Consider the following 53,882-nt stretch of genomic DNA (forward strand, 5'->3'; position numbering starts at 1 on the left):
CTTGTAAAGATAAAAATACTTTTTGATCAAGCAAATAAAGATCAAAAGCAACTAAGGTCTAACTCTAGTCAAGCCAAAATTGGGCTGAGTTACTTTTGGGACCACAAAGAGGAGCCTCACCATTTTATCTTCTTGTGCATTAGGTTTAAAAGTGTCTCCATTATAAAGAGAATCTGAGAATGTGAGAAAAAGATTGAGCCACACAAATAGCTTAAAAGGGTGAGAGAAACATATAAGCATAAGTTTAGTTTTGGCTTTCCTCATTAAAACATAGTAAGATACAAGTTGATCCAAAAAAAAAACGATAGTAAGATACATTAGAGTGAGTTCATGAGTGATATGATGAGTGAATCACTTGTATCTTTGTATCTATGTTACACCTTCTAGTGGATTCCGAGCTGTAGTCTCGGGGAGATGTAGTGACCCTCGTTAATAGGCGCAAACTCCTTAAATTGTGTGTGTGCTCTCATCTTCTCCTTTTCTCCTAATCTCTTCTCCAAACTCTTTATACTCTGTTTTTTCTGTTTTGCAGTGTTCTGTTTTTGGACTAAGCAACTTCTCTCTTGGTTTGCTGTGGGTTTATGCTGACACAAAGTGACATATTTAAGCCTCTGAATCCTAACACCTCTGTTATATAAATACCTTTTGTAATCGAATAATGTAAAGAGAAAGAAGTGAATAAAGAACTATCCAGTTTATCAATGTCTCTTGTTTGTTCTCACTTTTGACGTAATAACTTTATTATGAATAATTCATTTAACTATGTAAGAAAAGTTGGTTGCCAAGATGAAGATATTGGTAGATACTGAGAACCATGGAGGGCACATTCTTATATGGGACAACTTGCGAAATGATTAAAATTTCAAGTGTAATTAAGTGAGTAGCATTGATTTTGACATAATTGAGTGAATAACATTTAACGCTCAAATGATCCGGTTATACCCTTTGTTTCAACAAGTTACCGGTGACAAATGATAAAGAGATGACGTCGACTCCAAGTTATCTCGCCCACGATTTATGTGACCTATGCATAAATTATGAAAAAAAGCCACGTCAGTTTAATTTTTACCGCATAAACAAACACATAAGAAGAAGATGAATGCATGAAGAAGTTAATGCTTACCAGATTGTGCGTATACTATTCTATCTCGGTTGCGCGTGTACTATTCTATCTTAGTGACATAGTAAATCACCCAAACCTTTGGTAGAAACTATATATATAAATTCAACCACAACCGTTAAATAATATACCTAAACTCCTATTTAGTAAATCTAAACCCTAGTCAGGAAACTATAAACCCGGATACAATCTATAAATTGGTTTCCGATATTAAACCCATGAATGCACATTACTTGGTTTGAAAAGTTGCACATGCTCTATTACATACAGTCTTAGTAGTATAGTAAACCAATCTTACCGGAAAAGCTACATATTAAAGCCACTCATACCCGCAACTTACTTTACCCAAATCCTTAAAAATTAATCAATTCATAACAATGATACAACAACAAATATAAACCCTCTTGTATCCTCGTAGCTAATCATATGTTGTTACTGGTAAAACATAAACCCAAATATAAATCATAAACCAAAATAGAATGGAACAAAATAAATAACATAGTATATACTGGTGAAATTATGAAATGTATATTATTGCATTGAATAAGATAATGCTGACCCTGACCCTAACGATGTCCCCTCACTTTCTAAATACTAAACCCTTAACTCTAATCACGGAACAGAATAAATAAAATAGTACATATTGGTGAAATTATGAAATGTCTATGATTGCATGGAAGAAGTTAATGATGACCCCAACCATACCCCTCACCTTCTAATTACCTAATCTAAATATAAACCCTAAACTCAAATATGAAAATCTAAAAAGTACATAATATTATGTAATATTAAACTCTACAATATAGATCATAGTACAATTTTTACAGATTCAAAAACATGTAACGATAGTTAAAACTTAAAAAAAATTACAAACTACATTTCTAAAAAAATAGAGCGCTTTTAGTAACCTTCAAACGGAATGGAACATGATAAAATAGTATAGTAACATGAAAATATATATACACATAAATATGTAAAATAGTATAGTACAATTTACTGAAATTATCAAGTTATGTACAAATACTATATTACATATGTCTAAAATTAACAAATAGTATATTGCCTAAAATTTACAGTTGCCGACTGCCGGAACATAATGTAATGAACAAACATTACAAAGAATGTATGGGATCCCATCACAATACTTCCTTGTAATGCTTAAACAACTCCAAATGGTAGTCCTCTAGGCAGTCTTGATCAGCTCAATCCAACAGAGGTTGAAGTAGTTATTTACCCCTTTCGTTCCAGCTAGTTCAAATCCAGTTTTGAACAATCAACTTGGCATCCCTAAATCTTTCATTAAAAATTTGGGAACCGAAAAGAAAGGTAAACATGTTTACATGACTATCACTATACCATCGTCCAACAATATCTAGAATATGCTTATAAGGGTACTATATTTCATGTTTACATATATCCATGGATGATTTCAGTAAATATATTGAAAGAAATCTATTCCATTTATAAATTCACTCATATAGAACGACTTATAAATGGAATAAAAATATTATTCAATACAAACCGAGACACACTAACTTCTGGTACATTTATCCATGCAGGGATTCCATACCATGCGATCAGTACTGTACTATTTTATTATAATATATGTAGCCTATTTCAGATACAAATAGTCCAGGTCCACATGCTTATACATCAATTCACATTTACAAAACTATTCCATTTACCAACTCACTCAGATGCAATGACTTAGAAATAGAAGAAACCATACTATACAAACAGAAAACTCCTAACTTGTGGTTACCATAGGTTACTAAACAGATTCTGACATGCAATGACATATGGATGTTATACTATGTAAGTTTAAGTAGTATGGTAACTAGTATACAAAGTATAGTAACAAATACTATTCCGAAATAGACAAAGCAAAAGGACATTTGTGTTATCAAAAACACTAGATCATTACTTGGATTGCAATTATAAGGATCTAATTCGGCATATAACCGAGGACTTGTCAGATGTGTACACTCGGTTCAAATAGTTCCCACTTGAACATAATAGAAGACAAAATCTCTTCAAATTGAGAGAATGAAGCATATAATCAAAACTGTAGATGAAAAAATCTCTAGTAAAACGAAGAGGTTAGGGTGATTGAGGAAGAGTTGATGAACCACGCCGCGGTGCCGTTTACGTTGTCGGTGACTCCGTAGATTTCAGATGCAGCGAAGCTTCCCGTCAGTAACCAAGCAAGCCGTTGCAGACGGGCATCTCTTAAGCAAAGCTACTCCGGAAATGATCTTGGTGGTCACATAGTGGATCAATAATGGGAGAGAAACCACTCACTTTCTACAAAGTTACCAACAAAAATTACTTTCATAAGTTATGTGAATCTCCAAAGGCCACGATGTACTTGTGTCAGGTAATTATTAATTTAGTTTATTTTTTTGTTTGTAGATTTCGCTGGTTGTGTGAAAGGTTAAAGTGAAAATATTATATAAAGTACATACAGTATATCGGTATACTAGAGTATTTGGACATATAATGAATTATTAATTGTCTGATGGTCATATGGTGCAATTTCCCATCTTATATTAGCCCATTTGATATTAAAGACGGGTCAAGTGAAGGCCAAAGGCAAAAGGCAAAAGGCAAAAACATGGCTTTGAATATTACAAGATATAACAATGAGAAAATGACTAGAATGTATAACAAAAGTTGGTTTATTACTAGAGTATTAAACATTTTTTTAAAATGACTAGAATGTTTGGACACCCATAGTAAATGACTCTAAGGACCTTTGGTTAGTTTTTTTTAATTGAAATTACTTTTAAACATATAATCCACATCAGTAATTAAAATTACACATCACCACCACAATAGAAACCAAACCGTCTCTTCTCCAACATAATTAAATCGAAGTTTAAAAAAAAACTAACTAAAAACATTGTTTTGTCGTCTCGAAGAAGGAACCGCGAGGATACTCCCACTCTCCGTCATCGACATTGTCTGTGTTAACTTCCTCTTCGTCGAAATAGCTCTCTGTCGTTGTACTATGTTTTCTCTGTTATCATCGTGCCCGAAATCAGAATTCTGAACTCGTTTGTACGAAATCGTCTTCGCCGCCGTCTTCGCCGCATTCTTATCTCCGAGTTTGTCTTTTCCGGTAGGATATCACGACGTTATATATTGTGTTTTGTTGAGTTTGTGGGTCAGTTATGTATTATATTTCATCTGATTTATATTTTGTTTCGACTGAGATAGGGTTGTGTTGCGGCTGTGATTTTGTTTTGTTGGGGGTTTCGTTGCGTCTGAGTTAGGGTTTTGCTGCGGCTGAGTTATGGTTATGTTATGGCTGAGTTATATTTGTGTCGTGAATAACCTAATGTTATGTTATGACTGTGTTACTCTTATGATGCGTCTGAGTTACTGTTTTGTTGTGGCTGATTTTATTGTTGGGTTATATGATCAGATGGATGCTGCTGAAATTAAATGAGGGGATTACCCACCAAGACTTTACCCTGAAGGGTCTTCTAACCTAGATGGTAAAGTTATTAATCACAATTTCCTTCCAGGGCATTTCCCCCACGTTAGAGAAACAATAGGACTTGATGTGTGGGAAGAACTGGTGAACTCTCCCATTGGAGTAGTTGCTAGCTAGGCTAGCTGAACGCGAAAGCATGTGGTCTGGTAGGACCGTGCACTATCTACTGTGTAGACAGCTGCGAGTTATAAAGAAGGAGATATGGTGTCTCGTGGCTGATAAGCCTATCAGGTTTAGCTTGCTCGAGTTTGGTGAGATCACTGGGCTAAACACAGGTCCATTGCCAAAAGAAAAATTCGATCCTTGTCAATACAATGAGTTTTGGGGGGAGTTGAAGGTGCCGCTTGGGATGGGACCAAAGTTAGATGAACTGAAGGCAGCATTAGCGTTCTGTCCGCTTTGGATTTTTGAAAAGCGCAAGTGGTTGGGCTGCTACTTCTTCAAGCCATGAGAGTCTATTGTTTGCATCACAATTCAAGGATACCCTTTCAAAGTGCAATAAGGGTATTCGACGATGAAGCCATGAGGTCGTATCCATGGGGTCGGACTGCATACGAAGTTCTAATTGACTCTATTAAAACATTGGCTCCAGATGGAGGTTCATACACAATAAGCGGCATGAAGGACGCATTATTGATTTGGGCTTATGAATCCGTCACATGCTTCGGTGAGAGTTTTGGGAGAGTGATCAATAACGAAGACGTTCCGCTTTTGCGATGGGGTGGAAAGCGTACACGTGCAAGCTTTGATAAATTGTTGTCTGCCGAAATCGAAAAGCATGGCGAGGTAAGGTTTAACGCTGACTTAATTTATTTGATGGCTGAGTTCGGAGTTACTTAATGGCTGAGTTATGTGTTAAATTACGGCTGAATTAGTTTAGTTGATGACTGAGTTATGTGTTAAATCGCGGCTGAATTATTTTAGTTGATGGCTGAGTTTTGTGTTAGTTTGGAGGCTGAGTTTTGTTATAACCTGGTGTTGCAGGGCGTGCGAGGAGAATGGTTTTGAAGGACTCAATGGAAGAGATGTTTCCTATTTGGCCGGGTGAAGATGACGACCCGCAACTCGTTAGGTTGATAACAGACATACATTCAGGTAGATTTGTGAAAGGTTTGTGGGAAGTGCAGGGGAATGCAAAGGGGAAGGGGAATGAGAAGAAGAGAATGAAGGGTGGAGTTTCATCAGAAGCTGAGCCACCCACTAAGAAGCAGAAGAAAGTTAAGACACAGAATGAGTCTGAAGCTGATGCAGCGGGAAAGGGTTTAGCAAGAAGGAAGGTAGTAAAGAGTTGGAGTTGGAGAACAAAGCTACTCTAACGACCATTGTGAGTACTCTGGATATTATTTCCAGAAAATTTGATCAGGTTGACTCACGGTTGGAAGCTTACGAGTTAGACCGGAACAGACCATTGATGGACCAAAAGACCATTGATGACAGGGTGAATGCTTTACTGGAGGAGCGTCTGAAAGATCTGGGGATTGGGAAAATTCCCGAAAACCATGATAACCCCTCTCCACCATTATCAGATAACTCTTTATCGATGGCATCACCGGTGGTTCGAACGCATCAGAAGTCTGTCAATAGTCCAGCGTTAGTAGTTGCGACTCCTGGTAAGGAGTTTGGACCGAAAAAGAATTTGGCCAAGGAGCTTGAAAAGGAATCAGGGGTGAAAAGGACTTTGGATGAAGAGTTTGGTAGTGTTGATAAAGCTACTGATATGCGGCCTCTTGATTTCGTAGTAGTTTCTCCTGCAAAGGCTACTAAGGATGATAAGGCTACTAAGGATCCAGCCTATGGACGCGGCTGCAGGCGCAAGCGTATTGTTAAGGGTGAGGAAGCCGATGAGAAGAAAAAAAGCAGTGCATGCAGATGCTGCGTTTAAGAGGAAGGAGAAGGCTGAGGCTAAGAAAAAAGCTGCTGAGGATAAGAAAAAAGAGGCTGAATCTAAGAAAAAAAGAGGCTGAAGCTAAGAAAACAGTGGCTGAGGCTAAGAAAAAAGAGGCTGAGTTAAAGAAGAAACAAGAGGCTGAGCTAAAGAAGCAAAAACAGGCTGGGTCAAAGTACAAAAAGGTGACTCCACCGCGTGACGGTGTAACAAGATGCAAGGTACAACCTGATGTAGAGGATAGTTCATTGGCTGATATAACTGACGAAGTTGTTGCAGAACAAAACGAATGCGCGCCGGAGTCTGATGTCGAGAATTCTGAAGTGGTTAGATCTGCCATAATTAAGGACTACCGGGAGAAAAATGTTCGGTTAACTCCAAAAGGGTTGTCAATGACGGAAGTTTCTTCATCATTAGTTTTTCCGAACGTAGGACATGATGGAACGACGTGCATGAGGAAGAATGTTACTCCTTCATCAGCAATATATGACCCTCTAGCACCTGTTGATCCGGCGCTATTGGAGAAACTTATGCAACACATCAAGGCAATTCCACCCAAACCACCAGCAGCACCAGGTAAAAAAGAAGTACTAACAGCTGATCATGAGAGTGACTTCTACAGCATACTCATCCATGAGAGACCGTGGCCGGAGAATGAGTATGGATGGGTGTTTGATAATGTAAGTCTTTATTACGGCTGAGTTATATATTATTTTATTTTATTACGGCTGTGTTATCTAATTTTTACGGCTGAGTTATATATTCTTTTATTATATCACGGCTGAGTTATATATTCTTTTATTATATAACGGCTGAGTTATATATTTGATTACGGCTGACTTGTTAATATTATTTATGTAGCATGTCGTGGCGTATATGAGTGTCCTCATTAAAAGGTCCATGCGTGGCGTATTTGATTCACGATTACGCTCAGTTCAAGATGAAACCCACAATGTTCATGTTCAAAGGCAATGGTTATGAAGATATGATAAATGGTAGGATTCCCGATCATTGTCGAACAAACTTGAAGTGGTATGAAGATGTGGATCACTTGTACGGATGTCTTCAAACCGGCGGAAATCACTGGGTTGCGTATCACGTGGATCTGAAGAAGGAGAAGATTGATTGCTACGATCCAATCTTTGGAGAGCTAACACTCAAAAGTGAGCAGAGAATTCTGAATTCATTTAAACCGTTGACGCACATGATTCCCGCTATGTTGAGTGTACATATTCCTGCCAATATCCAACCCATTAGCAGGAAGAAGTTCTCATTCAGAAGGAGGAGCAAAAGATACACTCCACAAAACACCCAGGTTGGCGATTGTGGGGTGTATTCGTTGAAGTTTGTGGAGTGTCTAGCGCTTGGTGTAAAGTTTGATGGGATAAACGATCAAAATATTCAAGGTTTACGAATGAAGATGGCAACAGATATCCTCGCTGAAGGAGGAAATGTTGTGACGGACCAAATGATAGCTAAATGAACATGTGTTGTTATGAAGTACTTTACTTATGTTGTTGTTGTTTTATGATGAACTTATGTTGTTATTTTGTACTTGACTTATGTTGTTATTAAGTATTTGACTCAGTCTTATCGTTTTTATAACCCTGCCGTGTCGTATATACGTAACTCAGCCTTACCCCAAACATACCCTATAATCGTAACATGTTTATATAACTTAGCCGTATCGATTAGTATTAGTCAGCCGTTACGATATTATAACTCAGCCATACCTCAAACATACCCTATAATAAAAAAAATGTTTATACTTTAAAATGTTAAATTGAAACTCCAATTATATATTTGAAGTGAATATATAATCAACTGAATGTATCTTCTTTATTGAATCTACGAGTTTAGAATCAATCATGATCTTGAGGTATCTGTTTGTCTTACAATTACTCATAAACTTAACTGATACATATAAGGTGTGAGCATAATTCAAAACTCATAAACTATTATTGTGTTATTTATCATGAATTTGTGTTTTTATAACTATTCTTGCACCATAAATCCAAATCTCAAACTTAAAAACCCAAAAAAGCAAACCTAAACCCTAAATAAGCAACCCTAAACCCTAAACCCCATTTACTAAGTCAGCCGTAAATGTGGTCTGTAACTCAGCCGTAAAGTGTAACTTCATCCTGACGTTTGGCGGGAAAAAGATAACTGCTTCTTGGGAAATTTTAACTCGAGACGTTTGACGTTCTGTACCTCTCTATATATTGTCTCATCTCTTACACCTTTCTCTCTCTAAAAAAACCTAAACAAAAATTATATATCCCCATCAAAAGTTATGACGATTGTTTCTGGTTATTCGACGATGTTAGAGATTAGTGTCAATGCGATACTAAGCTCTGCAAATCGTGAAAACCTCCCCCTTCTATACCCTGGTCTAGGTGAATTACTTGACACAACCAGTACTATCTGGTTCAAATTTTTAAGTGATCTCTCTCTCGTCATCCCGTCGATTCTTGCAGAAAGTTGGGTTCATGATTGGCTGACATACCGCGCAATTCCCGATCATTTTAAGGAACACTTGTTTCTTCAACTCGCTGTAAGAACATTTTGTCCACTTAAAATGACAGCATAGCGTTGCTGAGTTATTTATCTGTTGTATTCTCAACGGTTTTGTAATTTTTTTTTGTTGTAGCGTAAAAACACATGGGATCGAAGGCATAATTCGACAGTTTGGACACATTTTAATCTTGTGGCCAGAACGCTATTTCGTTGCCAGATGCGCTATTTGAAGAGAACTTGGGCAATCGGAGGCGACAAGCCTCCGTGGATGTTAACAAGAGTCTGGCGTGATCTCGTCCACATGTTTGAAGAGTTTGGTCCTAACAATTTTGGTTTCTGAAAGTGATGCCTTGTCTGTATTTTGAATCTGATAATTTCGTTTCCTGAATGTAAACATGTCGAATTCATATTTCTTGTATATTAAGTACTATAACCCAGTCATAATGTGTTTGTTTAATTCAGCCGTATCTTTATAATAACTAAGCCTCTACGTATAAAATAACTCAGCTGTGAATGTTAACTTAGTGAAAACTTAAAGTTAACTCAGCCAAAACGTATAAGGTAACTCAGTTGTGAATGTTAGTTTACGATAATCCCAGCCATAAGTAACCGAAATTCAGCTGTAAATAAATTAATCATAATTCAGCCATTGTAAAACGGCAAAACCCAGCTGTGAATGTCAATATAATACATTTCTAATGTGACATTTCCACTTGCTTGATTGGACTGAGTTGTCGATTAATTATGGCGCTTGTGGAAAATACGGCTCAAACCTAATATCGAGGCTAATTATTTACAGTCTGTGACGCATGTGTCGAGGGATTTACAATATCGACACATTAAAATATTATTTTAATTATGGCGCGTGTGGAAACGATGTTGTTTCATCTTGTCGTCTTTCTCACCCTAAATCCATGTAATTCCATTTCGTTTCTGAAATTGTTTTGAGAATCAAAATGCCTTTTTCATCCTGCGTTTCAGGAAATTCTCACAGACACCGTTTGAACGCGGAAAGAGGAACACCAAAACAGTGTTGGTGTGGTGAACCATGTTACATTTCTACATCTGGAACCGCTACAAATCCAGGAAGATTGTACTATTGCTGCGGAAAAGGATATAATAAGGTTCGTTTTGGTTCTTATTTCGCATGTTCTGTAACGTAGTACTTAGATCTGGTTATATTGTGAAAACAGAGACATTTATTCAAATGGGCGGATGAGTGTTTGGTTGAAGAGGTTGGGGATATTAAGTCATTGATAAGTGGCATGAACAAAGACATCTCGAAATTCAGACTTAGCGTTGCTCGGTTGGAGAAAAAGATTGAAGTAATGAAGACTGCATCTGAGGGAAAAGGAGAAGAATGTATGAGTCAGGGTCGGTGTTTGAGGAATGTGTTTGTTTGTGGGGTTGGAATGTCGTTACTTTGCTACTACTACTACTTTTTTTAGTAATGTTTTGTAAGTCAGCCTATGTTTTATGTAACTCAGACTTAACGTATTAAAGTATCTCAGCCGTGAGGCAAACAAATGATAACATTGTTTACAAACTCAGCCGTGAAGCAAACAAATGATAACATTGTTTACAAACTCAGCCGTGAAGGAAACAAATGATAACATTGTTTAGTAACTCAGTTGTAAAGTGTAAAGTAACTCAGCCGTGCAGTCGTAATGTATAAAGTAACTCAGCCGTAAAGTGTAAAGTAACTCAGCTAACTCATCATTGTTTATACCACAACGAAGATTATCACTCACCCACTTTCATTATTAATGGGACGTTTCCACTTGCTTGATTGGACTGAGTCGTCGATTAATGGTGGCGCGTGTTTAAAATATCGAGGCTAATTATTACTTTAACTCAGTCAACGATATAAGAATATCGAGGCTAATTATTACTCCCTCCGTTCGTTTATAATTGATGGATTACATATCTGCACGTAAACTAAGAAATCTGAACGTTTTGCAATGCACGTAAATGAACCTCTTTTTTTAAGTGTTCTATGCACAATAAATCAGCCGTGATAAAACAGTAATGCAGCCGTAATTGAACAATAAATCAGCCAAAAGAAACAATAACTAACCCTCATTACATTCATTTGAACTTAAAAAGAAAATAGCAAAGAACTTAAAAAGATAAGGTGCCGATTGATTACATCTTCACCACTTCCTTGTGTCCCTAATAACGCTTATCGGTTCAAAATCACGTAAAAACGTGCCAATCTCTTTGATCCAGAAACAGCGCTCACACAAGTTGTCATCCTTAGTCATATCAAGGTGCCACAAGCAGAGACATTGTCGCCCCACATGTGTTCCACATTGGCATCTGTAGAACGACGGAACAAACTTTGAAATGAACAGCGCCCTATTTTGGCGGAACTCGTCAGAATGCCAAAACCCCATCCCCATTTCACTGATTGCACTACTTTCCCTATCCTCTGAACCCATTCTCTTGGAATACCATGAAAATACTGCCCATCACACAAAAAGATTGCTTGAGTAATTGCGTGTGTATACACAGTACGCTCATATCCTGCATATGCTGCACGCTTCATCAGAGAAAGGCCTTCTTCTTGAAGGCCGAATGTGAAGTAGAACTGTACACCCTTTATATAAAGTGTGCTTGGATTTCCCTCAGCGTAGCAAGATTTCAACAACTGCGAAGGCATATTGAGTCCCCAGGGAACGGATAACACATCGTAAAAATAGTATACATCACGCCGCTCTGCTAACGCTTTCATCGACTTGGACGATGCTTTGAGGCCATAGAGATCTTGTAAGGTGTTACGGGCCACACGTTCAACCACCAACGCCTGAATTTCTTCAGGCAATTCACTACAAGAAAACAGCGGTATTCTGACGGACATTCCGACGGGAAATGAAATCCTCGGAATTTCCCGAGGAATTTTCGAGGATATCCCGAGGAAACCCAAAATTTGGTTTCCTCGGAATTTCCCCGGAATATACCGACGGAATTCTGAGGAAATATCAATCCGTCGGAATATTCTTATGAAATACCAAGGGAAAATGTATTCCTCGAAAAAAACCGATGAATTCTGAGGATATATTATAGCCGTTGGAGAGCCGTTGGGGGATTTTAAAAATTCCGAGGAAATTCCGACGAACTAGCCGTTGGCGTCGGAATTCCGTCGGAATTTCCTCGGTCTGTCGGCAGGATTTCAACTATAAATACAAGCACTCCTCTTCCTCTTCATTCACTCCATATCTTCATCCTCCCTCTTACTCTATTTACACACGAATTTGATTCATAAAAAACATGTCTTCTTCAAATTATTTTCGTTCTTGGATCGATAGACCTCATTTGGATCCGAACACGAGATTACTTACGGAAGAATACCAACGGGGTATATCCGAATTCATGGGGTTAGTTCACCGACAACCGGAAGCAAAAACAGGTATGTTAAGATGTCCTTGCTATAATTGTAAAAATAGAAAGGTTATTAAAGAGTGAGATGTTTGGACTCATCTATATTTGAGTGGGTTTACACGAAGTTACAAAATTTGGTATCATCATGGGGAAACTGATTATGAACATGGTAGTACTAGCGAACCTCAGCCAGCGGTTAGATTAGAAGAACCAATTAAAACGGATGTAGATTATGGTGTAGGTACTGATGAGATGGTAAATGATCATTTTAGAGGGGAAGATTTACCCAATGCACAAGTAAGGAGATTTTATGATATGTTGGATGCTGGAAAGCAACCATTGTATGAAGGTTGCAAAGATGGTCATTCAGCTTTATCATCTGCTACAAGATTGATGGGCATTAAAACAGATTATAATTTGGCTGAAGACTATGTGGATGCGATTGCTGATTTTGTAAAAGGTATTCTACCCGAGGATAATGTAGCTCCTGGTTCATACTACGAGGTTCAGAAACTCGTAGCTGGTCTTGGTTTATCGTATCAGGTAATAGATGTATGCAGCGACAACTGCATGATTTATTGGAGGTTGGATGAACAGCGGGTTACATGCAAATTTTGTGGGAAGCCTCGTTATAAAGATACGAGTGGAAGAGTTCCAGTGCCATATAAAAGGATGTGGTATTTTCCTTTGACGGAAAGGTTGCAGAGGTTGTATCTGTCTGAACGCACAGCGCAACCAATGAGATGGCATGCGGAGCACTCAACAGATGGTGAGATCAGACATCCTTCAGATGCAAAAGCGTGGAAGCATTTCCAATCAAAGTATCCCGAGTTTGCGTATAAGAGAAGAAATGTCTACCTTGGATTATGTACTGATGGTTTCAGCCCGTTTGGCAAGAGTGGAAGACAGTATTCTGTATGGCCATTCATTCTTACACCATACAACCTACCCCCAAACTTGTGCTTGCGACGAGAGTTTTTGTTTCTCTCGATTCTCGTTCCCGGACCAGAGCATCCTAAGAGATCACTTGATGTGTTTCTTCAGCCACTAATATATGAGTTGCAACAACTATGGGCTCAAGGTGCTGAAACATACGATGTTTCGTGTAAAGAAAACTTTCAAATGCGGGCAGTACTAATGTGGACAATAAGTGATTTTCCAGCATATGGTATGTTATCTGGATGGACAACGCATGGAAGGCTATCATGTCCATATTGTCAAGATAACACTGATGCTTTCCAACTAAAGCACGGAAGGAAAACGTGTTGGTTTGACTGTCACAGGAGATTCCTACCACCTGATCATCCATATCGTAGGAGTAGGAATTTGTTTACGAAGAACAAGAGGGTGTTTGACAGTCCACCTCCGGAAATTTGTGGGAAAGATTTGAAGACACAACTAAGAAATTTTGGTGCAGAAAGGACGCCAGACGTCGGTGGACATGAGCGTTTTCCGGTAGATGATGTTGGAGACCTACATAACTGGCACAAAAAAAAGTATTTTCTGGGATCTGCCATACTAGGAGGATCATCTGCTAAGGCATAATTTAGATGTCATGCATATTGAGAAGAACTTTTTTGACAATCTCATGAACAAGATCCTTAATGTTCAAGGTAAAACAAAAGATAATTTGAAGTCAAGACTGGATTTAGTCGATATATGTGCTCATTCAGAACTTCATGTTGATGAGAATGGTAGGGCTCCTTTTCCCATATACCGACTTGATGCAGAGGGAAAAGATGCGTTCTTTGAATGGATTTCAAACGATGTGGAATTTCCAGACGGTTACGCATCTAATTTCGTAACTGTATCGACATAAAGGAAGGAAAGCTTACTGGCTTGAAAAGCCACGATTGCCATGTAATGATGCAGCGCCTCCTTCCGTTTGCCTTCAAGGAACTATTACCACGAAATGTTCATGAAGCAATTGCAGGGATAAGTGGTTTCTTCCGCGATTTATGCACGAGATCAGTGACTCTTGAAGGTATTGAAAATTTGAAGACTAACATAGCCGTGATTCAGTGCAACCTTGAGAAGATATTTCCTCCCTCATTTTTTGATGTTATGGAGCATCTTGTTATTCACCTGGCAAGAGAATTGGAACTTGGTGGTCCTGTGCAGTATAGATGGATGTATCTGTATGAGCGGTATATGTTTCATTTGAAGAAGATGGTGAAAAATTTAAGTAGGGTGGAAGGTTCTATAGTCGCACAGATGATCAATGAAGAAACTTCAAACTTTGCCGAGTACTACTTTCCAGCAGAAGTTCAGACCAAAAACAGAAGACCTGCTCGGCATGATGATAGAGGCGAACGGGCAACATATCATGTTACGGTTCCAGACATTTTCACAGACGTTGGACGACTTAGCGGAAAACCAAAGGACCGTCGACTTACTGAGCAGGAGCGCAGTAATTTGCAAACATATTTGCTCACCAACTGCGAAGATGTTCTTCAATATGAGAGGTAAATAAATAAGCTTACAAATTTTTATTTTAACAAGTTGAAATTTAAATCTTAATTAATTACATTATTGTCATCATATGTACAGGATTTTCATGGCAGAAAAGAGGTTCGAATATAGATACGCCACAGAGGACGAACTAGAAGAAATGAAGCAGAGAGAATTTTCTGGATGGATGTTTACTTATGTGAGTGCTTTAAACAAATTAAAATATCATTTATCACATATTTATACTAATTCACATTTATTGATATATAGGTGTCTGCTGGTTTGGCCAGAGGTGAAATATTTGACGATTGGATACGCGAGATGGTCGTTGGCCCAAAATTTGTTGTGAAGTCATATCCGAGATTTTGTACTCGAGGATATGCATTCACAACTCAGAAGAGGAGACGTTCAAGTATGACTTATGATGCTGGCGTTTGTTCTGCATCAGGAGATGATGTATACTACGGACACATACATGAGATTTTGGAAATCAAGTATTTGGGCATGGTTGGATTGCGCTGTACTGTTTTCTATTGTGATTGGCACGACAACACTCTAGATCGAGGTGTGAGAACAGATGCGTTTGGTGTTACATCAGTAAATTCGAGGCGAAAGCTGTAATATTATGATCCTTTCATTCTTGCTTCTCAGGCCGATCAGGTAATTAAATGTTAATTATTTAGAATGATTCATCATCATGTGTATTAATTTATAATTTTACTAATAAGTTTTTAAATGTTACAGGTTTGTTATATCAAGTACCCCCGGGTAAGGAACAGAGATGATCCATGGGTTACTGTTACAAGACTCAACCCGAGAGGCCGAGTTCAGGGAAGTTCTGAGCTGGAAGACCCACTACAACCAAGCACATCCGGCAACTTAAGTGCAGCAGAAGATTTAGCTGGAGTTGGCCTTGTAGTCGATTTAACCGACTTCGGAGAGGAAGTCGTCGTTCACGTAGAGGATGAACCAGTGATTGGAGAGTTTCACCAAGATCCAGATTCAGATTCATCTGGTGATGATGACTCGGAAACAGACTAGCATCGACTTTTTTTTTTTTTTAATATTCCGACGGAATTCCGAGGAAGATAAAGGTTTCCTCGGAATTTCCTCGGAATATTCCGAGGAAATAGGGTTTTTAAACCGAAAACAACGTTTTGCGGTTTGAATAACACTTATATAACCCTTATTAAGTGTCTTAGACTGATTATGAAGTCAAACATTTGTTCTTTACCCTATAATAAACATTTTTCTGATTGTATGAACGAAATCCCCACAACGTAAGAGAAACACGTATACACTTTAATGAACGGTAAAGGGAATACTTTCAATTCGTTTTGAAATTTGTTATTTCATGGTTTATGATCATCTATACAAAGAATCCTCAATTGTATGCATTACAATTGTATAAGAAATAAAATACGGCAAAAAAAATTGATGTTTTGGAACCCCAAACACTAGTTCCTCGGAATTCCCTCGGAATATTCCGACGGAATTCCGAGGAAGATAAGAGTTTCCTCGGCATTTCCTCGGAATATTCCGAGGAAATTCTGAGGAAATAGGGTTTTTAAACCGAAAACAACGTTTTGCGGTTTTAATAACACTTATATAACCCTTATTAAGTGTCTTAGACTGATTATGAAGTCAAACATTTGTTCATTACCCTATAATAAACACTTTTCCGATTGTATGAACGAAATCCCCACAACGTAAGAGAAACACTTATACACTTTAATGAACGGTAAAGGGAATACTTTCAATTCGTTTTGAAATTTGTTATTTCATGGTTTATGATCATCTATACAAAGAATCCTCAATGGAATGCATTACAATTGTATAAGAAATGAAATACGGCAAAAAAAATTGATGTTTTGAAACCCCAAACACTAGTTCCTCGAAATTCCCTCGGAATATTCCGACGGAATTCCGAGGAAGATAAGGGTTTCCTCGGAATTTCCTCAGAATATTCCGAGGAAATTCCGAGGAAATAGGGTTTTTAAACCGAAAACAACGTTTTCCGGTTTGAATAACACTTATATAACCCTTATTAAGTGTCTTAGACTGATTATGAAGTCAAACATTTGTTCCTTACCCTATAATAAACACTTTTCCGATTGTATGAACGAAATCCCCACAACGTATGAGAAACACTTATACACTTTAATGAACGGTAAAGGGAATACTTTCAATTCGTTTTGAAATTTGTTATTTCACGGTTTATGATCATCTATACAAAGAATCCTCAATGGTATGCATTACAATTGTATAAGAAGTGAAATACGGCAAACAAAATTGATGTTTTGGAACCCCAAACACTAGTTCCTCGGAATTCCCTCGGAATATTCCTACGGAATTCCGAGGAAGATAAGGGTTTCCTCGGAATTTCCTCGGAATATTCCGAGGAAATTCCGAGGAAATAGGGTTTTTAAACCGAAAACAACGTTTTGCGGTTTGAATAACACTTATATAACCCTTATTAAGTGTCTTAGACTGATTATGAAGTCAAACATTTGTTCCTTACCCTATAATAAACACTTTTCCGATTGTATGAACGAAATCCCCACAACGTAAGAGAAACACTTGTACACTTTAATGAACGGTAAAGGGAATACTTTCAATTCGTTTTGAAATTTGTTATTTCATGGTTTATGATCATCTATACAAAGAATCCTCAATGGTATGCATTACAATTGTATAAGAAATGAAATACGGCAAAAAAAATTGATGTTTTGAAACCCCAAACACTAGTTCCTCGGAATATTCCGACGGAATTCCGAGGGATATTTAAGTATCCGTCGGAATTTCCTCGGAATATTTTCATTTAACCAGGCAAATATTTCGCGAAAATTGAAATTGGAATTCCGACGGAATTCCGACGGATAGTATCCGTCGGACCCTAGGTTTTATAACCACGAGCCGCTTCTTCTTCCCCATTTTTCTCTTCTTCCTCTGCGCCTCCTCTCCCTCTTCTCTGGCGATTTACCCCTTCTCTCCGACCTCTTCTCCGGCGATCTCCCCTTTCTCTTACACAAATCATGTAAGGACCCTATCACACTCTCTTAGGTTCTATTTGTTAGGCTTTTGTGTAGATTTGATAGATTTTTGTTAGGGTGATTGGTTAGGATTGTGATTTGGTTGTATAATAGGTTTAGAATTGTGATTTGGTTGAATAATTTGTTTTGTTGAATTGATTTAGAATTTTTTTATAAATTTTTGATTTTTTTTTGTATTTATAAATTCGATTTTTGTGTAAAAATTCGATTTTTGTAATTTACAAAACGATTTTTGTATATAAATTCGTTTTTTGGATTTTACAAAACGTTTTTTGTATATAAATTCGATATTTTGGATTTTACAAAACATTTTTAATATCTTTAAAACCTTTTTTGTGATTAAAAACTATTATTTGGGATTTTAAAAAAAAATATTAATTTTTTATATTTATATTATATAAATTTCTATATTTATTAAACATTTTTAATATTATTAAAACTATTTTTTGTAATTATTAAACTATTTTTTATTTATTAAAACTATTTTTTGTTTATTAGAACTATTTTTATATATTTATTAAACATTGTTAATGTCTATATAACTTTTTTGTGATTAAAAACTATTATTTGGGATTTAAAAAAAAAAAAAAATTATATTTATATTATATAAATTTCTATATTTATTAAACATTTTTAATATTATTAAAACTATTTTTTGTAATTATTAAACTTTTTTTTTATTAAAACTATTTTTTGTTTATTAGAACTATTTTTATATATTTATTAAACATTTTTAATGTCTATAAAACTTTTTCTTTGATTAAAAACTATTATTTGGGATTTTTTTTTTTAAAAAAAATAATTTATATATTTCTATATTTATTAAATATTTTTTTTTTTAATTTACAGGTCGCATGATGATCAGACCCGGCCTCGACAGCGTCGTGGTCGTGGTGGTACGGGGAGCCAGTCTCGGGATTCCAGCCATTTTCAGGATTCCCCTTCACCCCACAGCTCCTACCATACATCTCCCTCTACTGCACCCGCTCTTGCTCCTCTCGCTCCCGCTGCTGCACCCGCTCCTACTCCTCCTCCTCCGGGTCCTCCGGGCGTGATGAGTGTTGCGGAGTTGGTTCGACAGCCCGGTCGTGACCATCTTCCCTATCTCACTTCGTATCCACATGGACGGGGTCAAACATGGTAATATTTTTTTTTCATTAAAATTTGATTCATTATTAATCGTTTGTTCTTTTTATTAGGTTCAACCGATCCGGGAACGGGATCAGCGCATGGATCAACCGTATGATGTACTCGGCCCTCGACAAGGGAGATCCGACTTTCACTGACTTCCCTACCGACAAGCAGCATCTGTGGTTTCGGCAGTTTGCGGTAAGTATTCTAATTTTTTACTTATATTTTTAATCTTTAATATAAATTTTCTACTAATTGTGTTTTTTTTTTCAGCAAGAATTCACCTGGAATTCCGATGAGACGCTCTTTATCTATCACCACTTCGTCCATATAGTTATGGACAACTACGGGAAGCAGATCCACGAGTGGAAGAAGAAGTGGGAAATCAATAAGGTTCGATTTAATTTATTAAACAATTTTTTAATTTATTAAAGTATTTTTTAATTTATTAAACTATTTTCTTTTCTTTTTTTATTAAAAGGTCCCAAAGTCGATAAACAACACGGTCTGGACGGAGTTGTGTGCGCATTGGGATAAGGAAGAGACGAAAGAAACTTCTTCCACCAACTCCACGAACGGCAGGAGCGACCGCAAAGGGAAGGGCATCTTCAAGCATAACTTGGGTGCTCAATCTATTGCCTCTCTGGGAGATCGCATGGTAAGTTCAACCGCTTTTTCTTCAATTATTTAAGTTTTGAAATTTTATTTTTTGTCCATTTCTTCTAATTTCTAATGTTTCTTTAATTTATGTTTTTTTTTCAAGGCGGAAGAAAATGATGGCGAGCCGGTTGATGATCTCGCCCTAATGAAGAGGGCGTATACCAACAAGAAGACCGGTCAGATTGATGACGGTCTTGTGAGGGAAGTGGTCAGCCTGGTCCAAACTCAGGTGCAAGACGAAGTGTCTCAGCTTCAAACCGAGGATGACGCTTCGACGGCTTCGACCAACTTATCCCGGTTTCGAATCAACAAAATCGTTGAATCCGTAAGTTCTTTTTTTTAAAGTTCAATTTATTTATTTCTTGATTTAAATTTGTAAATTTGGCTATTTTCTATTTCAGTCGGTTCCAAAGAAGAAGGGACGTTTGGTCGGTTTGGGTCGTCGCACCCGGTCGGTTCCTCCATCTTCTGCACCACCGCCCTTTGTTGATCCAGAAGTACTTACGGCTCAGTTGAAGGACAAGGATGATCGCATATCTTTGTTGGAGACCCAGATGGCGGCTCAACAGGCGGGCTATGAGGCACAGAGGAGGCTGAACCAGCAAATGATGGAGATGATGCAGAGGATGTACCCGAACGAGGTGTTCCCGGACGTGCCAGACCCGTAGTTTTTTTTTTTCCAAAAACTCGGAATGTTTTATTTTTATTTGTGAAACTTTGAATATTTTCAAATTTTAATTTTAATCTTAATTTTAATTTTAATGATTTCAATTTTATTTTTAATTTTATATTTTCGAATTTAAATTTCAAAAATTTTATTTTTTTAAAAAAAATTAATTTTTTTTTAAATTTCGAGGAACGGGGTCCCTCGGAATATACCGAGGGACATGTTCCTCGGAATATACCGAGGGACCCCGTTCCTCGGAATATACCAATGAAAATTCCGAGGAACATTTCGTCGGAACTTCCGAGGATTGGACCATCGAAAAATCCATCGAAATATCCCGAGGAAGCTCTCCCTCGGTATATTCCGAGGAGCTTTCCGACGAACAGGTTGTCCTCGGAATTTCCTCGGAAATTTGTTTCCTCGGAATTCCGTCAGAAAATTCCGAGGGATTTCCGAGGAAAAATGAATTTCCGAGGAGTTATTTCCGAGGACTTGTTTCGTCGATATGTCGTCGGAATAACGTTATTCCGACGACATACCGACGATTTTTTCCCTCAGTATGTCGCTATTTTCTTTTAGTGATTCAAGAAAAGGGAAATATTCCATTTAGATAGAGAGAAAAATTGTTTAAAAATAGAGAGTTGAACATATAATTGTTCGAGAAATGCCTTATTTATTCAGCCGTAATACAAATTCTTTCAATTAATAGTCGTTTATTGACTTCGCGACGTTTCTTATTTTGGGCGGGAATTATAACAGTTGCGTTTGAAAACAGAAACCCAGCCGTAATGAAAATACATGAAAATCCCTAATCCAGCCGTAATATATATAAATGAAAACAAAAACCCAGCCATAATTCAAATACATGAAAATCCCTAATCCAGCCGTAATATATATAAGTGAAAACAAAAACCCAGCCGTAATTCAAAAACATGAAAATTCCTACAACACTTGCTTACATCAGACAAGTTTTCGCATTATGGCCACTATGTCTACATCGAGAACTTGTGTGTTCTTTCCTAGGACGTTTGTTTTGAAGTGCAACTTCTAAAGCAGATTTCATCCTATTTTTCTTAGGTCTTCCTAGTTGTTGACGAATATACGGGGGCAAGCACGGTTGGTTTGCCACGATTTCTGGAACAGGTAGCGCTGAGTCAGCCGGCATGATAGATTCAGCGTATTCTCTCACCAAATATTCAGTGTTATAGTAAGGACTGCACAGGGATATACGACAAACATTGTTGTACTCCGCAGCTGCGATTGCGTGTACACATGGTAATTTCTCGCGTTCGAAACGCCGACATGTGCACTTTCGCTCTACCAAATTAACAACATTCAAAGACTCGCTAGAAGATCCATATTTAACTTCAGTGTGATGATCATCAATCTTTTGGACAGTCAATTCTCTGGCGGCAGTTACATGACCCTATTAACAAAAAAAGAATAAATATGAAACGACTGAGTTATTACATATTACGGCTGATTTAAGAATTATAAAGGCTGACTTATGAATTTTATGAAACGGCTGACTTAAGAATTTTATGAATTTTAAAGATAGACTTATTTTTACTGTTACGACTGACTTACATGTAGTAGTTTCTCGACACCACGCGTAAGCGTCGTTGGCTGCGATCTGGCATCCTCTCTCCGTTCAGCAAACCATCTGGTCATCATAACCCGTATCAATTCTAATATTCGAACAATGTTTAGACCTCTAGCATGCAACAATGCTCTGTTCATTGATTCCACTATGTTTGTAGTCATCAAATTGTACCTCTCGCCCGGGAAATGAACACGCGTCCACAGGCGGACATCAGCTCTTTGGAGGTAGCCGTGGAGTGCAGGATGAATCGCTTCAATCTCCTCGAAAATCGCAGTAAAGTCAGACATCCTAAAACATCTCGCCGCTTTCTTCACCAGACGGAATGCTTCTTTTCCTTTGTACCGTCCCAATATGTTCTTATATAAATGGTAGGTGCATATTCCCCGAGCAGCCAACGGATACACATTTCTAATTGCTTTCCTTATCGAGTTATGCATGTCTGAGATTATCGAAAGACCCTCGTCGTCAGGAATCAGAAGTTTTAGTTGCGTAAAAAACCAATGCCACAAATCATCATTTTCTGTGTCAACCACTGCGAAGGCTATTGGAAAAATCTGGAAGTTACCGTCCTGAGCTAGTGCTGTGAGTAGCGTCCCTTTGTATTTACCATTGAGAAACGTACCGTCGACTACAACAACTTTGCGCATGAAAGGAAACCCATTAACGCTCGTACCAAAGGCAAAAAACACATACATGAATCTTCCAAGCTCATCGATTTGAAGACGGGTAACTGTACTCGGATTTGCCCTTCTTATCATGTATAAGTAAGAAGGCAAGCTTTCAAACCCACACTCGGGTGTTCCCTCATCGATTTCCCTTGCAAATTTCACCGACCGGTGTGATTTCCGATAATCCATCTGTTCACATGAAAAAACGATCCTCATTACTCAGCCGCATCAAATAATTAAGACAGCCATAACGTACTGAATAACTCAACCCTATTTTACTATAACTCGGCCGCATCTAAATATATAGTAACCCAGCCGAATTGTATGATTATGTCAACCTGTACATTTGACATTACTCAGCCGTGTCGTTAAAATAACTTAGCCACAACAAAGTAATTACCTTTATACCAAACTGCTTAGTGATAGCTATCCCGACGCTCGTAGGGCGAACGGCCGGACCAACGTCGCCGAGAAAGTTCTTGTACAACATACCTAAAATATCTGGTGTTGCTTGTCGAGATCGATTAGAACGCTCTGTGCAGGAACATGTATGCTTCGAATCGTAGATACGAACATAAAACGCCTTGGATTCTCCTTGGGTAGAAGCACGAAATCTCCAGAGACATCCATCAACCCAACACTTAACAACGTATGATGTCGGGGTTGATGTTTCTACATCAAAATCAAATTTATACCTCACTGTAAGAAGTTTCAGTCGTCTCTCCAAATCGTCTTTACTATCGTATCGTTGACCTACCGCAATGTCTATCGACGACATCTCCAAACTTAGAACCTCCAGATTCCCTTTAGATCCGCACATTGAGAAGTTCTGATATCTCTTCTTGGGAGGTAGTGTTGGTTAATCTTCGTCATCTGTAGGAGACTCACCGTATGAGCTGAAGTTTTCATCTTCAGATGACGCACCGTCTGAATCGTCGAACATATCAAATCGGCTTTCAAATTCATCATCTTCTTCGTTTTCTTCGTTTTCTTCGCCTATTTCATCTTCTCCGACTACGTCATGTTTTTCTCCTTCGACATTACTAGAGCAGTCATTCTCATTGTCCTCTTGTTCCTTCTCCAAACTGAAACCATCGTAACTCCCACTCTATTTTTTGTCTCTGGACTCAACTGCTGAAGCTTCTGCTTCTGCTTCTGAGCTAAAGCTCAAAAATGTTTTACTCTTCTCTCTTGCTCTGTTCTCCGTAATCTCCACACAGAGACATAGTTGTTCGATTTTCTTCAGGCTTAGAAAACCTTGCAATTGTCGAGTATTGGACACGTAAACTGGTGGAGTGCATCGTTTTCAATGCTTTATTCGAGAACATGTATCTAAGCTGAATATGATCCTTCAAATCATTCAATCTGTAATCATCGAGAACAGACTTTGCGAAATCTTCATGTGTTGTTTTCTCATGTAAATGAAGAACTTTACACCATCTACTGTCGACGTTGAATACATATTTGTTTTTCTTAATCCAATTACCGGAAACAATAATTACCGGAAACAATAATTACCGGATCCATAACCAACTGAGAAAGATGAAGACGATAGATAACTAAGATGAAGAAGAACATGAACAGTCTCATAAAGCAAGTTATAAAATTCCGTTCATTAGTGATGACATGGCAAGGAGTTTGTTGACATGGCGGATTCCGAGTTTGTATCTTGGATTTTTTTACAAAACTCAGCCAAAAAGTTAACATTACCTCAGCCTTTAAGTAAAAATAACCCGGCTATCACGTATTTAATTAACCCAGCCATGTCGTAATTAATAACACTCCAACAAAATATCTCAGTCATTATGAAATTAAAACTCAGCCGTAATTGAAGAGAACCCTTTTTACAAAAATCAGCCGTAATTAAAAGACAACAACCCAACCATAATGTAAAATATAAACCAGCCGTAATAATGTCACAGCAAAGAACATAAAAAGAGAAAAGATTCTGATAGTATACATCTTCACCACTCCCTTGTGTCCATAATCACGCTCATCGGTTCAAACTCACAGAAGAAGAGCCCCAACTCTTTGATCCAGAAACAGCGGTTACACATTTTGTCACCCTTACTGTTTTCAATGTACCACAAGACCCAATCTCGCTCCATAACAGGAACACATTGGCAACTATAGAACGAAGGAACAACGGTTGAAATGAACTCGTCCCTCTTTGCCAGAAACTCGTCACTGTGCGACAAACCCCATGCTCATTTTAGAGATCGAACTAGTTTCCCGATCCTGACAACTGATTCCCTCGTAAAACGAGAAAAATACTCCTCATCACCCCAAAATATTTTTTTAGTCATTGCGTATGTATACACAGCACGCTCATATCCTTCATCCGCTGCAAGCTTCATGAAAGCAAGTCCTTCTTCCTGAAGGTTAAATGTGAAGAAAAACTGTACACCCTTCATATAAAGTGTGCTTGGATTTCTCTCTGCGTAGCAAGTTTTAAACAACTCAGGAGGCATATTGAGTCTCCTAGGAATGGATAACACATCGTAAAAATGGTTTACCCTACTCCGCTCTGCTAACGCCTTCATCGTCTTGCACGATGCTCTTAGGCCATAGAGATGTGTGAAGGAGTTACCGGCCACACGTTCAACCACTAACTCCTGAATCTCTTCAGGCAATTCAAGTATTGGGAAATAATCCATTAATGTAATGTTCATGTAACTAAGCAATGATATTTGACATAACTCAGCCATGTTGGTTAATATAACATCGACGCCTTCGTAGAGATCGAAACGGTAATACTTTATTATTTAACTCATAATATAACTCAGCCATTAATATTAACATAACTCAGCTGTTAATATTTTGGGTTTTATCATGGCCCATCGAGATTTAGGATTGATACTTTGGGACGGCTGAGTGAGGAAAATACGGCTCAGAACTAATATCGAGGCTTTTATAACATCGAGACGATACTTTAGTATTTAAAAACTGATTTAACATTCACGGTAATCCTTTTTTATAATATTAAACGCCTTATAATAATGGGACATTTCGTCTTTCTTGATTTGACTGCTCAGAACTAATATCGAGGCCATTTATAACATGGAGACGATAATCACGAGGAGTTTAAAAAGTTAAATAAGGTAGAAATTAACGATAACTCAGTCGTAATACGAAAACATTAAAATCAATACCTCAGCCGTTATACTAATCAAGAAAACCCAATATAATCGTAACATGTTTATATAACTCAGGCGTAATGTAAAACATTAAAACCCAAAACCCAGCCGTAATACAATACATTAAAACCCAATTCTTTTCATCGTCCCTCTTGCTCTGTCATTCTGATTCATTTCGTCATCCTTGTTCTCCGTAAACTGGTGGAGTGTCATTCGTTGAAAACATATATGTTGTTGCGAATTCAATATGTTGTTCTCAGTTCATTCAATCTGTAATCATCGAGTACAGACTTTGCGAATTCTTCATGTTTTGTTTTCTCATTTAAATGCAGAACTCTACACTCTCTACTATCGGCGTTGAATACATATCTGTTTTTCTTAATCCAGTTACCATAAACAATAATTACCGGATCCATAAGATCTCGGAGAAAGATGAAGAATAAGATGAAGAAGATAGATATATAGATAGATAAAGAAGATGAAGAAAAAAGATGAACAGACAGACAAACGTAGTTGTAAAGTAGTTCGTTAGCAATGACAAGGCATATCCGAGTTGATGACATGGCGGATGACATGGAAATCGGTTAATCAGCCGGCAAACAAATATATAAGTCAGCCTCCGTAAATTAGCTCTCATTTACAATGTAAGTCAGCCGAACCATGGAAATATTTCAGTAATTAATCTTTTGATCCTTAATCAGCCGTAATTAGGATGAAAAACGATAAATCAGCCGTATCGTCACATAGATCAGCCGTCAAACGAATGATATTCTAGTAATTAATCTTCCGCTAATAAGTCAGCCGTAACCGAGCTGAGTTTACTGTTAATTCATCCTATTACGGCCGACTAATCATAAACTCAGCCGTAACAACATCACATTAGTCAGCCGTAAATTATATAACTCAGCCAGTCGATATTCATTAACTCAGCCGGGGAAACATAACTCAGTCGTCTCTTAGTTACAACTCAGCCAAATTTTCCAGAAAACAAACCGCCGATGTATAAGTCAGCCATAACCTTTGTCTGTAAGTCAGCCTTTATCTCATAAATCAGACATATTTTTGTAATTCAGTCGTACCGTCCGGCTGACTTATGTTCTTAAGTCGGCATTTTCCTCTTAACTCAGCCGCGTTTGTTTATTCAGCCGACATGTAGATATAAATCAGCCGTAACGACGTATGTAGCGAATTATGGTTGGCTTAATGAAAACACGGAACATAATTCCTACGTGGTGACGGGTTTTTGCTTATGTGGCAGCGAAAAGTAATTGCATTACTGTAAATATGTTTTTTCTCATAACATAAAAAAAAACACGCTTGGTATTTAAAAAATGCCAGTAATAAAAAAAAGATTTGTATGGTTCTTGTCAATTGTCCTAAAATTTTGTATATTTAAGTACACTTCCCTATAACAATTAGTAACATTACTACATGATTATGCGAAATGAGGAACACTCTCCTTTTTAAAGAACTTATCAGGATTATACTTGGCTTTACTTGCATCAACTTCTTCAAAGTCCCAAAAATATATTTGGATGATCCGTAGATCTTAGCTTCATCCACGTTTGTCTCGCCACTCGGATTGTTTCCAGTGTCGATGTCTCTGTAATTTATAAATGATTCTGTCGGGTTACTTGACATTTACGGTTCCGCAGCCTATTAGAGCTCTTTAACATTCAAACTTAAGCTAGTCTCTCTGTTTTTGGCTTGCGCCCAACGATGTTTTTTCACAAAATTTGGCTAAAGATCTCTTTATACATTCATATCTGCAGCTGATGGGAAATGTTCTCTGACCAGTGATTTGAGCTTGAGTTTACTATGGTTCATGGTTGCTTGTTTAGAGCGTGTGGCTGTCTAACATGTAAAATTTAATTTATATACATCATATAGATTTAAAGATCGATAGCTGGAATAGCTCAGTTGGTTAGAGCGTAAGGCTGTTAACCACAAGGTCGGAGGTTCGACCCCTCCTTCTAGCGTTATTTTTTTGAAAAATATTCCTACTCTCATTAACTTCATTACGCACAGAAATAGACTGATAAGTGCCAAGGTGGAGCTGAACCAATCAAGAAGCAATGATGACGTGGAGGTGACAACTTTAGGCGGGAAAGTTTGTTGAGTCTTCAGTTTTTTTTTTTGGATTGGATGTGGTCACGGGGGAAGTCTCCAGCAGATCGGTGTACATTAGATCAAAAGATGATATTTTTAGCGAGTTAGAACCGAGACTCGATCGTGGTGATGGCGTCGGTGGCACCGGTGACAGTGGGAGTAACAGTGGAAATGTGATTATGTGGATTTCTTTTTCTCGGAGACTATGGCGAAGAACAAGATCTTAAAGTTCCATGTTAAGATGTTCATGTCCACAACTAATCTAGTTACTATTCACGTTTTGGTATACAAGTCCGCACTTAATTATGTTTACATTTTTAATATATATATATATGCAAATAGATCTTAAAACAGAGAATTTAAAATATAATTTATTATGGTAATTGTTTTTGTTTAATTTATTTTAGAATTTGAGATAAAAGTAAATGAAAGCATAAAATATATAGAATAAGAAAAAATAAATAAAATAATCAAAAAGCCAACATTTTCTTTCCCACAAAGACATAGTTGTCCAAAAACTCTGTCTACCCCCACAAGAAAATGACTCACATGTGAAAAATATCTTTGAGTATAAGGGAAAATTAAAATATGTCCTAGAGAGTAATCTAACTCCTTCATTTTTTTTTTTTTAAAGCATCGTACGTGCTATTGCTAGTATTCAATGTCCTTCCCATGCGGTCCAAGAAAAAAGATGAGCCTAAGAAAGAGATCAATAAACAACAAGATAAATGGTTGGATCGAAGTGGCAAGATAGGTGCCCAATACTACGTCAAAAAGGAAGATATAACAGAAGGCTAAATCTGTACGACTAGGCCTGGGCGTTTTATACTGTACCCGAAGCCCATAGTGTAGCCCGAACCGAAGTATCGGTTTTGGACCGGTAGCGGACCCAAAGAAATAACCGATTGTACTTTGCAGCCCACATATTTCGGCTATGGGCCGGGTCGGTTTCAACCCGAAGTCCAGACAGGTTAACCGAACATACCGAGCATTTTATAATCATTTCTCATATATACATACATTCATTTACACATATATAGGAAACAAAAACTCTTCGTTGATCGTGAGCCGTGAGGCGTGGCCGACGAACCCTAGTTCCCAAATCAAAAATCCATCGATTATTGATCATCATCATTAACAATCTCAAACTGGCCACTATAAATGAATTACCCTCTCCATCTTCTTCTTCACACGAGCAATCGAGAATCCAACGGAGGTATCTCTCTCTTTCTTCAATTCTTCTTCTTCTTCTAATTTTTTTTATCAATTCTTTGTTGAATTAACTCGAATCGATTGTGATTTTTGGTTCGTAATAGTATGAACATATGTTTTTGTGTCTGTTATTGATTTCTAGTTTACGGTTTTGCAGATGGACTCAAAATCATCTTTTGACCGACAAACCCAAAACAAAAATGATGCCGGAAACATTCAAGAACCCGATAGTACCGACATGAGGAAAGAAACAGAGAGGGCTAGTGGAGCGACAAGCAAAGTGAAGCGTATTCTCCCTACAAGATCCGACGTTTGGCACCATTACACGAGGACTAAAGAAGATCGAAACAAGTGTGTATGCCACTACTGTCAGAACACATTTTCGTGTCTCACAAGCTCAGGGACATCCAATCTAAGGAGCCATCTTGAGAAATGTAAGAGTCATCTTGCTTGGTCGGCTGGACAAAAAGATCAGCAGCAAAACATTGATGATGAAGGGAAGTTCAAGAACTCAAAGTTGACTGATGGTGAGTTGAGAGAAGCGACAAATCAGATGGTTGTCATAGGACAATTGCCGTTATCATTTGTTGAAAGCGTAGCATGGAAACATTTTTGTCCCAAGGTTAGTAAACTCTTTTTCATTTTTGTCTCAAGGTTAGTAATGTCTTGCTTGTAAATTAACTAATGTCTTCTCTTTTCTATGTTGTAGGTTAACTTTGGGTACACTCCTCATTCAAGAAGAACTGCGACTAAGAACATTATCAAGATGTATGTGGAAAAGAAGGATGCCCTCAAGAAATGGTTCTTGTGTAGCAATCAAAGAGTGTCTTTGACAACGGATATTTGGGTCTCTCCAACTACAGGTAATCATTTATACATTTGACATCTTTTGATTCTTTTATACATACTAGAAAGCTGATCGTGGGGTTCTCTCTGTACAATGTTTATAGGTGCGAGTTATATGGTCATCACAGTTCACTACATTGATGCTTCTTGGCGGTTAAAGAAGCTGATCATAGGGTTCAAACACATCACGGATCACAAAGTTCAGACTATAGCAAATGTTCTTCTATAGTGCTTGTCTGAATGGGGAATAATAAATGTCTTTTGTATAACCGTGGATAATGCTACTGCCAATAGTTCAGCTTTGAGAAAGTTTCAAAGTAGTTTTGCTTTAGGTTCTGATCAGGCTTTTGTGTTAGATGGGGAGTTTTTACACATGAGATGTAGTGCCCATATCATTAACTTGATAGTTAAGGATGGAATGGCTGAAATAGATGAGAATGTGGTTTCTATCCGCAATGCTATCTCCTATGTTAGATCACATACTAACAGGTTGAGATCTTTTGAGCTTAAAGTCGACTCTGGTAAGATTACAAGGGGGAGTCTATCGTTGGATGTCAAGACAGATGGAATTCAACCTATCTAATGTTGACAACAGCTCTAAAGTTCAAGGTGGCTTTCGATAAGATGGAAGCAGAAGACAAGCTCTACAACGATCATTTCTGTGAAAATGGAGAAAAAAGGGTAGGACCTCCTCAGCTAAGGGATTGGAATGCTGTTGAGAAGTTGTGTCGATTTCTGCTCATCTTCTACAACTCGACACTGGTGGTCTCGGCTTCAACTTCACTCAATTCCCATAGGTGCTATGGTGAGATTGTAACCATTGCGACTAATCTAGTAGGACTTTCCAGCAGCTCTGGTTGTGAGATGAGGTTTAAGGCGACAGAGATGCTCAAGAAGTTTGAGAAGTATTGGAATGGCATGAAGAATATTAACATGATGTTAATTGTGGCCACTGTTTTTGACCCCAGCAACAAGTTGGAGCTTGCAAAGATGTGTTTTGAAGAGTTATATGGGCTAGATACAACTGACTACAAGTAGATGTATGAGTCCTTGATGTGTCTCTTGAGGAGTTTCTTCAAAGAGTACAGTTCACGACATGGAGCCAAGGTTGATCCAAGTGAACAATCATCTCAGTCTGACCACTAAACTCAGCCGAGAGACCAAAGTGTTGAAAGGATGGAGCTTGTGGACGACTTTGTGGGTTACAAAAGAATGGATGCGAGGTACAAGTATAAGCTAAACGAAATAGAGGTTAGAGAAAAGAAGGATGAGCTGGAGATATACCTTAAAGAGTCTGTAGAGCACCCTGACCTGATGATTGGAACAGAGTATGATGTACTCTCATGGTGGAGAAAGAACTCAGTTAAGTATCCTGTCTTGTCTGAGATTGCTCGGGATGTTTTAGCTTTACAAGTCTCGTCAGTTGCTTCAGAGAGTGCCTTTAGTACTTCTGGTCGGCTTCTAGAACCACACAGGAGCTGTTTAGCCCATTATATGGTGGAGGTTTTGATGTGCACAGAGAAGTGGATGAAGCAAGACATAAAAATGGAGTCAAGAGTGCTTTCAAATCCTCAAATACTAGCTGATCTTGAAGAAGTTGACAGACTTGAAAGAGGTAAAATCCCATACTTTAAATCTTCTTTTCTTATAATATGGATGTTAAGTGTTTAGTGATTGGTTTGAACTTTGTGTTTTCAGAGTATGGAGACACAATAGTTCCAGAAGAAGACTAAGGCTTTGTTGTTGCTTAAGAAGATCATGGCTACATGAACACTTTTATTCTTTATCTTGGTTTGAAGTTGTGTTTTTTCGGCATTTTGAACTTGTTTTCGGCTTGAATGTTGTTTCTAAGTTTAGACACAAAGATATCTTGTTTTGTTCTGTCTAAAACTTGTGCTTTATTGGGATTTTGGTGTGTTTGAACTCATATTTGCCTCAGTGAATTGTTCGGATGTTTGGTTATATATGATTGTCTCCGATTTATTTCAGTTAGTTTGGTTAAATATGAATGTCTTTGGTTGGTATAAACCGAAACTGGACCGAAAGTGTAATTGGACTTCACCGGATTTTGATTGCTTCACCCGGACCAATCCGAAACCGGTTGATTCCGAACCAATACCATACCGAAATTTTGGAAAAACCGAATGTTACTTGTACACTTAGTTCCGAAAATCCGAACAAACGATATAACCGAACCGAAACCGAACGGTGGACCGAACGCTCAGGCCTATGCACGACCGTGATTCGTGGATTTTGAGCTCCACAATATAAAAGAAGCCGGTCATGGACATAAACAAATAAAATATAAATTATGGTCTCCAAAATTTCATATTCAAACCTGGAGAAGATATCCGTAGAAAGAGTCAATCTTTGATGCTAAAGTGACGGACGAGAATTGCGATTTGATGTTACATGATTGTGCTAAATAAGTGTGTACAAAATGCTTGCCAAAAGTGTATCATCGATCATGCAATGATGCGTACATCTTAGCAACCCTTCACCCCGTTAAGAGATTAGAATGTATATATTGATTTAATTTTCAAAGAACAATTTTAAGCATTTTTATGAACAGATAAATTGAGGAGTTAGTGTAGTTTATCGTTTATTGAAAACTCCAATTTGATATGTGATGAAAGGAGAATTGAACACGCTTATATTATGGATAATAGAAAAGAAAGAAAGAAAAGCATTTTATTAATTTTAACTTTATATATAACAAAATACTAAAAAGTAAATCCAAACCCTAAGTTAAAAAACCAAACCAGAAAGAAAGAAAATAAAGTGGGAAGAAAAAGAAACAGCTCTAGCTTTTCACCTACGTAAACACACCGTTGGCAAAATCTAAGCCGTCCATAGCAAGTAAACCCCCTTGGCCTGAGATGATCTCACACCTAAACTCGCAAAGCCACGACCGCGATGGTGGTTAGTACGATGACTGTCGCTGTTTGGACAGAGAGGTCATCTCCACAGCTAGGATCGAAACCGGTGCTCCCTGAGGGTCCCATAGTAGTTCCAGGGAATACAGATGAAGTCGGCACTCCAGTGGTGGGATTGACGTTGGTTGGCATCCCAAAGGTTGAATTTCCGGTGGATGGAGTTCTGGTAGATGGAGATCCGGTGGTTAGATTTCCGGTGGATGGAGTTCCGGTGGTCGGAGTACTAGTGGAGCTGAAAAAGAGTTATACTCCACTCCATAAGAACACTTAAATCATCATAAAGTTTGAGAAAATGGTAAACCAGTTGTAAAGATTTAGTAGCACATCTACACATTATTATATTTGTTACTGGACTAGTTAACAACTATGTTGTGATTATCCTAAGAATCAATCTCGAAACTATTCTTAGTACCATTTGAGCCTATAACCTGAGTAAACCGGTTTGAAGTTAGAAATCTCCTAGTTATATATTCTTAGTACCATTTGAGCTTCAACCAATCCGGTTTAGCTCAATCACTAATATTGCCTGTGTCACACTTTGATCAACAAACTATAATTATCACTCATCATAAAACTCAGTACTGATCTAAATTAAGACAACACCAAGCAAAGACCAAAAATCAAACAGAGTACTAAAAGAACATTATCTCTGCTCAAAGGACGAGATGAAGTGAAACATACCCGGAACTAGATAAACAACTAGAAGCATCTGCAAGAACACAGTAAAGAAAAAACAAAGTCAACATAATAAAATTTATTTGATGAAAGAAACTTCCACGTTTTGATAGATGGGTTGGAAGAGAATACTTGAAGGAGGGGAAGTGGAGACTACGGCGGCGCCGTTAAAGTCACACGTTGCACCAGTGGAAGCTTTCTTCTGATAAAAGCTGTTAACGGCGACATCACAGTGGTTTTTAACGGTGTTCGGTTGGAAACAAGGACCATTTTGCTCAATCTGCGAACAGTCAGCACCTGATCCACACGCGTAGTCTATTACCTTCTGAAGCGCTTGGTCGTCTCCGTCCTTACACACACAAACCGCAGCGTCTGTTCAATGACAAAGAAGAAAAAGAGACATAGAAATCAGAATAGGGATCTCGGATCAGAATATGCAAAAGATAGAAAGAATCTAACATAATATATGTTTGGTGAAGTGGAAAAATATAATAACCAAGTTTAGCATTGCAACGAAACCTAGAAGCTTACTTGAATAAGTAACCATGGAGAAGATAAGAAACAAAGAAAGCAAAATTGCCATGGCTGCTTCTAATCAAGATATCTCTGTAAGGCTTGTTCAACAAGTAAGATCGACACTTCTTTAACCCTAACAGTGTTACGGATACGAGTTTTCGTGCTTGATGGTATAGAGAGATAGAGGGAGAGGGATTCTTATAAGATGGTCGAATATTTTTTAGTTTTTTGTGACAACTTTTTTTTGATACTAATAAGCACTGTACAATAGTTAAACCTTTGGACCCCTTTTGTGTAATGACTTGTAAATGTTAGATTTTTAGTAAACAAAGCAGAGGAACGACAGAGAAAAGATGAAAAGCTAGTTGTCGTCTAGTTTCTGTGTGACTGGTCGACGCACAAAAAGAGGTAGTGGTGACTTTACGTGAAAGAAAGATAGCTTGTTATTCACTAAGTTTCCTCCTCACTTTACGTATACCACATGCATTTTTAGTTTGCTTTTTTAACATTTGGTCTAGCTAGCTTTCCCCTAGCTAATACATAAAAGTGACGCATACGTGTCCAAAATAGAAATAGTGGTTAATTTGGTTTCCTAGTAAATGTAAATTAAACATATGATTAGTTTCAAAAAAAATTAAACATATGATTATTAAATGATTATATAATATATTTGTAAAGCTAAGTCGCAGTATGATTTTGAAGCACTAAACACGATGAAAATGATAGAAAGCAGAGAAAAGAACAGAAAAAATGGAAATTGTTACAAATGTGATCATCCACGTACGAGGACACTAAACATCCTCTCATTGTTTCTGCTTTATCATCAATACATATGTCACTTTGTCCTTGTCTTTATCTTTAAATGTTACCGATATAGACATCTATAAATAGAGAGGCTGTACTTGGTTATTTTAATAATCTGAATAAGATCAACTCTTCTTCTCCTCTTACGACCAAACTCTTCCTCTCTGTCTACTTATCACTTTCTAACATACATATACAATAAATTATTATCTCTCACAAGTCACTATCATCTCTCTCTCCCTCGTTTTGATCATCTTTTCTTAATACACAAACTTTGATTATCATATATTACTTCACCTTTTATTCACAACACGTTATCAGCACGAGCTCTCATATACTGGTGAAGTCTATCAGTCCGGAAGCTCTGACCAACCGAAGCTTATCAATCCGAAAGTTCTTAAACCAGCCGAGGTAATGTTTAAATTTATGTATTTCAATATACTTAATTTATTTAAATTTTATTATATTTTTGGAGTGAGAGGCTAGGCCTTCTCCGTCTATTTATCGGGATGATAGGCGCCGCCTTTCCCGACTGATCGTTATGGTAGGCTATGCCTTCACGATCAGAGAACACGTGGTAGGCTTTGCCTCCGTGAATAAAAAGAAAAGGTCAAAAATGGTAGACTAAGTCTCCTCGGACCTTGAAATAAGTAAAAGTCAAAATGGTAGACCATGTCTCCTCGGACTTTGAAAAATGATCAATATGGTAGTCTAAGACTCCTCGGATCATGTGGTAGGCTAAGCGTCCAATTTTATTTATGCTCTTTAAATTTCTGCAATTTAAATTTATGCCTTTAGTTTCTGCATTTCAATTTCCGTCTATATTTTATTATTCTATGAATTCGGTTATCATATCAAATTTGACAAAGCTCAAAATAAATGCCCTTGATATTACGGGAAATAGTTATATGACCTGGGCAGTGGGTGCAAAGATGCACCTGAAAAAAAATGAGGTTTGAGAAATCATCGATAAGTTGAAACTATATCGGATGAGAAAAAGATAAAGCCATGATAATTTACACCACTTTAATGATGGTTTATAAGATGAGGTCTATCATGAGAAAGATCTAGAAGATCTTTGAATAATCAAATCCTTGAAAGAAAGGATTCACCAAATTGTTGGAGTTGATGTAAATCCTCCGTGAGAATTGAAAAGAAAACAAACTCATGATACTAAGCCAACAAATCGGTCTTTCTTGAAAAGGACAAGAGTGTGGATGCGGTTGAAACCGCTATCGTGGTCGTGGAAGAGGACGAGGAAGAAGATTCCGTCCCTATGAAAATAATGGAAACTTCCACGAAAAATGAAAGTGGTCGGGTGATAAAAGACAAACAGAAAAGGTTTTCTATAGATAGGGCCAGAAAGAAAATTGGGTACGTAGTTGTCGTACGCCAAATATTTAGCCGATCTATATCGAGAATCAAAAAGAAAAAAAGAAAGGAAGTATATTAAACTTCGTCTCTTATGAGCCCGAACCATTTTTCATAGCTTGAATACTCATCTTGATGATTCAGATTTTCTGGTTGGTCCAGAAAATGAAAATAAAATATCGATGTGATATGAGAATTATTTTCCTGAATAAGTTTTTGAGATTCAGGATGGAGAAAAATATACATGACATGTATTGGGTCATCGTCATGACTACTAAAGGTAACAAATATCTTTCGTCTTTCAAATTAAATAAGTATAGTATCTAGTAATATAAACATATTATTGGCTCTAGAAGAGATTATGATAAAAAGACATGCATAAGAAAAAGATGGCAAAATTATAAATGGGTGGTAAACCTGAAGTTTACTGATATATAGCCATCACCAATAATGTTATCGACATTATTGTGAAATGTTGAAAAACCAGAAGTTTTTCACATATAGCATGTCAAGAAATCAAAGGAAACCATCATGGGTGATGAATCATCAAGCAAGTTCACTAGATGTGGTTTCTTTAACCAGATCCCAAATTAGGATCTCACTCTAAAGGATTTGAAACATAATTCATCCCAAATGGAAAAATTGGATATGTTATTGGTTCTAGAGTGGGATTCAGTACGAGATTTTAGACATGGAGTGTCATCATCTCGAGGGGGAGAATTAAAGAATCCTAGTGAGTGGAACATTGAGAAATTATGTTCGCACTTGAAAGTAAGATGATCCCCATGATCGGGTGTAAACATGCACAACTATATGTAATAACGACATATACAATCCAAAGGGATAAAGTATATGGATAATTAGAAATATGCTCGCAAGTTTGCTAGAAGCATATGATAAGCTGATGGAATGAGATATGTGAAATGGATTACAATGAAAAATAGAATAATCCATTTACAAAATGCCTGCCAGACATTTTGATGAAATAATGAAATCTCATATTCCAGCTGAAAATGCTCCAATAAGAAAATAGTGTCCTAAACGGACGATATATGAGTCTATGGCACGCTAGAGACGTGATAGACCACTTTGGTTCCAAAGAGTCCTCGAAAAGGAGCAAAAATATAAATAGAGGATGAATCTCATGATGAGACCGTTGATATGGTTAATATAATAGTCAGGTACCTGGGTAAATCATTGATGATGATAAAGAGATCTCGATTAACCATATCAGTACGGATAAAAAGATGGAACCAAAGAGAAAATAGATTGTCGACAATAATGAAAAAAAAGCGCTATATAAATAAGGATTATGAATCTACCTCAATGTATGAGGGTAGAGTGAATTGATTGGCCATCAATTCGATATAAAGCTCGTTAGAAAAACGAGAGATTTTTGGACCAAAAGTCCAAGGTATAGTTTTCCAGAGAATGAAATGAAAGATGACCTTGAGGTATGAAAAATGGCTTGTTCCGAGGTCACTGGAGAAAATTTAAAATAGATGCAATATATTGAAATGTCTGGCAGGACAAAAACGACTTGAGTTGCATCTCGATATTTTAGAAGTCCCTGGAGAGTTAAAGATGCTCTCGGGAAAGTATAAAACTCTGGAAGAGTTAGAACAAGCCGTATATAAGGTATCTTGAACCGGTAACTGGTGATATGTTTACGGCACGATTTGCTGATTGCCATTTTAATGAGGATGAATTTCTAGCGTTAGGGGGAGGAATTTGATAAATTCCTAAAGAGATTACATGGTGTACATAGTCGTTGTTACACCTTGATCCCCCTACGAATCAAAGAGAGCTGGAAATTCAAGAAATTGTGCATTTGCATAATTTGGCAAACCAGTTACCAGATGTGTTCACAGATACGACATGAGATACCCGTTGAAAATATTTCATCAAGAGTTCATGTTCCTAAAGAACAAAGTGATGGTAACAAAATAAATGAACCTAGGGTTCAGTTAAAGAGGGGGAGACTAGCGGGTTCTAGAGATAAAAATCCCCGAAAGAAATTGGTTGAGAAAAGTTGCAAGGTTCCTGAAGAACCTGATACTGAATAATGTCTGAAAGAAGACATAATTGGAAAGGTTCAAAGAGAACCTGATACTGAAAGATGTCTGAAAGAAGGCATAAGTGGAAAGGTTCCAGAAGAACCTGATACTGAAAAATGTCTGAAAGAAGGCATAGATGAAAAGGGTCAAGATGAACCAAATAAAGATGATCAAGATGACGAAAAGGGAACAGAAAAGTATGAGATTTCCATCAACTACACCCTTGATGAAAAATTTATAAGATAAAAGATGTTGATGGAATGTTCTCCTTTTCTGTCCAAAGAGGTCGATCATAAAAGTGATGATCCCGATCCAAGGTCCATTTTGGAATGTTAAAAAGACATGATTGGGAGGAATGGCAGAAGGCCATTCAAATTGAATTATTCTCCCTGAATAAAAGAAATGTCTGTGGACCTATAGTCATAACGCCTGAGAATATAAATCTTGTTGGGTATAAGTGGGTATTCGTGAGAAAAGTAACACGATATAAAACCTGATTAGTTTCCCAAAGATTTTCTCAGAGACCGAAAATTGATTTTGAGGAAATGTATTCTCCGGTAATGGATGCAATTATGTTTAGATTTTTGATGAGCCTAATGGCATCTAAAAATCTTGAAATGCATCTTATAGACGTTTTGACTACATATTTGTATGGATCGTTGGATAACGATATATATATGAAACTCCCTGAGGGATTGAAAATGCCAGGGGCATTGAAAGAAAAATCCAGGGAGATTTGTTCGGTCAGTTACATCGATCATTATATGGATTATAAAGAAATCGTCATCTGGCTTTGTGATCATTGCTGTATATGTAGATGACCTTGACATAATTGGAACTCAAAAGGAGGTTGATGATGCTCGAACTCATATGAAAGAAGAGTTCGAAATGAAAGATCTCGGCAAGACAAAGTTTTGTCTTGGGCTCCAGATAGAGCATCTCCGAGAAGGAATATTTGTGCATCAATCAAACTATACGAAAAGGTTATTGAAACGCTTTTTTTATGAATAAAGCGACTCCTTTGAGTACTCCAATGATAAATAGATCTCTCGATGTTAAAAGAGATGTTGTTTTAAAAGATCCTGGTAAGATCTTATATAAATAAGTACTTTGGAGATGCTAATGGTAATAAAGCATATGTGAGCGTATATGTCTTGCGAGTTGTATTTGATTAAATATACTTTTAGACACTAATGTCTTTGCAAGATACAGCTCATTTTCTATTCATGGAAATTAGAACGGCGTCGAGAATATATCCGTTCTCTCCAAGGTACGTATTGATTTAGGATTGATTTATCCTAGATACCCCGAGTTTGGTATGGTTTTGCAGATACATGCTATTTATAAAGTCGAACGTAAACCGGATATGGTTTTACAACTGGTGGAACCGCGATCTCTTGGCGGTCCCAGAAACAAACTCTGGTTGCGACATCTTCAAATCATACAGAAACTATTGCGCTTCACAAAGCATGTCGAGAATGTGTGTGGCTTCGGTCAATGAGTCACCACATACAAGAATCAAGCGGAATAGTTAACGAGAAAGAGCTGACGAAAATATTTGAAGATAATTCAGCGTGGGTCGTTCAACTCAAAGAAAGCTATAACTAGAGTGAAGTACATCCCTCCAAGATTTTTCTCGTACATAAGAGAGCTCGAGAAAAATAAAGAAGTGGACATCGAATATGTACGATCACGCAACAATCCAGCTGACTTGTTCACCAAAGCTCTTTCGACTACACCATTCCGAAAACACGTCTACGGTATCAGAATGCGGCATTTGCGTGACCTGTGAAGAAAAAGCTATGTCCATTATTTTCAGGGGGAGATTACGGCAGTGTACTCTTTTTTCCTTGTCATGGTTTTTGTCCCAACGGGTTTTTCCATGACTAGGTTTTTGACGAGGCACTACGTAATACAAGATGGATGATCAAGGGGGAGTGTTACAAATGTGATCATCCACGTATGAGGACACTAAGCATCCTCTCATTGTTTCTGCTTTATCATCAGTACATATGTCACTTTGTCCTTGTCTTTATCTTTAAATGTTACCGACATAGACATCTATAAATAGAGAGACTGTATACTTATCACTTTCTAACATACATATACAATAAATTATTATCTCTCACAAGTCACTATCATCTCTCTCTCCCTCGTTTTGATCCTCTTATCACTTGGTTATTTTAATAATCTGAATAAGATCACTTTTCTTCTGTTCTTACGACGAAACTCTTCCTCTCTGTCTACTTATCACTTTCTAACATACATATACAATAAATTATTATCTCTCACAAGTCACTATCATCTCTCTCTCCCTCGTTTTGATCCTCTTTTCTTTATACACAAACTTTGATTATCATATATTACTTCAGCTTTTATTCACAACAGAAATAATATAGTCGCATAAACTCAGCGCAAAGTACTTAAGGGTTAAGGTAGAGAGGGAGCCATGTGCAGGATAACCTTTGCATCCGCACTACAGCACGTATGATTAGGTCACCAGTTAAAAAGTCATACTATTATACTAATCCGATAATTTAATGATTGATTTGAAGACGATCAGATATAGCAATGAGCTTAAACGGTATCATATATAAAATAATAAGGGATGGCTCAATCAGGTTTTAAGTAAGATTTTTTTTGTTTTGGATTAAGTTTTTTGGGCTCAGATTATTTGTATCATAAATAACTGCACGACTAAATTTTAATCTAATTTAATTTGAATTGTTTGAATTTTTCAAGAGAATTTGGTTATCATCTTTTTAGAAAATATTAGAAAAATTAAATATTAATTAACTTCAATATAAATATTTTTAAAAATATATATAAATAGAAGAAAATCATTATTTTAATAAATTAACCATTGATAATATATTGAGTAGAAGTAAACATATCATTTTTTGGTATACCATACACTATACAGAAAATCTTGAGAATTATGCTTTTAAATTTATGTTTCTGTCTTGACACAATTTGCAATGTTTTTGAGGTTCTGACATACATAAAATATAATAAAATTTGATAAAATTATATAATAAAATGAAGATGATAAACCTACTATCAAAGAAATACAGAAATAAAAATTACAAAACACTAAAACTAGAAAAATAAATTCATTGAAAATATTCAGATACTAGTGAATGCAGTGACAAAGAAAAAAATATGGAAAAAAAGAAGAGGATCTAAATGTTACTTAAGTTTGTTTCTGATTTTTAACATATATTTTGTATAGGCATTATCATATCTTATCTTACGCAATAGCTAAACAAATGCAGAATCGAATGCGAAATTATGAAAGTAAGTTTTGTTTCATGAAACGCCGCATGTAATATTATTTATCGATGGATAAAACTGATGATATTGATTTCATAATACAATATTTACATACAAATTTTAACTAGAATTAAGTTTGTATTGGATGAAACATGAAACAAATAAACATGATAACTCGTAATAAGTTGTTTGTGTTTTTCATATTAAAGATATAAAATAAAAAGCAAATGAAACTTGAAAGATAAATCATTAATTAACTGTCATAAACCACTTGTGTTTTCAAAATAACTATGTAAATCTTAATCTATACTACTATTTGCGAAGTGATTTTTCGCATTATAAAAATACACATGTTTTGCGATAAAAGTTCATATAATAATTTTTAAAATATACGTAAATATTCATGAAGGGTAACAACGACTAACTTTTAACATGGGAGCTCCATTGCAAAAAATCACTTCGCAAATAATAGTATAGATAAATGGATAAAACTAATTGTATTTTTGATTTCACAATACAATAATATTTACATACACATTTTAATTGAAATTATTTTGTATTGGATAAAACGTGAAACAATAAATCATGATAAATCGTAATAAATAGTTTGTGTTTTCATATTAAAGATATAAAATGAAAAGCAAATGAAACTTGAAACATAAACCATTGATTATCTGTCATAAACTAGTTGTGTTTCAAAATAAATATGTAAATTTAAAAATAAATTATGATAAAAATATGTAATATCAAAAACTACAACATATCAGAAACAAAGAACAAATAAAGATGATAAAACTAGACAAAAGAAAGCTTGTCTTCGTAAACTGAAGAAATTACTAAAATATTCATGGAATAATTGGAATAGATTCATCCTAGTTATTCAAACTGAAACAATAGATTCAATTTCTTACATCATGTTGTTATGTGATGCGTCCATTTGCGAGAGATCTGCAAGTAACTAGGGTTGAAGTCACCATTTAGTTAAATAAAAAACTGAAACTTTCCATCAAACTAAAATCTGAGTTCAAGTGTTTAAAAAAAAAAAATACATACCAGATTAGGAGTCATAATCCAACAGTAGCAGAGAGGACAGTCATGACCTAAAAGAATTAGCAAAAACCCTCCTCATGAGCTTCCAAAATCTCACTTACTTAGTCAAAATGAGTCGCAAAGAAAGCTTACAATTAGAGCCGATACACAACCAGCCAAAGGCAAAAACATGGCTTTAAATATTACAAGATACAAAAATTAGTAACATTACTACATGATTACGCAAACAGGAGGAATACTCTGCTCCTTCGTAAAGAAATTGCCAGGATCATACTTAGCTTTAACGTGCATCATTCTCTTCAAATTTCCCAAGAATAAACTTGGATCCATATATTTGTTTCACCATTCGGATTGCTTCGAATATCGATGTCTCCGTTATTTTAAAATTCCTCTCTCACATTACTTGACACGCACGGTTCCGCAACCTCTTAGAGCTCTTTCATCAAACTTAAGCTAGTCTATCTTTTGCTTGCGTCCAACAATGTTTTTTCCACAAAATTTGGCTAAAGATCGATCTATTTATAAGATCATATCTAAAGCTGATGGGAAATGTTCTCTAACCCATGGTTTGAGCTTGAATTAACATGATTGTAGAGGTAAAATCCAAGGTTTGGATATATACATATTAAATAGGATTTACGGACAAAAGCTGGAATAGCTCAGTTGGTTAGAGCGTGCGGCTGTTAACCATCCTTCTAGCGTTATATTTTTAAAAATATTCCTTTCTTCTTTAGTTTATTGTGCACAGGAATAGACAGAACTCCAGTTTTCCACAATTTTTGGGATCATTACTTTATCCATTTTCTTATAAACGAGGGACGTTAACGAACATAAAAAGCTATTATATATACATTCCTTTCTAATTGAATAACCACACCGAAGAGCCACACTTTTTGTAAACCGCGTCTCTCTTTCCCCAGCCGAGACCATTAAAACCCCCACAGCCACACCGAACATGACCAGCATTCCAACAAGCTAAGCGTACGTTTCCAGAGAGTGATGGAATAATCTTATATATGTATATTATTGGAGACGGCTACCCGTTCAAGATGAGCCATAAGAAGACCAAATGCCCAAGCAGAGTAGAAAAAGCATCATACATGATATTGCTAGTATTCAGTGCATTACCCATTCGGTCCAAGCAAAAAGATGATATGTATTGACATGGCCGGAAATATACTGATTCTAACAAGATGTGAATACTCAAAAAGAGCCTTGAAACAAAGAAATATAAAGTAAGATGACATGTAAAGCAACGTGAAATATAAAGTAAGATGACATGTAAAGCAACGTTGAGATCCTAATAAACAAACCAATAAACATGCAATAAAAGAAATTGTTGGAGCCAATCAGCCAAGTGGCAAGTTACGTGTCCAAGACTACGTCAAAAAGGTATGAGAGATAACCGAAAGCAAAATCTGGACGACCGTGATTCGTGGATTTTGAGCTTCACAATAGAAAACCGTCATGAACATAAACAAGTGAAACATTAATCTATGGCTTTTAAATTTTAGAGTTAGTATATGGTGCCAAAATTGTTAAAAACAAAAATTTATCAAAATTCTTACTAAATTAGTCTATAACCTATAAAATTTTATAGTCAGCCCTGGGAAAGATATTCGTAGAAAGATTAAATCTTTGATGTTAAAGTGACGGACGAGAATTGGGATTTGATGTTACATGAATGTGCTAAATAATGAGTATCAAAACGCTTGCCAACGAAAGTGAATCATCGATCATACCAGTATGAGTACAACTCCATAACCCTTCACTCCGTTAAAAGAGTAGGTTGATCAACATTGAATATTTAAAGAACAAATTTAAACATTTTTATGAACAGATAAATCGAGAAATACATGTAGTTTATCATTATTGAAAAGTGAAAATCCCAATTTGATATGTAAATTTAAAAATAAATTATGATAAAAACATGTAATATCAAAAACTATAACATATCAGAAACAAAGAACAAATAAAGATGATAAAAACTAAACAAAAGAAAGCTTGTCTTCGTAGACTGAAGAAATTACTAAAATCTTCATGGAATAATTGGAATAGATTCATCCTAGTTATTCAAACTGAAATTACTAAAACAACAATGTTGTTATGTGATGCGTCCATTTGCGAGAGATCTGCAAGCATTGAGGGTTGAAGTCACCATTTAGTTAAATAAAAAACTGAAACTTTCCATCAAACTAAAATCTGGAAAATCTGATTTTAAAAGAAACATGTTCATACGTTAAAAAGGAAATATGTTCATTTAAAATGAAATTCCCTTGCAATAACTTTTAACAATATATTAAAAAAAAATCAACAACTAGTCACGTCCCGCTAGTAAATTTTTGATTTGCCCAATGGATGAACATAATGACAAACGGGAACATAGTTGAAAATAGTGTGAATGATAGTATCTATCGGTTTAAAATTTGCAAAGGTAAACCGTAATATATGTGGATTTGAAATTACTCAATCTATCTAATTATTTTTATCTCAAACATTAAGTTGACACATAAGAGAAAGTAATGATAATCACAATGATAATTCATTTTAATTGGACACACCATTTTTAGACAATTATTTAAATGAACCATTGTGAGACACTTCCACACTTGATCGATCCAGGTCTCATATTCAATCATCGGAAAATAATTTATTTAATAATATTAGGTTATTCGATCACAATAAAATTATAAGAAAACTAGTTAAAGAAAGTTTTGATATCAAAGAAATTAGTTCAATGTTCAATGATATTTGTAATTTTTATTTAATTGTTAGTTGTGTGATATGTTTATCCAAAAACACATGCTGCATATATCTGTTGTGAATTAAATTTGTCTTTTTAGTTATGATAAGTTTTATTCATAATGCTTAATGATTTATTTTAAAATAATATAATAGTTTTATTCATATTTCTTAATGATTTTGTTTAAAAATATTCTATTGTTGTGTTGTATCGTAGGATTGTAAAACAGTTCAAGAGGAATATTGAAAAATAATATTCAATTATTTTTTGTTTTTTCTTGTTAGTTCCGTATAGTTGCATGAACATGTTTAATTTTTTTATTTATGTTAAGAAATGTATAAAAACAAAAAAAAAATCCTATTTGGTGATGGATGCCAACATAAAGAGACATTATTATTGTCAATAAATTACTGTAAGTTAGAAAATTCTTGTTATGAAAAGAAACATGTTCATTTAAAGATAAAAAAAATCTCAATAATCATAGTCCAAAGCAACAATTTTATTGAGGAAATTAAAAAAAAAAACTAATCATTAACCTCTATAGCACATTACTACTTTGCAATGGTTACACGTAATGACCTGAACAAAAAAATAGTTCAAAATATAGTGTGAATGTATCTATCGATTTGAAATTTGCTAATGTTAACCCAGAGTATCTATGGATTTGAAATTACTGAATCTAATTATTTATGTTTATGCTTTCAAGTTCAGTGTGTAATGTGTTTGTGACACTTCTGAAACTGTTTTATAACTATATTTTATTTATTTTGTATTCAACTATATATCAAAGAAATAGAATATATAAAAATTGAATTAACACATTTTTGAATTTCATACACTGTCATAATATTTATATAAAAGGTAATTATTATTTTATGATTAAATTTGAGTATTTACATAGCATAACATATGAATTCTAAATTTATTAAGTCAATACTAGTCAACACAAACAATATTTATTTGACTAAATTTAATAATTACTTAGGTTAGAACAACCTAAGTAATTTAAGTGTCAGAAAAGAGGACTATATATTAAAGTAAAAATAAAAAAAAAATTGAAAATATGGACATACGTGAATACTCAAAAGATATCAGAAACTGCCAACCACATGACCAGCAAGTATGAAGTTGAAAAGATTCTTAATAAATGTAGGAAAAGAATCAACTCGTAAGACATGTCTTCTGATAGCAAGCATTCGTTGTAGTCTCCACAGCTTTGGAATGTAGTCGAAAACGACAATACATGTAGAAGTCGACTACTATGATCAAGTCCAGTAAAAATCCTTTTTCGAAGTAATGTTATTTATTCATTTTAGTTTTTATTTCAATCTAACTACTGAGATAAATAAAGATGCAGTTAATAAATATTTTAAAATAAAACATATAATTATATTTTTATTTGGGGAAAAACCAACATTAAAGAAAAGGAAATAAACGAAACTAATTGTTGAAAAACAATAAACCATATTTTTAGCAAGAAAGAGGAAAAATAAATATTTTTAATGAAAACATAAGTAAATCAACTATTGAAAATAAATAATAGAATATTTTCATTAATCTATATGGTGAATATCCTACTATCATACTATATATATTAATTGAGAAATCATTTAAGTAATTTTTGCTTACGTGTCGATCATTAGTGAAGCTTTAAAATTGTTATAATTTGATTGATCCATGATTTAAATTTTTCATTTATTTTAAGTTAAATCTAAAAATAAAAAGTGAGTTTATAAAAATTAATATTACTTGCCAAATAATCTACATAATATTATAAATAATCTACATAATATTAATGATTTATGGTAACTAATTGTCAAAATATAGAAAGAGTAATAATGAATGAATTTTTTATAGAAATCGTATAAATGATTTTATAATCTTATATAAAGTTATTCTATTTGTATATAAAGTATTATAATAACTATTAATGTCCTATAAAGTCCATACATGCTTTATAAATAATTAAAAATTATAAAAAATATTATAAAATTATTTATATTGAGTTATCATAAAATTTTAAATTATTATAAGAGGATGTAAGTAATTTATAGAAGTTTATAAATTAATTTATAAAATATATAATTATGAAATTATAAAATCATTTGTAAAGGGTTATGACTCTATTTATAGTTGAATAAAATAATTAGAAAGATTTATATATCGTATAAATTGTATTACACATCTATTAAATATTAAAATAAAAGTCATTATAGTGACTATTTTTTACGTATCACTCATAATTGAAATTTAAAATTAATTCTTTTTGGTTAGCAGTATTTCTATTTTTGTTTATTTAATTAAAATATAAAAATAATAACCATGTTATACTCTCACCTTTTACATCCGTATATCTGGTTGTGGCATTCTCTAAGAAAGCTCTGGAGTCCTTGGATGAAGTATAACTCGACTATCTTTTACATCATGGTCTGAATGTTGTTACATTTGAGAGTTGTGGTGTTAGATAGATAAAGCGTTTAAGTTCTCTGACCTTGCAATGTCACATAATCCACCAGGTATACTTTCAGTTGGAGACATTGAGTCAAGGTGATATTCCATATAAGTCTGTTGCTGCTCTAAACTGTATAATTCTTGGCTGTGCAAACACATGGGATCTTGATCGTGCTTATTAGAAGTTTGCTGCAATAAGTGATTCGTTTGGGCTGAATCCTAATATTGAATCGTATGATGTTAAGAGTTTTCAAGGCTCCTAAGACAAATGTTGTAGTATAAATGAATGTTGAACCAGTTCTGAGGGATATCAAAGCACCGAGAATGCAAGTACTCACTTAATCTAAGTGCAACCAATGATTTAGATGGGTTTGAAACTACTACTAATACTAGAAAGAAATTACAGAATGATACTTTCTTGACTAAGAGAAAAGAGAACTCATGGGCATAGGGATTAGACCTTGGGTGATCAAGTATTGAACTAAGGATGGCAAATGATCAATCAAACTATCGACCTTAAGCCTAGACACAATTCTAAGCAAGCTCTATGTCTAGATGAATGCTCATTTGCTAACATATCTCAAACATCAAATGTCTTTGGTTGAATAATGTGAAAGCAATCATTACTAACAAGTCTATTAGCTATCTTAGCACCTTTAACAACAAATGTCTTTGGCAAAGTATACTAAAAGCCTAGGAGAGTTGTCTCAGACATTTCATCAAACACCTTTTGGTGGGAAATGCCTATTGATCAACTTTTGAGTGGCCAACTCAGAAGATGCATTATGAATACTCTACTAGCAAGGAACAAGAAAGATCTACACTAAAACATCTTAGAACTAATCTAATCACCCTCGATCTCCCTAACCCATGAATTCAAAAGGTGATTACTCACTAATCTCCATGATTCCTCTTAAACCCATATTGGATTTCAGATTAATCATGTAGAGGAATAGATAAGAAATCAACAAGAACACAAGATGAAAGCAATGAAATCTGAATCAAAAGAAGTTTTACTAGTTGTTCTCTAGAAAAGAGATTGTTCTGCCTCCAATGGCTTCCCAAAGTACTTAACTTAGGTTTAAGCAATGTAAAACAACAAAACAAATGACCAAAAGGCCCCTGAAATAACATAAAAATCGTCCAAGCAAAACACGTGGAGCGACCTAGCATAGCCGCTCCAGGAGGTCGCTTCCGACGCGTTTCTTCGTGTCTCGCCCCGTCAAAACGCGAGCAACTTGAGCTGGTCGCTCTGGCTGGTCGCTCTGGCTGGAGCGACTTGAGCTAGTCGCTCTGGGCTGGGAGCGACCTTGGTAGGTCGCTCTGAGAGGTCGCTCCAGGATGCTCGATTTTGGTGTCTCCGGACGAGAGGACGCGAGCGACCTTTGTGTGTCGCTCCAACAGGTCGCTCTGAACATCGGGAGCGACTTCGGCACGTCGCTCTGGGAGGTCGCTCCAGGGTCAAATCTGTGTGTCTCCAGACGTGAAAACGTGAGCGACTTCATGTGGTCGCTCTGGGAAAGTCACTCCGGGATGTGGTGCACAGCGACTTCATGTAGTCGCTCCAGGCAGTGCTCATCCAAAGATCACTCTAATCACCTCCTTTGAGCTCCAAATGTACGCAAATGTCTCCAGGAACTCCATATGGTACTCCAATACCTAATAGAGACATATGTATGCAAAATGCAACCTAGACATGGTTAAATCCTAATCTATATGATGAAAATGCACATGAATAAATGGATAAAACAATGTAAATTTGCAAGATATCAACTCCCCCAAACTTATTCTTTTACTTGTCCTCAAGTGAACTTTCTAGAACTTATAGGGAGAGAGGTTTGAAGGTGGGAGCTCATAGCCAAAAGAAACACACAAAGCACTCAAATCAACATCTAAATTCAGCATTAGTACACCCTCTCTTATTATACTCTAGCTTCTCTAGGCCTATCTCAACTCTTTTCATCCCTACAGTCATCATCATGCATTCACACATGCAAATCAGCCAACTCTCAAGTTCATTAAGCATAGCATCAAGTGAATTCTTGCAAATGGTCAATTGGTCCAAATCATTTGGTTGCGTAAGGGAAGGCTTTTATTCAAGTGGGTCAAGAGGTTCAAAATCCATGATCTTTTAAAGTGGTTTACTCTCAAAACAAGTAGCTTTGACATTGCACATAATATATCTAAGAAAGGGACCAACTCATGCATACAATGTTCAATCTCCATTGTTCTACCCTTTTCCCAAACGTACAAGTTACACAATCACTTTCCAATGTCAAACTCAACTCCCATCTCTCACCAAAAGATCCCAAGAATACTTTGCACATAAAACTCTTTTTCTTTGAAATCTATAAAGGATTTTCTCAACTTCTAAACAAATCTTAGCTCTAAACAACTTTGCTAGCCCCCTTCTTTTTTTTTCTCAAAATTTTTTTTTTTTCGGGGGTCAAGACTTTTCATAAACTCGAGCTAGACATTTATCTATTAATTCCAATAAGATTATCCATTGAAACACAAAGAGTCTATTCTTTTCCTTCGAACTTTTCATGCTTCCAAACCATAGCCACAACACTCACCCCCACATATAGCTAGACAATAGAGTGCCTAATCTAGCAAGAATGAATACCAAGCATTGTTGTTCCCGATACTCTCAACATTATGCACATGTAAGGCTTTCCGAAAAAGGCCTCACTCATCAAATAATGAAAACTCAAAAGGAGGGAAGGGTTTTGGGAATGGTGTACCACTCGAGTTTGTCAAAAAGATTGGCATAAAGGATGTGACAACTCAAGTGTGTATATCCATGACTCAGTACACAAGGGACCATAAGCAAGAAGCATTAAGTTCGTTCAGTTCAAACAAGGTTATAGTTGGCTTCAAAGGTTGAGTTTCAGCAATCAACAAGTTTCAGGAAGAGTTTTCAAGGCTCGAAGCATACAAGTGTTTTTGAGAGGTGCATAAGCTACTCAGGTGCAAAGTAATGTTCTTTACAAGGCATTTCAAATCATTGCTCCCAATGCAAGTAAATGCAACCTATATGCTCTAGACTCTCCTAGAAATGCAAATGATGCAAACTAAATGATTTTTTTTATACACATAGGTATGCAATGCATGACTCAAAGAAACAACATCAAAGCAAACGTGATCAAATACTTGGTACCTCCCCCACACTTAAATCACACAGTCTCTGTGTGAGTGAGAGAGAGATACCCAAAAGACAACTACAGTGCAAAATATGAACTGGTATATACAAGGGAGTGTGGTGGGTTACCTTTTATGGGGAATGAGTAGAGGGAGATGCTCACTCCTCGTCGTCCTCAGGTGGTAACTCTTCAAGGTGCTCATCAGCAGGAGTGCCCATCTCTTCAATGTAGAAGGCTTGCCCGAACACAGTTGGTTTCTTCATTTTCCCCTTGATGTCAAAGTGGAGAACATGCCCTTTACCCAAATGGAGATCAATCGTGCCCTCTTTCACATTAACAATTGCTCCTGTTGTAGCTAAGAATGGCCTTCCAAGAATCAGTGGGTCTTGAGCCTCCTCACCCATCTCAAGCACCACAAAATCTGTAGGTATCTCATACCTTCCAATCTTCACAGGGAGGTCCTCTAAGATGCCCACAGGGTACTTCACTGAACGATCAGCTAACACCAGAGAGAGTCTACACTTCTTGTACTGAGTGAATCCAAGCTTCTTTGCAACAGACAAAGGCATCAAGCTGACACTAGCTCCCAAATCGCAGAGACATTTCTCAAATACCATAGGTCCAAGAGCACAAGGTAGTGTGAAGCATCCTGGATCCTCTAACTTCTCTGGAACATCAAGCCTATGGATGATGGCACTGCACTCATGGGTAACAATCATCATGCCTTCCATCTCCTTCTTCTTTGCAGCTACAACATCTTTCAGGAACATGTTGTATTGAGGAATCAACATGAAAGCATCGATGATGGGCATTGCAACCTGAGTTTCACTCATTTGCTTCTCAAACAGAGCTTTGTACTTCTCTAGCAGCTGCCTCTTGAATCTACCAGGGAATGGAAGTTTGGGTTCATAGGGAGGAGGAACAAAAGAATTCTCACTTGCTGGAGCAACAACTTCACCATCTTTCACTGTTTTCTTCTCTTCCCCAACCTTTCCTTTACCTTTGGCTTCCACAATCTTCTCCAAGATTTCATCATTGATTTTCTCATCAACAATCACCACTTCATCATCTAAGTTGATGGCCACCTCCTCACCTAGTTTCTCAGCATCCCTGGTGAGGGTTGTAGGAGGTAACTGCTTACCACTCCTAAGGGTGATAGCTTTGGCCTCCTTGGGGTTTTGGTCAGATTTTCCAGGTAGAGATCCTTGCTGGCGATTCTGGTGAGTGTTCATGGAAGCAAACTGATTCTCTAAATTCTTGACTGTAGAAGCAAGATGTGAGAATTTGTTGTTGAGCTCATTGTAGCTCCCATCAATCTTGGAATGAAGGTTCTTCAACTCATAACCAACATGCTTCGCACTTCTAGTCTGAGACTCCAAGATTTATTTCAGTAAGGTATCAGTGCTGCTCTCTTGAGGAGCAGAGGAACCATACGAGGGGTTTTGCTGAGGCTGATAGCTGCCTTGCTGGTTGTTTCTAGGCGGATAACCACTCTGTTGGTTGTTGGGATAGGATTTCTGTTGGTAGTTGTTGTACTGAAAGTTGAGCTCTTTTTTGTACCAGCTACCATTGTTGTTGATGAAACACAGCTCTTCCTGACCTTCCAAACCCTCAACCTCATGGACAACAGGTGGTGTCTCTTGGTTTGGGTTACCAACAAAGTGCAGCTGCTCTTGGGTGGCTTTATCAGCAATGAGGATGTCTATCTTATCCTGTAGAGCTTTCAACTCCTTCCTCGTCTGCTTATCATATGTTCGACTGCCTCTGTCATGGTCTCCACTGTAGACTGCATCACTCTTTACCATGTTGTCAACCAGCTCATCTGCATCTTCCTCAGTTCTCCCCAAGAAGTACTCATTGCTAGTTGTATCCAGTCTGGCCATGTACTTAGGAAGAGCACCACGGTAGAATGTGTTCAGCAAGCTCTCCTTAGAGAAACCATGGTGTGGGCATTGAGCTTGGTAGCCCTTGAATCTTTCTCAGGCTTCACTGAAGCCTTCCAAGTTCTTCTGTTGAAAGCTAGAAATCTCATTTCTCAGCTTAGCAGTTCTTGAAGTAGAGAAGAACTTCTCCAAGAATGCTTTCTTACAGTCATCCCAAGTGGTGATAGAGTCGCTGGGTAGAGACTTCTCCCACTGACGTGCCTTATCCCCCAAAGAGAAAGGGAGTAGCTTGAGCTTTAAGGCATCTTCGGACACACCATTGGTTTTTGACAACCCACAGTAGCTGTCGAACTTGTCCAAGTGATCGAATGGGTCCTCTAAAGCCAAGCCATGATATTTGTTGTTCTCGATCACGTTGAGGAGTCCTGATTTGATCTCAAAGTTGTTGGCTGCCACGGCGGGTGCTCGGATTCCCAATCTATGACCATGAATGTTAGGGCGGTCATAAGTGCCAATGGGTCGAGCTGCTCGCTGTTGGTTTTGTGGAACGTTGTTGGCATCATTTTGAGGTATGTCTCCCATATCAGTATCCAATCTCTGCAAGTGAGACTGTTGGTCTTCTTCTCTTCTCTTTCTAGCACACTCTCTCTCTAAAGCTCTGATGTCTGCGGCTTTTGGAACTAGGTTTGATGGACCCCTGCTCCGCAAGTTCATACACCTGTAGATGAAAGGGAGGTGAAGAAGGAGAATCAGTAACAAAAAAAAATAAAAATGACTTAGTCTCAAGTAAGTGACTAAATCTCAATGTTCAAATCTACTCAGAATTTGGCAACGGCGCCAATTTGATGTTAAGAGTTTTCAAGGCTCCTAAGACAAATGTTGTAGTATAAATGATTGTCGAACCAGTTCTGAGGGATATCAAAGCACCGAGAATGCAAGTACTCACTTAATCTAAGTGCAACCAATGATTTAGATGGGTTTGAAACTACTACTAATACTAGAAAGCAATTACAGAATGATACTTTCTTGACTAAGGGA

General features: G+C 36.5%; 2 protein-coding genes and 2 non-coding genes across 4 annotated transcripts; 2 read left to right on the forward strand and 2 right to left on the reverse strand.

The window, feature by feature from the left end:
- Positions 1 to 21,322: 21,322 nt before the first annotated feature.
- Positions 21,323 to 23,458, reverse strand: LOC106425577. The gene is made up of 4 exons (XM_013866308.1): positions 23,039 to 23,458; positions 22,142 to 22,827; positions 21,955 to 22,030; positions 21,323 to 21,793 (listed from the first exon to the last, which is right to left on the reverse strand). The coding sequence occupies exons 1-4, from the start codon at positions 23,456 to 23,458 to the stop codon at positions 21,323 to 21,325; spliced, it is 1,653 nt and encodes a 550-aa protein (XP_013721762.1).
- A 4,222-nt stretch (positions 23,459 to 27,680) lies between these two features.
- Positions 27,681 to 27,754, forward strand: TRNAN-GUU. The gene has a single exon. It is a non-coding gene; the product is annotated as a tRNA-Asn (tRNA).
- A 4,865-nt stretch (positions 27,755 to 32,619) lies between these two features.
- LOC106425556 (carbohydrate-binding X8 domain-containing protein) lies at positions 32,620 to 34,332 on the reverse strand. The gene is made up of 4 exons (XM_013866289.3): positions 34,085 to 34,332; positions 33,686 to 33,925; positions 33,560 to 33,587; positions 32,620 to 33,110 (listed from the first exon to the last, which is right to left on the reverse strand). The coding sequence occupies exons 1-4, from the start codon at positions 34,134 to 34,136 to the stop codon at positions 32,834 to 32,836; spliced, it is 597 nt and encodes a 198-aa protein (XP_013721743.1). The 5' UTR covers positions 34,137 to 34,332; the 3' UTR covers positions 32,620 to 32,833.
- Positions 34,333 to 52,896: 18,564 nt separating this feature from the next.
- On the forward strand, positions 52,897 to 53,003 carry LOC125590763. Its single transcript, XR_007326766.1, has one exon. It is a non-coding gene; the product is annotated as a small nucleolar RNA R71 (small nucleolar RNA).
- The last annotated feature ends 879 nt before the right edge of the window (positions 53,004 to 53,882 follow it).

The sequence above is a fragment of the Brassica napus genome, chromosome C7, assembly GCF_020379485.1.
Source record: "Brassica napus cultivar Da-Ae chromosome C7, Da-Ae, whole genome shotgun sequence".
In the NCBI taxonomy this organism is placed as follows: Eukaryota; Viridiplantae; Streptophyta; class Magnoliopsida; order Brassicales; family Brassicaceae; genus Brassica; species Brassica napus.

What these genes read in the sequence shown, in the direction of transcription:
- LOC106425556 (XM_013866289.3), bottom strand. Translation starts at nt 34,136, where the DNA reads ATGGCAATTTTGCTTTCTTTGTTTCTTATCTTCTCCATGGTTACTTAT. An exon ending in CTCCATGGTTACTTATTCAA is followed by an intron (nt 33,926 to 34,084) that starts GTAAGCTTCTAG and finishes GTCATTGAACAG; the next exon opens with ACGCTGCGGTTTGTGTGTGT. An exon ending in CTCCACTTCCCCTCCTTCAA is followed by an intron (nt 33,588 to 33,685) that starts GTATTCTCTTCC and finishes GTGTTCTTGCAG; the next exon opens with ATGCTTCTAGTTGTTTATCT.
- LOC106425577 (XM_013866308.1), bottom strand. Translation starts at nt 23,458, where the DNA reads ATGTGCGGATCTAAAGGGAATCTGGAGGTTCTAAGTTTGGAGATGTCG. An exon ending in GTTCATTTCCCGGGCGAGAG is followed by an intron (nt 22,031 to 22,141) that starts GTACAATTTGAT and finishes TATGATGACCAG; the next exon opens with ATGGTTTGCTGAACGGAGAG. An exon ending in GTGTCGAGAAACTACTACAT is followed by an intron (nt 21,794 to 21,954) that starts GTAAGTCAGTCG and finishes TTTTGTTAATAG; the next exon opens with GGTCATGTAACTGCCGCCAG.